This window comes from Nelumbo nucifera, chromosome 1 (genome assembly GCF_055504915.1).
Source record: "Nelumbo nucifera cultivar China Antique chromosome 1, China Antique-T2T, whole genome shotgun sequence".
Taxonomy (NCBI): Eukaryota; Viridiplantae; Streptophyta; class Magnoliopsida; order Proteales; family Nelumbonaceae; genus Nelumbo; species Nelumbo nucifera.
The window spans coordinates 114,804,752-114,866,314 of record NC_142649.1 but is presented as its reverse complement, the minus strand read 5'-3'; the positions used below and the strand labels follow the sequence as shown (position 1 = coordinate 114,866,314).

Genomic DNA, 61,563 nt, shown 5'->3' with positions numbered 1-61,563 from the left:
GTGGGTCGGTTGTCACAAAAGGTCAGTCGATTTTAGCTGACCAACTCCCCAATCAGGTCAATTTCGTTGGCCAAATAGCCTACAGTCGGACCGAACCAACTCATGAACACTCATAATTTTAGCTAAATTAATAGTCTTATCTCCAATAAATAACAATAGTTTAATCTCCAATAATTATTGAAAATTTATAACAAAAATACAGAATTATTGAAAATATATTGATAATGAAAAAAATACAAAAATATAATAAATATTAATTTTAGTATATATAATTATATAATAAATACAAATTAAGAGAATAAAATTATTATTTAATAAATATTGATTTTTTTTGAAAGTTATTTTCTCGAATTATTACTTGATATAAGTAAAATTAGTTATTTACAATATTATGTAAAAATATTAAATTATTATTAATTTCAATATTATGTTATAATTATTTCTCTAATTTTCATAAGTTTTTAAATTTATTACGTAATTTATTTATTTTAACTATTTAAATCTAGTTATGTTAAATATTTTGTTATTTAAATACTTAAATAATATGTAAAATATTTAAATTTTAAAATATTAATTATTTGTTCAATATAATTATCCATAAAATCTTAATTTGTACTATTATTACATAATTTCATTATTAATTTTGTAATATACTAAATAATTATTAATTTCAATATTATGTTATAATTATTTTTCTACTTTGAAGAAAAATTTTAATTTATTACATAATTCCGTTATTTTAACTATTTAAAATATAGTTATGATAAATATTAAAATAATCTATAAAATATTTTAAATTTTTAGTTATTTGAATTTTATTTATTTAAAGCTATTACATATTATTAAATATTTGATTATTTGAATTTTATTTATTTAAAGCTATTACATATTATTAAATATTTGAAAAACATTTAAATTGATAATCCAGAAAAACATAATTTAAATTGTTAGTACATAATTTCGTGATATATTTTCTAGAAATATAAAATTATTTTTTGTGTTTTTAATAATTCTTTTAAAGTTATTATATAATTTTGTTAGGGTATTTAAATAATTCTTAAATTTTTTAATCCAAACTTTCTTTAGATAGATATAGATAAAAAGTAAGGGAGGGGATAAATAGAAATTAGAGATAATTTAGGAGAGAAACTCTCTACAAAATTAGAGATAAATTTGGATATAAATAGGAGTTAGAGATAATTTAGAAGATAACGAGGAATTAGAGATAATTTTGGAGAAAGTGGGGGAGGTAGTTTACAAGAAATTTTAGGAAAAGAGATTATTTAGGTTCTTGAAAAGTGCATCTCATTGGTCATTTACTAAAACACCTCTTATAGTTTCATGGATTTACTAAAATCTTACCCTATAATTTGTATTTTACTAAAACACCACTTATAATTTGTAAATGGATTTAATCAATCTTCCACTATATGATAGAGGAAAATGACAGTGTCGACCCTAGTATTCATTTAAATAAATTTAATCGAATAAATATAAAAATACCATTTTTACCCCTAATAAGACACGAACAACCACTATATTAGTTATATTTGGTCAATTTGTTTTCTATACAAAAAAGTGTTAAGGTTATTTTTGAAATAAAAAATATGGGCCTAATGGCAAAACAAACACTCCTTAATGAAATGTTGATTAAGTAAATAAGTTGTAAAATACATGGGATGTTTTAGTAAAATGAAAATTATAAGGTAGGTTTAAGTAAATATATAAAACTATAAGGTGTGTTCTAGTAAATGACCCTAATAGAAACACATAAGAGTATACAATAGTTTTATATTTTCAATTTTTTAAATAATTAATAATTATTCATATTTTATATACTACTTTTAATAAATTTTTATAATACAAAATAACAATAATTAATTTCAGTTAGGTTTATTCATCAAACTGATGAAACTGATCAATCCGATCAACTTGACCTGAGTTGGTCAATTTCCTAGTATTTTAGGTTGGCTTTGATTCAAAAAATTTCCCAACTCGACTAAGTTGGATCAATTTTGCTTTGGCCATTTGTAAACCTACCAAAATTGGATGACTTAACCATTGATATATATTAATATTTTATATTTTAAATATATTTTTTAATGTGGAAAAGTAAGAAATTTTCCATATTTTTTAGTCTAAAATGTTGTATATCATAAATTTAATTTTTAAGTTTAAATCTTTTGAACTGACTGACCAAACAAAAAAATCGACCTAAACCGGTACAACTTAAGTGGGCCGATTTTCACAAATGGTCAACTGGTTTCAACTAACCAACTCCCCAACCTGATAAGGTCAATTTGGTTGGCCAAACAACCTACAACTGAACCGAACCAACTCATGAACACTCATAATTGCAGCTAAATTAATAGTCTCATCTCTGATATAACAATAGTTTAATCTCCAATAATTATTGAAAAGTTATAACAAAAATACACAATTATTGAAAATATATAGATAATTAGAAAAATATAATAAATAATAAAAATATATTAAATTAGTCAATAAATAGTATAATCTCAAATAATAGTTTATTCTCTAATAAATATTAATCAATAAGTTATAACAAAAATACAATAAGTACAATAAACAAAATTTAAAAATTTCAATAATAGTGGTTTAATCTCAAATAATTATTGAATGTTTTTTGTTAAATAACAAAACAGAAATAAATTTATACAGAATTATTGAAAATACATTTATCAGAAAAAACAATAAATAATTACTAAAATACAATAAATATTAATATTAGTATATATAATTATATAATAAATATATATTAAGAGTTTAAAATTATTATTAATAAATATTAATTTTTATAAAAGTTATTTTCTTGAATTATTAATTGATATAAGTGAAGTTAGTTATTTACAATATTATGTAAAAATATTAAATTATTATTAAAGTCATTTCATTATTAATTTTGTAAAGTATTAAATTACTATTAATTTCAATATTATCTTATAATTATTTTTCTACTTTTTATATTTTTTTAAATTTATTACATAACTTATTTATTTTGATTAATTTAAAGTCTAGTTATGTTAAATATTTAAATATTTAAAACTTTTTGTTATTTACTGAATATAATAATCCATAAAATTATAATTTATACTATTAATATATAATTTCATTATTAATTTTGTAATATATTAAATTATTATTAATTTCAATATTATGTTATAATTATTTTCTACTTTTAAGAAAATTTTTAAATTTATTACATATTTTCGTTATTTTAACTATTTAAAATCTAGTTATGTTAAATATTTAGTTATTTACATATTTAAATAATATGTAGAATATTTAAAATTTTTATTTAAAGCTAGTACATATTACTAAATATTTTGTTATATAATTATTTATATATTTATAATATTTTGTTATTTAAGATTATTATTTATTGAAATATTTAAATAACATTTTAATTTTAAATGTTAAATTTTTATTATTTGAATATCATTTAAATTGATAAACTGGAAAAAGAGAATATAAAATATTAGTACATAATTTTGTGATATATTTTGTAATATAAAATTATTTTTTTTGTGTTTTTAATAAATATTTTAAAGTTATTATATAATTTTTTTTGGATATTTAAATAATTCTTAAATTTTTTAATCCATACTTTCTTTAGATAGATATAGATAAAAAGTGGTGCAGAGGATAAATAGGAATTAGAGATAATTTAAGAAAAAGTGGGGGAATAGTGGGGGAGGTAGCTTAGGAGAAATTTTAGGAGAAGAGATTATTTACGTTATTGGGAAAATGCATCTCACTGGTTGTTTCAAAAAGACTTCCTTGTTTTAATATATATATGATGTTGGAAAACAATGAACTATGAAAATCTTCCATCTTTGATTGTTTGATTTTGGTTCGTATATGAATATCCAAAGCGAAATTGATACAAAGCCGATTGAAAATACTAAAAAATCAACCAAGTTAGTTAGTTTGTATTAAAAACAGTGTTTTTGAACTGTAACTGACCTGAATGGTTGGACCATTCAGCCTGAAAAACCATCAAGGCAACTAGTTCTATTTCATCCTTAATCCATAGGCCCCGTTGACTTGGTTAGCAACCCATTGACCCAGGTGGTTGAACCATCAACCCATTCGACCCAGACAACAGTTTTTTGTCATTTTTATTTTAATTATTTATTTTACATTGGAACAAGCCTTCCATTCAAACTGAATGGTCGAACAACTGACCTAGAAACTGGTGGTTAGAGCGATTACAGTTTTGGCTAGATTTTTACATCATTGATTAAAATTTTCACAAAATATAAAAATGTATTAAAATAGAAAATAAATTTCCGCAAATCACAATAAATCATACTTTTCAATGAAATCCAAAGCTTCTATAATAAATTCCTCCTCATAAAACCAGATGCGTTGAATCATAAAAGATTAAGAAAGACGAATTGAGGTGAAAATGGGATTCATTGATTGTTTTAGTTACAAAAAAAAATAGAGGAAAAAAGAGGAATAATCGATTAGTCCTACCAATGTTATGGTTAAAGAAGAGATTGTCTAAAAACGCTCTCTGATATACTGCCAAAGGGGGGAGAGAAAGAGAGAAAGAGAGACAAAGACCACATCGGGTTGAAATCGTTGTTAGAGATAAAGCCTCTGTAACATAGAAAGAGAGAGATCGTTGCTGAAGTCATTTGAAAACGTTCTCTAAAATACTGTTAGAGAGAGAGAGAGAGAGAGGACACCTTAGACTAAAGAAATCTTACTGGAGATAAACCCTCTCTCATATGCTTCAGCAAAGATAGAGGGAAAGAGATAGTGGATAATTGAATAGACCATTGGGTATTTGGACTATATTCATTTTGGTCCACTAATTTATTGGGCAATGAAAATTTGGAACAATCCAGTTTGATGTAACACTTTGAACTATCCAAACTGGTCCAATTGGTTATGGTTCGGATGGAATCCAATCTGAACTTAGTCCATTGACACCCCTAGATATATAGAAAAAGCCTATGATGTAATTGGCAAATTAGCATTGTTTGTTATGTAGGTCTAGATGCCCAAGAATTTACCACTTGAAGCGATAAAAAATTTAAAAGCTTATAATTTCACAAAAAGCATGGAGCACAATAAAAAAGACAAGATTCATATAGTTGACCCCAATAGTTGGGGTTAAAGCTGAGTTCTCAATTGAGTTAAGTAGGGCTAAATGTGGTAGTATTAGTAGGTCTCTTCTACCATTGTTAAAGATCAAAATATTGATACATCCAATACCCTCAAATGGAAGTGTTGTTGGTGTAGAAGCGTTGGATCACGTATCCTGAATCAACCCATGAAGAAAAATGGAGAACACACAAAATGGCAAAGTAAACAAAAATTCAAGCAAATAGAGATGAAGACATAAGAATTTACGTGGTTTGAAAAAAAATCCTCCTACATCCTTGGGAAGAGCACACACTCCAAAGAAAGATTTTTCATTAAAATTGTAGAAGAAGAAGAAGATACAAGATATCCACTCCTTTTATAACTGACTTTGTGGTTACTCATAGCCACTTTATGGTTACCATGCACTAATAGCCACTTTTTGTAACCAACTTTATTTTTGAGTCAATTCCAACATTCTCCACCTTGACTCAAAAAAAAAAAACTTCAACTCTCTTATTCACTCTGCTCCATTTCTCTATCTAGAATACCCCCTCTTCCTGGGGCCTTCACAACTTAGCATTGTTGTATGTTTGAAAGATCCAGGCAATGCCTGAACCTCTCCCTTGGCAATGGCTTGGTCATCATGTCTGCTATGTTCATTTGAGAAGAAATCTTCTCCAATTGAATGTCACCATCTGCTATAAAATCTTTGAGCCCGTGATACCGCATATCTATATGCTTAGTCCTTGAGTGGTATACTGGATCCTTCACAGTGAACACAAATGTTATTCCGATCAATTCCAAGCTCTTGAACCAATCCTCTCAACCATATAGCTTCCTTGGCTACCTCTACTGCTGCCATGTACTCTGCTTCTATAGTAGACAGAGCCACCATATTTTGTAATGTATATCTTCAACTAATAGAACCTTGACCAAGAGTGAAAATATATCCCATAGTAAACTTTCTTTAGTCGAGGTCATTCACAAATCTGAATCTACATACCCAACCACTTTGTTTCCTTTCAAACCATTTTGAAATAGTAAACCTGTATCTTGGGTACCGTTCAAGTAGCGCAGAATCCACTTTACAACATTCCAATGCTCCTTCCCCGGATTAGCCATAAATCTGCTCACAACATTAACTGCTTGAGATAAGTCCGGTCTGGTGCATACCATAGCATACATAAGGTATCCAACTGCACCAACATATGGTATATGTATCATCTCCTCACATTCTTCCTCAGTCTTTGGAAAATGTCGAAGAGATAGTTTGAAGTGTTGAACTAGTGGTGTGCTCACTGCCTTAGCCTCCTTCATATTGAATTTGGTCAATACCTTCTCAATATACCCTTTTTGGGTGAATCACAACTTCTCATTGCGCTTGTCTCTTTGAATTTCCATACCCAAGATTTTCTTTTCTCCACCTAAATCTTTCATCTCAAATTCCATGCTCAATTCCTGCTTTAACTTAGCAATATCATGCAAACTATTACAAGCAATAAGCATATCATCGACATAAAGCATCAACAGTATAATTGAGTCATCATGAAGGAAACGAAAATAAACACAACTGTCATACTTACTTCTGATGTAGCCATGTGAAGTCATAAAAGTGTCAAAAAGTGCTTGTACCATTGCACCAGTGCTTGCTTAAGGCCATATAGCGACCTATTCAACTTGCATACCAGTTGTTCTTTGCCTTTCTCGACAAACCCGTTGGGCTGCACCATGTAAATTTCCTCTTCTAAGCTCCCGTGGAGGAAAGTTGTCTTCACATCAAGCTGCTCCAACTCCATATCCCACATAGCTACCATCGCCAACATGATTATAATGGAACATTGTTTCACTACAGGAGAAAAAATCGCATTGAAGTCTACTCCTTCCTTTTGTGCATATCCTTTCGCTACTAACCTTGCCTTGTACCTAATTGGTTCGCATGCAAATGAAGCCTCTTTCTTTCTGTACACCCACTTGCACCCAATAGCCTTCTTACCCTTAGGCAATTCTACTAACTTCCAAGTTTCATTCTTCCAAAGAGAAACCATTTCCTCTTTCATAGCACCCATCCATAGTGAGTTGTCCTTATCTTTCATTGCCTCCTTGTAGGTCATTGGATAATCACAATTAGCTGTTAATGCATATGCAACTGTATCATCAAATCTGACTGGTTTCTTGATGTTCCTTTTAGCACTGCTTGCAACAATGGAATATGGCGGTTCCTCTTAGGATTGTGCAACTTTTTGGCTTTGATAAGAAGAATCTGTAGTGACTTATTCACTACTCATTTTTTCTTCCTCACTTAGCTCCACTTGAGTTGAGGTAGTGCTCTTCTCACCATCTCAGATTTGCTGTTGATTTTTCTTCAATATAGAAGTTTCATCAAATACAACATCTCTGCTTATCTCAACCTTCTTGGTGTTAGGATTCCAAAGTCTGAATCCTTTCACCCCTTTATTGTATCCCAGAAAAATGCAAGGTTTTGACTTAGCATCAAGCTTTGTTCTCTCTCTATCCTGCAACAAGACATAACAAGGGCATCCAAAAATTCTCAAATTTGAGTAATCAACCAAATTACCAGTCCATACCTCTTATGCTATCTTGAGTCCCAATGCTTTGGAAGGTGATATGTTTCCCACATAATAGGCCATATTAACTGCCTCGGCCCAAAACTGCTTTGGTAAATCTGCAAAGATTCTCACGCACCTTGCTTTCTCTAGTAGTGTTCATGTTCATTCTTTCAGCTAACCCGTTTTGCTGTAGTGTGCTTGGAATAGTAAAATGTCGAGTAATCCCTTCTATTGCACAAAATTTCTGAAACTCAGTAGAGGTAAACTCTCCACCATTATTTGTCCATAGGTATTTTATCTGCTTTCCAGTTTGTTTCTCCACTTTTGCCTTCCAAATCTTGAACTTCTCAAAAGCTTCATATTTATGCTTCATGAAGTACACCCAAACTTTTCTGGAATAATCATCAACAAAGCTAACAAAATATCATGCTCCACCACTAGAAGTCACTAGCGATGAACCCCGTGTATCTGCATGCACATACTCAAGAATCTCCTTGCTTCTTTTAGTAGATGTTGTAAAACTGACTTTACATTGCTTTCCAAAAATGCAATATTTATAGAAATCTAATTTGCAAGATTTAACACCATCAAGTAATTTCCTTTTGTGTTGTTCTATCATGCCTCTCTCACTAATGTGTGCCAATCTCAAATGCCATAACTGACTAGAATCATCATCTAAAGTGGATGTGACAGCTGCATCCCCAATGATAGTTTTTCCAATTAACCTATATAATGATCATTTTTCTCTCCTTTTATGACAACCATGGCACCCCTTTTAACTTTTATGACTCCATCAGCCCCACTATATGTATACCCAAGATCATCTAAACCACTAAGTGAGACTAAATTTTTCTTAAGATCTAGGACATGTCTAACATTTGTTAATGTTCTAACAATACCATCAAACATCTTGATTTTAATTGTCCCAATCCCAATAGTTTTACACTCAACATTATTTCCCATAAGAATTGTGCTGCCAACATGTGACTCATATGTAGAAAACCAATCTCTATAAGGACACATATGATAAGAACATCTAGAATCAAGTATCCAAGTATCCAAGGGATCCATACCTGAGGAGACCATAAGAAGATCTCCATCATTCTCTGTATCGGAACCAAAACTTGCCTCGTTTGCAGCTTTTCCTTTCTTCTTTTGAGCTTTTACAAATTTCTTGCAATCCTTTATCCAGTGACCATCTTTCTTGTAGCACTTGCATTATGTTTTCTTCAATTTAGATTTTGATCTGTCTCTATTATTCTTATCTCCCCTCTCTTTAGATTTTCCCCGTTCATAACCCAAACCCTTTGTAATCAAACTTTCACTATCACTAAAGGTAGGCTTTCGCCGCATCTCATTTGATAGCAAAGTACTTGTGACCTCATCCATCACCAACGTATCCTTTCCATACAAGATGGTCGTCACCAAATGGTCATACGATTCTATGAGAGATGAGAGGAGAAGAATCACCTTATCTTCTTCATCAATCTTCACATCTACATTGAGAAGTTGCGTAATCAATTGATTGAATGCATTCAAATGATCCAATAAATTGGTTCCATCAGCCATACGCAAACTGTATAATTGCTTCTTCAATTACAACTTATTGGTGAGAGATTTTGTCATATACAATTTCTCAAACTTTGTCCACAATCCAATGGTGGTTTCCTCATCGAGTACGTTGTACATCACTTCATCTTCTCTGGCTTCTCCTTTCCAAGAAGAGCCTTGTGAAGACCTTGTTGTAATAGAACTACCTTCACCCTCTTATGCCACAACCCAAAGTTCATCTTGCTATCAAGTTTCTCCACCTCGAACTTTATAGTTGGCATCTTCTCCATCATAATACTTCACATATTTAATAACCTTGCTCTGATACCATTTGTTGGTGTAGAAGCGTTGGATCACGTATCCTAAATTAACTTGTGAAGAAAAATGGACTACACACAAAATGGAAAAATAAACAAAAATTCAAGCAAATAAAGATGAAGACACAAGAATTTACGTGGTTCGAAGAAAATCCTCCTACATCCACGGGAAGAGTACACACTCTAGAGAGAGATTTTTCATTAAAATTGTAGAAAAAGAAGGAGGAGGAGGAGGAGGAGGAGAATGAGAATATACAAGATAGTCACTCCTTTTATAACTGACTTTGTGGTTACTAATCACCACTTGTTGGGCCTTGAGGGGGAGTTATGGACCATGAGGAGTTGCCAAAACTGGGGGCTCGCACACATACACATGCGTTAGACTTGTACACAAGAGATGGACACCACTTACAACCCAAAAGCCTAAGCTATCGAGTTATGGGCCACTCTTGTATATAAGTCTTTTGCACTTTTTGTGTCTTTCCAATGTGGGACTCTCTTTCATTCCTCATTCTATACACCTACTCACATGTCCATCCCAACAATCTCCTCCTCACATGTGAGTTTCTTTAACTACTCCCCCTCGAACAGAAGTTGATCACCAAGCTTGACATGTACCATACTGCACTGCATGCACAAGACCAAGAGCCCTTGTTCACGACCATAGGGAGCTTACCACCTCCTGCTACCTATCCGAACACACGTAACCACGGGTGGTATCATGGGAACCACGTACATGCTCTTGAAAACCACTCACCAACTGTTCTCTCCGAACCCATTCGACCATGGGGAACCGGTAGATCCATGAGAGAGCCACCACTTGCAAACTACTCGACCATGGGGAAAGGAAGCAAAGCCATGGGAGTCACCATCATGTTCATCTGCCAATGCTTGCACCTAGCCAAACCTGGCTTTGATACCACTTGTTGGGCCTTGAGAGGGAGTCATGAACCATGAGGAATTGCCAAAATTGGGGGCTCGCACACATAAACGTGCATTTAGACTTGTACACAAGAGATGGACACCACTTACAACCCAAAAGCCTAAGCTATTGAGTTATGGGCCACTCTTGTATATGTCTTTTGCACTTTTTGTGTCTTTCCAATGTGGGACTCTCTTTCATTCCTCATTCCATACACCTACTCACATGCGCATCCCAACAAGTGTGTGTACTAATATGGACGATGCTCTTTTTTTTTGTTTTATAGGAATTACATAGGGTGTAGTTAAAACCCCTGAAGTTTTAAAACCCCCAAACTTTTTTCTGTATCGATGTAGGTTTATAGGAAAAGGAGAAAGAAGAGTAATTTAGTTTAAAACATTAAAAAGGTATTTTACAACATGCAATTGTCTAATTCTATGACTTGCTATATTGTTTTAATAAGTTTGATTAGCAATTTCAATTGTTACTTAAAAAGCCCTACAATTTTTGTTCTTCTATTGGCAAAATAAGAGTGCAATCAATCATCCCAGCCTCAAGCCTGTAAATCCATCAACGTTTTGGTAATCGTCCATGGAGAATATCCAGTGCTTGTCTTCTCCGACCTTGAGCTTGTAAATCCAATGGCTTTGTGGTAAATATCAAGCCACAAGCCTGCTATTCCAAGGTGTTTGGTAAATCTCCGGCCATGAGCTTGTTATTCCAAGGAGCTACTTCAAATACTTTTTGGTTGTTTGGGCCTCTCTACCTTGGAGATCATCAGCGGCAACAAACAAGTTCCTCCTCAACTCAAAATCCATATACTCTCTCAAGGTGTTTGTTGAAATTACCATGTGAGTTCAGGACTCATTGCTCGTTTGAAAGGTCATTTTTCTTGTATTCATTTGTTATTATTTTCTTTTGAACCCTGTCAAATAATTGAGTCATCGGGTGAAAATGAAAATTTATGCCCGGAACATAAGGGGTGGAAGGGGGAAGGAGAAAACTGAATGAGGAGGAGGAGGGGAACAAGTTAATTAATCAGCTCTTGTATATTGAAGGGGTAGTGATACCTACACAAGGTCTGAAATGGGGTCTCTTATGTGCTTGGAAACAAGGAATTTAAATTGAAGTGCAAGGTATGAGTAGCAATCATATTGGTGTGTTGGTTAAAAATTTCCCATATCAAGCCCTTGGCTCATAACTTTTATTTATGGTTCTCCTATCAAGTATGAAAGAAAGCAATTTTGGCATGACCTCAAGTTGGATGGTAATAGAAATAACTACCCTTGGTTAATGATGGGCGGTTTTAATGATCTAATTAATTGGGAAGAGTACAAAGGGTATAAAAAGAAGAAAAAAATCCAAAATTTCAATCGATCTGGAATAGTTGAAAAAGGAAAGAGAATTAATAGACTCGGGATTTTATTGGGCCTTCCTTCACATGGTCAAACAGGCAGGAGGGATGGTATCATGTAAGTGAAAGATTAGACAAGGCTTAGGCCAATGTTTTGTTGTGTGATTTGTTTAAAGAAGAGAAAGTGTGGAAACAAAACTATAAAAGCTCAAAAAGGCTTTGACTGAATGGAACCACCCATCTTGGGAGCCGTTGGATCCAATCAATCTGAACCATCTATAATTGGCTATACCAGTTATAAATAGGGGCCTTGGGGTCCCATTTCCTTTGTCCTATTTGAGCTCTCACATTTGGAGGTCACGTGCTAACTTCGGTGTCTCCAGGTCAGTCTTCTATCTTTGGTCTTCAAGGTCGGTCTTTGGTCTTCTCCCCTAGGTAAGTCGTCTTCCTTTGTTCTAGTTCGTTCTTTTACTTTGTTCCAATTATGTCGAGTAGTAGCTTGTTTAGCGAGGAGGTAGTATAGTCTGACCAAGCCGAGGAGGGTACCTCGGCTCAAGATCTAAAGTCTAGTCCAACTGAGGTAGGCACCTCAGTTCAGGGCCAACGAGTCTCTCATAAGAAGGCCTCGTCTTCTCACCGTGTAGCTTGTCCTAGAGAACTAGACCATTTTGGCCCTTCCACAATGTTTGTCGAGCAGATCCGTGCTCTAGCTGCTTGGTACAAATTTCCTGACCGGTATGGTTACTACCTACCCTTAGAAGGTTTTTCCCCGAGACCATGATGATGAAGAGATAACCATCTTTGCGGAGCACCTGAAGGCCAGGCTTTGCTTTCCACTTCACCCATTCATTGTCGAAGTTCTAAAATTTTTTGATGTCACCATTGATCAGTTTCACCCGAACTCGGTTCATACCCTAGTCGGTACCATTTCTATTTTTCATGACTTTGACCTCCCTTGAGATATAGACACCTTCAACTCAGTATGCTCAATAAAACAAAACCCTGCTAGTCCTACGACCAAGGACAAATATAGTTACTATATGTCCCTCCAACCTGGATACAAGCTCCTTCACGAGTATCCCTCGAAGGTCCCAGTCGGGAAGAGGAGATATTTTACTCTTATTGTTAACGAGGGGTGGTCTTTCCCAACACACTAGAGAAAAGGTATTAAGGACCCCGGGGATCGGATGGATAGGAGAATGTAGAAAAGAATGCATGACCTGGTGGAGTTCGGCTTGAAATTAGAGGATTACTTGACCGAGGAGAAGCTGGTTAAGGTCGGGCTGAGTCCTCCGAGTAGGTTGCTGATAACTTTGTAATTTGATGCCTTAAGGGCATCATTTCAGGGGTATTTTGGGCCTTAGAATAGTTAAATTGTCCCCTTTTCCCAGTTAAATTCAATATTGTGACCTCTGAGTGTCTCTATGCAAATCTTGGGGAAAACTGAGGAAGTTTCAAGGCTGAAATGTAGTTTTTGGGAAGCTGGTGTGAAGTCCAGCTAAGAGAGGGGGTGTTTTTTGTGAAAAACTGAGCCCAAGAGGGCGCTTCCTATCTGCTAAACCCAAAATGGCGCCCCTCCTACTGTATTAGCATACTCCCCTCTCCTTAAAAAACCCTAGGGCGCCTTTCCACTCATTTTTTTTTATCTCTAACAAACCCTAGCCACCCCTAACTGCTAAATCCTTACCTTCCATCCCTTCCTAACATCTAATCTTCACCCTCCATTCTAGGGCACCATCTTTGGAGTGCATTCTAACCTTAGGGCGCCACCTAACTCCTAATCCTCACCTTTCAACCTTTAGCCACTAGATCTCAACCCTCTATTTCACTCTCTATCTCAGCCGTTCACCCTAGGAAGCCTAAATCTCCACCATCCAATTCTAGGTGCCCAAATCTCAACCCTACATAATATTGGGTACCCTCTCCTTCTCTTCTCAACCTTAGGATCACCTCAGAACCATCCTAACCCTTTATTCTAAACCCTAGGGCACCCATATTTCTACTAAAACCCAGTTGTCGCCCCCTCTTTCTCTCTAATCCCAGTTTTATCCACCATTCTCTATAAAAATGAACCAAGGGCTCTTAAGAAGAGGTTGGGATTTTGCCCCCAGGTAAGATGGAAGCCTGATCTTGATAAGTTCAAGGGTAGAGGAAGAGGAGAACACCCAGGCAAGAGGAGGGGTTCCTGCTTGCAGTTCACCAAAGCCACTACTGCCACCTCTAGAATCGGATCCCAACCATTTTAATTCAGTTTTAGATTTAACTTTTGTTCTTTAATTTCCAGTCTGATTTTTCCTTCCTGCAAATTTACTTTTATTCAGTTTAATTTTTGATTTGTTTATTTTCTGCAGATCTGGAATTCGGCCAGGTAAGATGGAAGGCCTAGCTCAAGAAGTTCGAGGGTCAAATGAGAGATCTGGAGAATGCTACCTCTGATCAAATTACATACTTTTTTTATTTAATTTATTTATTTCTGTTATTTATTTATTTTTATGCACTTTTCACTTTCAACAATGTTCGAATTTTATTTTTAATGAATTCCAATTTAATTAATTAAAGTTTTGTGATTCTACAACTTCCCTTTGTGTTTTTTTTTTATCCGGATTAAAGCTTGTAACGATTTTTCCCTCGCTTCCCTATGGATACGACCCGTTCTCACCATTTACTGCATTTGTAATTGTTAGGAGAAACAGAGAAACTTACAAATATTAAAACTGGTGTTCCGAAGTGGTTAACGACACGCTTCCGGAAACACCAGTTGCCACTTCGGGCACGGGTACTTTGTCTTTCCATAATGCTTTATCTTTGTGTTGCTTTGACTGACTTTCTGCTCGTCTCCTGCAGGCATCATGACTGATCTTTCAATGAAGGGGCTCTTCTCTGACATGAAGAAGAGGAAGGAGTCCTAAGGTGATTCTTCTCAGGGACCGACAGTTGAGTCTGCTACCCCTACTAAGGCCAATGAGGTCCCGATTATCAACTTGGTTGAGGAGGACCAAAAATGGAGGTCGCCACCCCATCAGCCCGAGGTGGCCCGTTCTTTCGAGCTTCAATCCAGTCATCCCGGGGCCAGCTTTTCAGGTGAGGGCCCCGAGGAGAACCGAAGCATCATGAACTTCTGGGCCAGCCTCAAAAAGAGCAGGGAGTCTGTTTTCCCCGAGGAGATCTCCCAGCTTACCGAGCATCGGACTCACAGATTAGGCGTGAAGGCATTATGCTATCTTATGGTGGTATGTTCCGATCTCATTACTGTGCTGTTGTTAGGATGTCATCTCTAGTACTTAGTGAAATTTATTCCTTTTGTAGACCAATTCTATGATTCACGCCCTCCTGAAGCAATCCAAACAACAGGTCATGAGAATGACAAATGTTGAGGTGGTGGCTACGGAATACCAGGTTAGAGTGGAGAAGGCCATTGATGTCGTCAACAAGTTAGAGGGCAAGGTGGTGGCAAAACATGATCACTCCGAAAGGTAGGCACTTGAGATTGAAGAACTGCAAAAGGAGGTAGAGAGGTTGAAAAAGGAAGCAAAGGAGCAAAAGATCACTTCTGCTGAGCGCGAGGCTATTCTCACCAAGGGGATCAAAGAAGTCGAGGCTCTTGATGTCAAGAAATATAAGGCTTCGATGGAGTTTCATAAGGAGAGACAGAACCTCGGTACCACAACCTTCCGCAAGGGCTTCAAGCTCTGTCGCATGATGACAAGGCAGGCGTTTCCCGAGCTCGACCTTGGACCTATCACCACCTTGGTCGTCACGTCGGCGATGCTAGATAAGGTCAAAGAAGACCCAAACTCTGAGGAGAAGGATGATGACAACCTTGACAAGGGAGCTGCAGAGAAAGACAACAAGGATGCTGCTGCCGAGGAAGCCATGGAAATCGACGAAGCCAAGGATGACTCTACTACCACCGAGGAGGATGGGGGAGAGGAGCCCCATAATGAATGATCACTTTTTTTGCTTCTTTTCTTGGACCCCCACTGTACAAATATCACTCACCGAGCCTCCAAGCCCGGTCTGGTAGAATTTTCACTTTTTTTATGTACAAACTCATATTTTGAAGTAAATGAAAATATAGTTGCTCTTTTGACCACCTCGCGTACAAAATCTTCTAAATACTCAACTTCACAAAAAATCCTCTAAGTGTAGATTCTCCGAAGGTGCCTAACTTCTATAACGGCTAGGCACGGTATGGGGTGACACGAGGTGACTGTGAGCCGAGGCGACTAAGCACAATAAGGAATATAACCCAAACTACCTATGCGCCAATAAGGCATAAATAAAGATTTACCCAAACTGCCCATATGCTTAAATGTGATTGGGTCTTATTTTATCGCGTTGGCGAGGTCATTGCCAACTCGGTGATGGGGCCCTTAGGCTTAGAGTGACTCGACGTCCACTCTTTGATATATCATTTAGCCGACGTATGACTTGACCAAGTCGTCGAAGTGGGTGGTCATTCATACTTAGAAAAAAGTTTGATGTGGCGGATGCTGACTCCCAAGCTCACAAGTAGTACATTCTTAATGTTGTCAACGTTCCAGGCACGGGGTACTTGCCTCATTCCAATGTCTCGAGCTCGTACATTCTTTCACCGAACCCTTGTCGTACTCTATAGGGACCCTCCCAGTTTGGTACCATCTTACCTACACTGGGCTCAGCTACCATGACTTTTCGAAATACGAGGTCGCCAACTCAGAAGTGGCATCGCTTGACTCGGGCATTATAGTACCGAGCTACTCGTTGTTGGTAAGTTGTAGTTCGAATATAGGTCAGGTCGCGTACTTCTTTAATCAGGTCGAGGTTGGTTCGTAGGTTGTCGTCATTGGCCTCCTCGTCGTACACCTCTAACGGCAAAGTTGGTAATTCGATCTCGACAAGGATGACAACCTCCATAACATACGTCAAGTTGAACGGGGTCTCTCTAGTTGCAGTCTTGATGGTAGTTTGGTAGGCCCAAAGAACACTGGCAGCTCGTCCACCCACAAACCCTTAGTTCATGAAAGTCGAGCTTTGAGCCCACGAAGGATTGCCTTGTTTGTCGCCTCGGCCTGACCATTTGCCTGTGGATGCGCCACTAAAGTGAAGTTCTGCTGGATCCCCATCTCAATACACCAATTTTGGAACTTTATGTCCTCAAACTGCTTCCCGTTGTCGGATATGAGCACCTTCAAAAGTCCGAATACTATGTTCCTCCAGAAAAAGTTTTGTTTGTTCTGGGCTGTGATGGTCACCAGTGGCTCAGCCTCCACCCACTTCATGAAATAGTCAACTACCACGACCCGTAATCTTCTCTGCCCAGTTTCCAGTGGGAATGGACCGAGGATGTCTATCCCTCACTGGGCGAAGGGCCACGGGCTGGTCAGATACTTCAGGTCGATAGCGGCTTGGTGAAGTATGTTGGTGTGCCTTTGTCAGCTGTCACACTTCCAAACGAGCTCGAGTGCATCCATCTTCATCGTAGGCTAGTAGAATCCTTGCCTTAGTGCTTTTTGTGGCAAGTGCCTCACCCCTAGGTGTCCTCCACAAAGACCTTCATGGATCTCGTGTAGCACCTGTCTTGCTTTTGAAGGTCGCAAGCAGCATAGGTAGGGGACTGTAAAGGATCTCCTATACAACTGCTCACCAATAAGGATGTAGCGAGTTGATTGACACTCTACCCTTTGAGCTGCATTATGATCTACTGGTAGAGTCCAGTGGAGAAGATAATCGATGAGCTGGTTAATAAAGCTCGGTTTTGTAGTCAACACAGGAGTGACCTCTTCTGCCGTCCTCACAATGCTAGGTCGCAATAGGTCTTCAATGTACACCATCCTCATGGTGATGTCGCTTGTGTTGGCCAGCTTAAAAAGAACATCGACCTCAACATTTTATGATCTTGGTACTTGTCGGATGAACCAAGAGTGGAAGTCGGGCAGGAGCTCCCTCACTTTGGCCAGATAAGCCATCATGGCGGGTTCTTGAGCCTTGTATTCACCATTCACAATCAATTAAGAATCGCTGCATACCACAACGCCTCGTACTCCGCTTTGTTGTTCGATGCTTCAAAAGCAAATCGAAGAGCGTACTCTAGCTTCACCTCGCTTGGTCCATATAGTATGAGTCCGGCTCCGCTTCCTCGTTGATTAAACAAGCCATTGACGTGGAGGATCCATTGCTCTTCATTCCAAGCTAGGGTCTTCCTAGCCAGAATGGGTTCCACGCAGGTTGATGCCTCCAACGTGATGGTCGGCTTAGTCACCTCAAGGGCCGACGTGCTGAATGTACATTAAATGACGAAGTGAACCAAGATCTGTGCCTTAATTGCTAGGCGTGGCTCGAACCGGATGTCGTATTCGCTCAGCTCAATGGCCCACTTCATCAACTGCCCTGAGATCTCAATATTTTGAAGAATGTGCCTCAAAGGTTTATTAGTTAGGATGACAATGCTGTGGGATTGAAAGTAGGGACATAGCTTCCGAGCTACTATGATTGCGAAGGCCAACTTCTCAATGTCGGGGTACTTGGTCTCAATTGCCTGCAAAACCTTACTGATGTAGTAGACAAGTCTTTGGACCTGGTCTACCTCTCTTGTTAGTACCAAGCTTACTACTTCATCACTCACAGAGAGGTAGACTTTTAGCTCGTCTCCAGGTTCAACTGCCATGAGATCTCAATATTTTGAAGAATGTGCCTCAAAGGTTTATTAGTTAGGATGACAATGTTGTGGGATTGAAAGTAGGGACATAGCTTCCGAGCTACTATGATTGCGAAGGCCAACTTCTCAATGTCGGGGTACTTGGTCTCAATTGCCTGCAAAACCTTACTGATGTAGTAGACAAGTCTTTGGACCTGGTCTACCTCTCTTGTTAGTACCAAGCTTACTACTTCATCACTCACAGAGAGGTAGACTTTTAGCTCGTCTCCAGGTTCAGGTCGGGTCAATACCGGTGGTGAGTTTAAGTATTTCTTGAGCTCATCGAATGCGAGCTGGCACTACTTGGACCACTCAAAGTCCTTATTCTTTTTTATGGCCTTGAAAAAGGGTAAACACTGACCAGCCGATTAAGACATAAATCGGTTCAGGGTGGCAATTCGGTTAGTTAACCATTGTACCTCTTTTATTGTAGCTGGAGTAAGCATACATGAAGCTCAACAACTCGTGCCCCGAGGTCGCGTCTACCGGGCGGTCTATTCTGGGAAGGGGGAAGCTGTCCTTTGGGCAGGCTCTATTGAAGTCGGTGCACATGCGCCACTTGCCGTTAGCTTTCTTCACGAGCACATGATTGGCTACCCAGTTCAGGTATTGGACCTCTCTATCGAAGTCTGTTGCAAGGAGCTTCCAGATCTCCTCATCTACTACCCTCCACCTCTCTAGGGTGGGGTTTCTTTTCCTTTGCTTGACTGACCTAACTAAAGGGTCCACATTAAGTCTGTAAGTAATCACACTTGGGTATATGATGGGCATTTCTGCTGCTGACCATGCAAAAACATTTAAATTATCAATTAAAAAACATACCAGAGTAAACCAAAGTGGCTAATTCAGGTGAGCGCCAATCTAGACTATTTCCTTCATCGGTGCAGCTCACTCATCTATATTCTTGGGGGGCGGCTCTAGCTCGACGTCATCTATTAGCTTCACTTTGCTCTTCAGTGCCGCAACGTAGCACTTCCGAGACTCCAGTTGGTCGCCTCGTACAACCCCCACTCCGTACCTCATCGGGAATTTCATCGAGAGGTAGTATGTCGACACCACCGTACGAAGTGCATGCAAGATAGGCCGACCCAAGATGGTGTTGTAGGGGGACGGGGTGGCAACCACCAAGAAGGTGTGCTCGAACCGAATGGTGTTGGGCTCAGTTCCTACTGCTACCGACACTTTGATCTTACCGAGGGGATTTACCACATCTCTGTTAAAACCGACCAAGGGCACATCTGCTGGTTGTAGGTCCTTCCGGTCCAGCTCCATCTTCTCGAATGCCTCCAGGAAGAGTATGTCCGTCGAATTGCCCGAGTTCACAAGAATCCGCTTTACCTCGAAGTCATTAACGATCATCTTGACAACGGGGGTGTCGTCATGCAAATACTGGATCCCGCGAGCGTCATCCTCTGTGAAGTTTATAACTTCCTCCACTCAAGGGCGCTTCGGTGGGTTCTCACCTTCGTGCTCCAGCTCTTAGATTGCATTCTTTCCGATCGTCGTACTGCAACCTACGACTATTGACCCACCAGTGATCATATTAATCACCTTGTGAATCGGACTCTCTGGCGCTGGTGGATCCTGAGGTGGCTAGTCACGGTCATTCCGCCTGCTCGACTCTGGTGCATCTCTGCGCTGTTCAGAAGGTCGGTTGTCTTTGTCGTCATACTTCATGAATTGTCTGAGGTAACCGCGATGGATCAACTCCTCGATCTTGTCCTTTTGGTTTCAACAGCTCTTTGTATCATGACAGATGTCATAGTGGAAGTGATAGTATCAGTTGGGTTGTAGTTGGCGGGGTCTCCTTTCATCCTGGACAGCCACTTAACGTAGCTGGCTTCCTTTATTTGCATCAAAATCTTGCCCCATTTTATATTCAGGGTGGTGTAGTTGCGGTTCTGGACTGGTGGGGTTCTAGATTGCTGACCTGATTTCGGGTAGTTGCGGCTCTTTTAGGCGATCTACTTCGCCTGCTGTGTATCGACCTGCTTTTCTTTGGTGATTTGATTTTTCACCGATGGTGCTTGCTGCTGCTTCCCTCATCTTTTGTTCTCTTCCTCTTCCTGGCCTGCTACAGCTCAAACCGAGATCCGAGAGCCTCCTCTGCCTTTGTGAACTTGTCGGCTTTTGTGAGGAACACCTCAATGGAAGTTGGGGGGTTCAACTCGAGTTGCCAATGCAGATCGGGATGGCAAACTCCCTTTTGGGCCATGGTGAGCTGTATGGTCGGGTTGAGGTTTGTTACCTGGAGCCTATCAAGGTTGAATTTTTTGATGTTGTCCCTGAGAGGCTCGTTTTCTTGCTGGATCACGTTCAGTAGGCTTGTTGTTGACTTTGGGCACCTCTTGTTTGTAGCGAAGTGCGTGAAGAGCTCTACGAACTGGCTCCAATTTTTTATTGAACCAAGGGGCAGTCCCAGTACTACAATCTCGTCGTACCTTTGAAGGTTTTGGAGAAGGCCATACAGAGGCAGACATCATATGCTCCATGGAGTAACATCAAGGATTGGAAACTATCGTTGTGGTCGTTCGGGTTGGTTGTCCCATCATACGTTTCCAGGCTGGGTGTTTTGAAGTTCTTTTGGTCGTGAAATTGTGAGGATCTCTGGTGCTAACGGGGAAGGCCGACATGATGCTAGGGAGGTCGGTTGCATAGCGACTGAGCTAACTTCTTCCTTCTTCTCCTTTTTGGCCTCCACAATAGGGGCGACATTGCTCTTTGCGACGGTGTGACGTGTGCGTCTGCAACGTTGTTTCTTTGATACTTCATTAGTGTTGTTTGCTTCTGTTTTCGCCAGGGTCACGGCCTTAGTGTTTTTCTACACAGGGGCCGGGTTCTGGTTGTTGAGGTGGTAGGACGGGTTTGGGGCTGGGTCCCTGCTCTTGTCACTAGGTTGCTGGTTGCTGGGTTGTTGGTCTTTTTAACGACTGTTCTTTTGCTGATTATTCTGCTGGTTGTACTGCTAGTTGTACTGTTGCTGCTGGACCACAATGTGACATGGTGACGACGAATGCTAGGGTGGTATTGGGCCCCGTGGTGGTGTTGGACCCCGAGGTGGTGTCGGACCCCAAGGTGGTGTTGGACGTTGAGGTTGTTGGTGCTGCTAAGGCTGCTGCGGCGACATGAAGGCTCCGAACCTCTCCTCCCATATGCACATATGGAGATTCATTCTCCGAACGTATTGCACCGACTCATAGAACTGCCACGCGTCTATCCCTGCAGGAACCGCAAATGGCTCTAGCGCTGGGAGAGGGATGCTCACATGAGGCAGTGGCACATTTGCCTGTTGTAATGGGAATGCTGGGTTGGGCACGACTGATACTCCTGGAAGAGTTAGGGGCACAATGAACTACCCGATTGTCACGGAGGGGGTCTCAGGGTTCATCGCAGGCTGCTCTTGCCCCCCAATGACTGGTACTTCTCCGTTGTTGTTGTTGGTGTTGTTGGAAGATGCTATTGGGTGTGTGAGACTTAGAAACTAGAAGGTAGGAACTTGGCTTTTTGCTATGGTTCCCACAGACGGTGCCAATTGATGGTGCACGATCTGGTTGCTCCTAGCTGGATGGCAGCTCGAACGTCGAGGTGCTTAGATGGTTGGCCGAACTGCAAAAAGGCACAATTAGAGAACTCGGGGTGGCTTACTCGGTGTGGGCACTCCTATGCTTAAGTTAGCGGGTGGAGTTTGCGAGCTAAAGGATTTAGTATACAAGAAAGCTAGTAAGCAATAATCGTGCATACCTTGTAGTGTTGGGGTTGGAGCCTTTATATAGGCGAGCTGTCGTAGGTCTTACGAAACACCTCAGAGATCCCCCGACTCGCATTACTAGGAGTTCGTTCCGCATCCGGAGGTGGACTTCGTGTGAGCTGATAAAGCTTATCGAGTCCATCCGATCCAGGTAAAGGATAAGGCTTGCAGACGTGTGGCGTGATCCCGGAGAAGTCGGAGACAGTTAGCTAGCTTCTAGAAGTTGGCTATGTGTCACCTTGGCAGGTCGGGCCATCACTAGTTGCTCGGACCTCGGTCTTGGCCGAGGTGCCCAAGGTACCCAAGCTGACTTGTCCTACTGAGGTGGCATGAAATGTTGAATCATCGTCCAATCATCAAGTCAATCTATGTGTCCGCGTGTCAATAGATCAGGCCAAATTACCCCTCATCAAATTCCAAAAACAAATTAAACCTCTTAATTTGAAAACACAATGTTTATTAAAAAACATGAAAAACATGTTCATGGTCGTAATTTTTTTTCGTTAGGCTTAGTTTGGAAAGAATACAAATACAAATATGAAACAGTGCAAATACATACAAAATAATACAAAATGCACGATTTTGCACTCTACATATTCCAAACTGAGTCCTCAATTTGGAATTAATACAAATACAAATATGTAAAGTGCAAAACCTTGTATTTTGTATTCTTTTGTATGTATTTGCATTGAGTACCTAACTTGAGCCTTAATGTATTCCTGAATTTATGGTTGGAAAAACATGTTTCTATTTTCCAACCATACAACAATATATCTCATTATCTTTCATGAATCATATAATATCCGTATTCCAAGTCTCCAACATTTGTTTATGTTTTAAAAACCATTATTTTGATGGTTTCATAAATATGATTTTTTTTTGAAACAAAAACAACTTATTTTTGCATATCAAAACAATAAAATAGTCCAAGAACATGTTTTTGTTTTTTTGCTGATATGACAATTTCCAAAAAAAAAAAAAAAACAGAAAGAAACAAAAACATTCACGATTTAGAGCCACCCTAAGTGTATGATAAATTTGAGCATTTGTTCATCCCACCAACTGAGTGGTGGCCAGTTAGTAGTCTAGAGGTGGCAAATGGGTGGGTTGGGTAAGGGTTGAATGCCAGCCTGTCCATATTGACCAAGGGTCATAACCCACCCTAACCCTAACTCTAACCCAGCTTGACCCATCCATATTGACCCTTAACCACCCTCACCCATTACTAATCCACCTACGCTCACTTATAAATGCAAAAATGGGTCGGGACGACCCATATACCCAAAATAATAAAATTTGAGAGAATAATCTCTCTCAAGGCTGTCACGTGACAAAAATTAGTCAGTTCAACTCATATACCCAAAAATGCAAAAATTGTAGAGAAATGCAAAAGATGCAAAAAAAAATACCAAAAAATTGTAGAAAAATACAAAAATACCAAAAAATACAAAAAAAAGTAAAAAATTACATAAAGTTTAGAACTTTTGTAAAAAAATCAGAAAATATGCAAAAAATACCAAAAAATTGTAGGAACTGCATGAAAAACACCAAAAAATGCAAAAATTATGCAGAAAAGCACAAAAAAAACCAGAAAACTTTAGAAAATGTAGAAAAATACAAAAAAATTGTAGAAAATGCAAAAAATGCAAAACTTTTATAAAAGTGCTTCCACAAAAGTACTTTTATAAAAGTGATTTTATGCTTTCATAAAAGTGTTTTTCGTAAAAGTACTTTAATAAAAGTGCTTTCATGTAAAAGTACTTTTGTAAAAGTGCTTTCATAAAAGTACTTTTATAAAAGTGCTTTTATGCTTTCACAAAAGTGTTTTCGAAAAATTACTTTCATAAAGTGCTTTCATGTAAAAGTGCTTTTGTAAAAGTACTTTTGTAAAAATATTTTTATAAAAGGCTTTCGTGTAAAAGTACTTTTATAAAAGTGCTTTCGTGTAAAAATACTTTTGCAAATGTGCTTTCGTAAAAGTCCATTTCATAAAATTGCATGTGAATACTAAAGTTAATAAAATCTATTTTATTTCAATTTTAATTTTAAAATGAAATGTGGCATGGTGGTTTGGAAGTTTAGTGAGATATGACCAGGATAGGGAGGCATGAATTCAAATCACTACAACTTCTAATTTTTGAGATTTGGTGAGTATTGATAGAGTTGACTTTGACCAAACCCATTTTGACCGACGCGACCCAATCCATCCTAACCCTAATGTGTACCTTTGACCCAACCCACCATAACCTTTTTCCACTGACCCTAACGGGTTACTCGATCCATATTGACCCATTAATAGATTGGGTGGGTTCTAAGGTGGGTGGGTCAAATGGGTTAGGATTAAGATTACTAGCCCTAGTTGGTGCGGTAGTCCTAGTAAATATGCGGACTCGAGTCCTGCTATTGTCATTTATCTTTGAGTGTTATTAACGTGTTGTGTTAAATACCCAAAAAAACCCAACCATCCCCTGCATTATAATTTTTTTAATTTTAATTAAAAGATTTAGGTGGTGTTTGGTTCTATTGTCAATGGGGCCACACCAAAGCCACATCTGCAATTCTGATTCAATAGTTGAATCTGCTATTTGGTTGGTAAAAAAAACACGTAAATTCTCAAAATTCAAGAAAATCTAAAAAAATATAAATTTTACATTTATTTGCTTTCTCCAAATATTGTAATGCGGAGAACGGCAATGGAAGCAAAGATCTCCTTAAAAGTTAATTAGTTAAATTTTATTAGTATGTGTTTTTTAAGGAAAAATTAAAAAATAAAGAAAAAAGAAAAAGACCCTACTAGTTTAATACACTTCTATCTTTACCATATGATATCGCGTTCAGAACATGCACCGCCAAAAGCTTATTTGGTTTCTCGCCTTTTCCCTCTCCACTATCTTCTCTGTAGGGGTGCCCCACTGTTCGGTTGGGCCTTTTTTAATCGAATTAGTATTATTGGTTTTTGGAAAATTAGTAATCAAAATTGAACTGAAGTCAATCGGTTAATCAATTGATTGATTTAGTTAATTGTCGATTCAGTTTGTCAATTTTTTTAATTTTTATAATATATTATAAAAATATATAAATAATAAAAAAAGAAAAATCTATGATACAAAAAAGATATAGTATGAAAAGAGTTTTGACCAATCAAATTCCATCCATGAACCGCTGGTTGATTCGATTAATTGCTGGTTTTTTATATTGTTAACCAAAACCAAACCAATGTCTTCGCTTTTTTGAAAAAACATCAAACCAAAACTAAACTAATTAATTCGATTAACTGATTTTTCAGTTCAGTTTCAGTCATTTTTTCGATCGATTCAGTTTTTGATTTTTTTTTCACCCCTACTTCTCTCTCTTCCTACCATTACGCATAGTTTTTTTTTTGCAATATTGCGGGCATTAAATTCCATCGACGCTTTAGCAGTTTCAGGTGTGACAAGAATTCCCGTGCGAATTAGGGATCATGCTAATAGCCGCGCCGTTCTTGCACCAAACTTTTCTCGTGGCCGGGAAAGATGGAGCGCAGCACTTATTGTCACCAGTGGAGTTCGAGGCTCGAGGGTTGCCTTGCGAATTTGCGACGGTGAGTTGTCTCATAGTTTTATAGCTTTCCATCTATTGTGGGCCTACGTGGCTTTACATTGGCCTCGTAAAAGAATTGATTTGTGGGTTGATACGTTGCTTGTCAAGTTGGCCCATCCTGGGATGGCCCAAGTATAGCCGCCCTCGTCATTGCTGCAATCAGCCATAGACCTGACCAACCGAACTTGGCATCTGTGCTGGAGATGAAATTTTCTGTTATCATTTGTTCTTATCCACAAACTTTTTCAATTCAAATTTAAATTTAAATCATCTTCTTTCTCATTTATTTTAATTTTAATTAAGTCTTTAAATTTGAGACGTCATTAAATACTAATATTATTTAATTAAATACTCATTTGAGTTACTTTTAATTAAGACATTTAATACATCATTAAATGTTATTTAAGTTAAATAATTTGTTAAAAATCGAGAAAAATACAAAAACCTCCCCTTAAGTTTCTGACTATCATAAAAACCTATCTTATAATTTTATTTTAACAAATGCCTACCCTAAACTTTTCAGAAACTCAACAAAAGCCTCCCTTCTGTCATCGTCCCAGTTAAAAAACGTTAGACTGATGCATCAGTTTTTTTCAAATATCCATTCTGCCCTTTTATAAATTATTTTACATACAGAATTATTGAAATAATCGCTTTTTAACTCAACAAAAATACATATTTCAGTAATTTTGTATGTAAAATAATTTATAAAAGGGTAGAATGGGTATTTGAAAAAAAATGGTGCATCAATCTGACGTTTTCCGTCTGGGACAGTGATGAAAGGGAGGTTTATGTTGAGTTTCTCAGAAGTTTAGGGGAGGTTTTTGTATTTTACCCTTAAAAATCATAAATTGAAGGTAACAAGTTTCATACTCTAGTCATTTGCTTATAACAACAATTAATTAACCACTATACCAACCTTAATTATTTATCATAACAACATGTTTTTTTATGCTTAAAGTAATCTTTCTTGTCTTGGTGGATGTTTCCCAACAAATGCTAAAATTTGATTATTAAAACTTATATAATAATAAGATTAGTATCAATTATATTTATTTATTAAAAAATAAGGTATATATATTAACTTATATACATAATAAATATTATCTCTATATACAATAAATATTATTTCTCAGTGGTTATTAATTATGTCTCAATACTTTATATAGATCATTAAAGTATGACTTTTACGTTTAAATAAATTAGTTATAAACTTATAATCACATAAAACTCAGTTTTATTGTTGTTAATATTTTTTAATGATTTTTTTTTTCGATTTTCTAATGTATCCATATATATCTTAATTTTTTGTCCCTATCTATACATTTTCAAAGCATATCTCAATACATCTCTTAAAATTACCTTTTCAATACTTTAAATCCTGACACTCTTACTGTTCAAGCTTTTCTTTTATCCCTTTGCTCTCCACCGCCCTTATGAAGACAACAAGGTTGGGATCCTCTAAACCATGCTGATTATGGCCATACGTTGACAAACATCAGAACCCATATTCAATTTTGGAAACATATGGTGTGACAATAAATATCGTTCATTGAGCCCAAATCGCACCTTAGAGCGCTATATATGGGCCTTTTGGGCTCACAGGTAAGATTCTTGTCGTGACATGCTTTGCTGATGAATCCACCACCACCTACAGCCTACAGGAAGCATTGAATTGCAGACAGGGGCCCTCAGGCTAACTGGCTAGTTGATGTCCCTGAGTCTGGATCGGCTGACTACAAAACGCTGGCCACAACGCCCTGCATCTGCACATCATAACTCTTTATGTTATCATTCATGAGAGGCATCTCATCTCATATTCCCAATGTGCGATTATAGTGTTTTGTACATAGGATGTGGCCACCATTTTGTGGTCAGCGGATCCGAACTCAATGTCCCTCGATGGGAAGCATTGCTTTCGGCCTATTTCTTTTAACTGGATCGACCTGATTTCAAAAATCAGTTGTTTACCACTGACTTTGTAATTTTATATTGAAGCCATGGCTTTTTGCTGACTAATTAGGCTTAAGATCCAAGGACAATCAGTAATAGGCCCTAATTGGGGCAATTGGGCCTAAGAAATTGTACCACTTAGAGAGAAAAAAGATTCGTTCTGGGAGTTTACATCAGCCCCTACAAGTGGGCACCTCACAACTTCCCACAGCACATTCCAGTCATGTATTAGGCCAATAATGTCTCATTATTTCTTGTATTAGCATCGGGAGATGTTGCTAATATATGGTTGAGATGCCTTATGACGTTGTGGGACGCCCCTTATGGGGGTTGATATGAACTCTCATTCTGGTATATACTATGTATAGTTTTACATGTTAAAAGATTCAAAACATTGCAGTGGGTCAAGGAATCTGAATTCCTTAATCAAATCCGGAAAAAAAGGTACGAATTTGGCTAATTAAGGTCCATGTATTTGGGAGGGAGGAGTGATTTCAATCTAATATGTATTTTAGAAATGAATAACGATAAGCTGGACACTTTTGGAGGCAACCTAAGGTCTGGAAAATACTAAAGCTCAGATTTGCTTGCATTGAAAACTCATTTGTACTAGTACAAATACATGGGGGTGTAAATGAGACGAGTTAAAATTCTGAAATCTGAATTGTTTTTCGCACCAGTAGCTTTTACTTTTACTTTGGATAAGATTTCACTTTATTCAATCTGCATTGTCAACAAACAAAACAAAGTAGAACCTAAACAGAAGTAAATCAGAATCTATTTTTCAACTCATCATTTTCACTCACATATCCCATACTTGCACTGAAAACAAAAGAATGCTAAATACCATGCTTTATAGACTAGTTCTAACTGTTACCAAAAGCAAAACTAAGGCTCCGTTTGATGTATCTTTTGTATGAGTTGTCAGTTGTTTAGAAGTTTAATGGTCCTTGTTTTCATTTTTTTTTTCTCGTTTGATTGGAGAAAGATCTAGCTGCTGAAAGACTCTACCCCGAAAAGATGCAAGAAGCTCAATTTGAACTTATTTCAGGAAACTAGAAATAAAGCTTTATTTTGCCTTTTTTTCATCTAGTTTTCACACAGAAAGGTGCACCTCCAGCCAAACAGTCTGTGGACTGCCAAGACCTTTATATATACGACTTTTGGTTGTTGAATTTTCAAAAAGATCTTTTAAAAAAGACTTGCCAGATGGCACCCAAATTACTTAAGAATGAGCATATAACTATTCATTTTTTTTTTATGGGCCCATTTGGAAGGACTTCTGCGTTGAAAGCTAAGTGAGCTGATTCAGCTGTGGTGGTTGAGCACCTGTATTTAGGAGAAAGAAACCTAGACTACCTTCTTATTGCAGTAGCATTTTTTCGTATTTGAAACACAGTAAAGGCTTTCTGGATTCCACCAAACATAGGTTCTGGTGTTCCCGTGTGGAGCCCAACTCAGAAAGCCAGAAGCTGCGTCCCAAAAGCCTTACCAAACGGGCACCATATTGCCATCCATCTCTTTTCTCAAAATTTTCAATGATCCACATGACCATACATGCTAACATGCAATTCAAGCACATGTGTGCTCGATATTGAATTCAATATGGAACACTTTTAACAATCGATACTCATATGTTATTCTTATATCAGTTTAAGTTGACGCCCATTAAAATTGCCACCTGTCCGTAATTCCTTATATTCAGTGTATTGGTGACCTATACGTATCAATACTATGAACTTGTGCAAACATGAAGGATTTGCAATATAAGAAAAAGAGCAATAAATGTATAATAAGATGGCCGAATGGAATAATGAAACAAGATTGATGTGGCCAACCTCATATAATTGAAATATCTATTAAAAAACCTCTATCATATAGTTGGAATAAGGCTTATCAAATGATTCAATAATATATAAAACAAATAAGAGATATATAGGATGAATATAACTGCTGCATGCTGCCAAAAGCTTAGTTGATAAATGAACAAGAGACATGGTGGTTATAAATTATATTGATAGATCATGTATAATATATAAATCATATACTCCAAAACTGCTATCATCGATCGGTGTTCTTATTTTAATCATGATATCGAATTGGATAGGTGTAGGTTTGGGTTCAGCTACAACCAACCCATTTAACCCTCGGCTCATTTAACATGTGTATGTGTAAGAGAGCGAGAGGTCCATCTCAAGGAAGATGTTGAGGCACTTGTGTGTAGGCTAAAAATACCAAGAGTTGTGTGTGAGAGAGAGATGGGAGGTCCATCTCAAGGAAAATTTGGGGCATCCGTTCAATAATCTTTTCATATATGGTAGTAAGTAGTAACTAGTAAACAATTAATGAGTTAACATTTGTGTTTTCAAGGGTCCAACTTGTGTGTATGTAGTGAAGATGTGCGATTTGGTGCTGGGCTATAAGAAAGTGATTATCAGAGTGTATGGATTGTTTTACTCGGGGTGGGCACTCTCAAGTTGAGGTTAATTCAGCGAAGGGAGTAGTTCGCTGCACGTTTTTGTCCCACAATTTAGCTGGTTTCTCTCTTTCTCTCTCTCTCTTGCATCGATCCAATTTGCTTGAGTGAGCTAGAAGAGTCTTAGGGATAAATGCGGCGCTAGGTAGAACATCGCCATCTTGACCACCGAGTGCAGGAGCAAACTCATCAACACGAGGAGAGGCGTAGCGGGCACTTCGAGGACATCTGCTGAGTTAGGAATGTAGTCATCGAGGAGTTTTGTCATTTGCTGAGTACCTCAAGAACGAAGTTCGTCGTACCCACCCTCAAGAAGGGCTTCAAACTATGCCATGCTTTCATAGGTCACTCCACTCACAAACTTCTATGCAGTGTCCCTCAAGCCGTCTTCGAGTGGGTGGCTGACAAGGTCGACGTGGAGCCCAAAACCGAAGTGTAGGATAGCAGAGAGGGCAACGAGAATGATGCCAACGAGGGTGTTGTCAATGAGGACAAGGATGATGTTGCATGTTTGAGTGAGCCGAAGTGTGCTTGGCGTGGTCAGTAATTTGTTGTTATTATGTTTCAAATAGGTCGGCTTGAGGGAACCTTAATGCTAAATGTGGTTTGGCTTTCCATTCGTAGATTTTCGCTCAAGTGTGTGTATCGCGAGTTGGCTCGTCCAAGTCGCCAAAGCGGGTCTCAGTCAAGTTGGTAGAATCAGGTCGCCTCTTATGCCGACTTGACCTTGCCAAAATATTAACATGCCATTTTTCTATTAGCACCTCGGCCTACACACCAAGGTTTAAAATATCGCAACGTATCGGGCCAATATGTACCGTTCCAATAAGAACCCAATATACGGAACGTGTATAAATCATTTGTTCTGTTTCTTTTCGTATGTATCGGCCGATACGGCCCGATACAAACCAAATCATTTTGGTTCCCCTTCTTCAATTAATTTTGTTTAATTTATATTTATTACCGAATCTCTCTCATTTAATGTCATTTGTTAATCCTATATTTATGTGTAACTTCTCCTTCATTAATTAGTCATATATTTAAGGCAAATTTAAATTCAAATTTGAATTCTAGCGTCTAATTCCAATTCTCTCATTAATTCGATTGATTAATTTTCCTCTCTCTCATTAATGTCATTTGTTAATCCTATATTTATGTCTAACTTCTCCTTCATTAATTAGTTAATTAGTCCTATATTTAAGACAAATTTAAATTCAAATTTGAAATTTAGCGCCTAATTTCAATTCTCTCATTAATTCAATTAATAAATGATCCTCTCTCTCATTAATTTCGTTTTGTTTGTATAAAAACTATAAATGTTAACAATAGCAAGACTTGAACATTGATCACTAGATTTTAACACCCATAACTTCAACACTACGCCACTCCAATTTATTTCTTTTAATTATATACATTTGTTGTTTTAAGTAAATTTTATCTTTTCTTAGGGGTGTTTATTAATAAATGCTGAAATTAATTATTAAAATTTATATACTAAAAAATATTAAGATAAGTTATATTTAGGGATGGCAATTTTCCCCATCCCCGATGGGGACCCGATTTCCCCGACCCCATCGGGTCGGGGATGGGGGTTTTTTTGGCGGGGCGGGGATGGGGACGGGGATTTATAGGAATCCCCGATTGGGGTCGGGGATTAAGGTCCCCGCCCCGCCCCGACCCGATTATATATATTATTATATTTATATTATATATCAAAACATATTTAAAAAATATTTATAATTTATTTTTTATTTTAAGTAAAATTATTTTGCAAAAAAATATTGTTATTTAAAACAAGTCCCCGCGAGGAACCCATCCTCGTCGGAGATCGGGGATGGAGGACAAATTTTATCCCCGACGGGGATCGGGGACGGGGATGGAGGTTAATTTCATAATCAGGGTCGGGGATGGGGAATATGATCCCCGCCCGTTGCCATTCCTAGTTATATTGGCTATTTGAAAGTTGATGTATATACATTCATATTTCAGTTTTTTTTTTTTTGCTTTTTTCACATTTTAGTTATTCCATCATTTTTCAACATTCACTAATTATATCTTAATATGCCACATTTTATATAAACATTAAATTATGTTTTTTTTTTACATTTAAATACTTATTTACAATCATATAAAACTTGTAAGTATTGTTAATTTGTTACTAATATATTTTTTTATGATTTATTTGAATTTCCTATCATATTTATGTATATCTTGATTTTCTGTCAGTATCCATGCGTATCTAAAATGTATCTCGATACATTTCTTAAAATTGTCTTTCCGATACACCTTGCGTTTTTGATACTTTGAGCCTTGCTACACACACCCCATCACCTTGTTAAGGTTGATTTGCGAGGGCAGCTCCACAGTCTATTGGCTGTCAACACCCACGGGAACCATGGAGGGCCCAACTTGCGGGGGCGACTTCACAGTCTGTTGGCCGTCAATTCACATGGGAACCATGGAGGGCTTGACCTGTAAGGGCGGCCTCACAATCTGTTGGCCATCAACTCTTGTGGGGAGCATGGAGGGATCGACCCGCGGGGGTGACCTCACAGTCAGGGCTGGGAGGTTCTATTTGGTTTGATCATTTTGATTCTGCCCCATGTGGGGGTTCCTTTGATCTAGGCGTTGTTGTTGTTGCCTAAGGATTCCAATACTTAAGGCTCAGAGAACAAGTGAGAACTTAGCGTTTGTGTAACGTGTTCCCATAGATGGCACCAATTAATGATTTGCGATTTGGTGCTCCCTGTTGGTAGACAGCTCAGGCGTCGGACTGAGTAGGTCGCTTGGTCAAGCTGCAAGAAAGTAATTATTAGAGTGTGTGGGTTGCTTTAGTTGGGGTGGGCACTCTGATGCTTAATTTAGCAAAGAACTTTGAGAGAGCTAAAAGCGAGAGAACTAAATAACTAGTGGACTATGAAAGCTAAATCACACGTACCTCTTTTGATTGAAGGAGACACCTTTATATAGGCACTGGTAGTTGTGACTGTAACGTGTCTGAGATTTCTGGGAGGACGCGGCCATAGTGCATCCAAGATCCTCAAGAAGTCGTCCACCATGCTTGGGGCAGTTTCTTACTCGGAAATGGAATCTGCGTAGATTAACTCCAAAGCGGGCGCTGCAGTGAGACGAGCCTAATGGTCAAGCGGTGTGATCCTATAGGAGTTAGGCATGATGTTTCACTTTGAGGTGACTGGTCACTACACCAGGTAGGTTGCCAATTGGGTCCCACTTAGGTCGGCAAGGTCTCGAGGGAGGTTTTCTCTAATGCCAAGGTCCCTAGCTTGGTTGTGATGAGGTTGCCACTTGAATCTTCGTCAAGTCAGTAAAGGTAGGTTGCCAACAGGGTTTTTGTTAGGTCGGCAGAGGTAGGTCACCAACTGGGTCTCTGTCAAGTCGGCGGAGGTGTAGGCAGGTTGACCACCATGTCATGTAGGTTGCTACCTGGACCTTAGTCTGGTCGGTGAGACCTTGGCGAGGGGTCCCCCTTTGTGTCGAGTCTCAAGCTTGGTTCTAAGGTGGTCATTTTAATCCTAACAAGGTGTCAATAGGTCGACTATGGCGAGGTGGTGACAAAGCACCCTCAGGGCATGTAAGGCACATTTGACATGGTTTTGAGTAGGTCTCTACCATTTTAGCTAAGCCAAATTATCGTCTACATGATGCCGGGGTGTCATGCAACAATTCTAATATCGCCACATGACGCACTTTCACTACAGGACCAAATCTGCCCTCATCAGGTAGGAATACCAAGAATTGCATTGACTTGTCGTCTATTGCCGTTCTTTTTCCCTTTCTTTATTGTTACCACGGTTAACAAAATGCAATGCAGCAAGAAAACGATAATCAAGGCTTAAATAAAGAAAGGGAGAAAGAACGGCAATAAACGACCATGGTAACAATCTTAAGAACGGTAGGCAGATTATCTAGGGAAACCAAACACATCCTAAGATTTTTCCTTCAAACCAAACAGAGCCTAAGATTTTGGAGTTAAGAAAAATACGGCAGATTAATAATCTTAATTAATCTTCATTGTTGCTTTCTCTTAAACCGGAAGCAGCAAATGATCAAGGTGAAGGAAAGGTAGTAGGCTATTAATATGGTGTTAACTGACTGACAAAACTATTTATTATATCCTCACCATGAAGTTTTAACTTCAACAATTTCTCAGAAATTATTTTAAAATGAAAAACAGTGGAGTTTTAATTCGGTTGGCATGGGTCAGAGATCAGAGAATGGAGGTGGGACACTGACAAGAAAACGGGGTCCAGAAGAGATTTTGTTATTTAACGCAATCAGGCCAGACTGTGAGTACGGGTCCCCTCTTCAAATGGTAGGCCATCTTCGCTCTTGACATGTTCCATGGAAGGATTTGACTGTGGGGATGCCTCAAACACAACCGACGAGAGGCTACCACCCTGGCTTCCCAACTCTAAAACTAATCTTAATTGTACTCATAAGCTTAGCCATTCCATGTCACATATATGTCGGTGAAGCCAATTACATAATTGATGAGGGTTTTGCCAAATGCCAAGTCTAAAAGTTTCCAAGCCCAGCCTATTACAAGTAAAGGTGCAAATTTTAATTACATCAGGCCCATTCAAAAACACAAAATTCTCAACCTAACCCAATCTCACCCATGTTGCATATGGACGGCAAAACAACAAAGAGAAATGAGTGACATGGGAATAGGGTGTCAATGGAGTGAGTTCGTATTGTATCAATCAAGGCTCAAATTCAAATTTAATCAATATAAAATAATATTTATATTTAAATATATATAATCGGTTTGGATATTTATCGAATCGAATCAGGTCATATATAAATTTAATTTAATTTATTTTAAAATTTAAATTCAAGTTGAGATTTTTGAACAGTGTTTACACCCCTTGGTGAAGGAACACCAATCCAATCATGGCGGTGGTACAGAGGATTTCTTTTGTGATAAATATTAACCAGATATGATATATGATATATGATATTTAGATTCTTTCTATTTTAAGAATAAAAAAGCTATATCTAAAAACATTTGAAATTAACTTTATGACTATCCAAAGTAAGTATCTACTTTATTTAATATAGATATTCGATGCATATAAAATCCATTGACCATACAGCAAAAAACTTGATATTGCATAAATTTGATGTTATGCCTAATATTTTATAATGACACTGAATGACCATCTTAAGTACAGGGTCATGGGCAGATGTGGAGATTGAAGGCCGCCAACGTGCACATTGCGAGACCACAGAGTTTGACTAAAGCCAGCTCTTCATCCACATCGGCCAGAAAACCGAGCTCGGATCTGCTCCTCGTACAGTGCGCCTCATTCTGACCACACAGCCTATCTTAACTGTACATTGAGAGTATCTCTCATATTTGTATTTATTATTCATAAGGAAATATTTTCATTACAGAATGAGATGTGACCGTAAAATCAGTGTGAGGCGCGCACTGTAAGGAGCAAATCCTAATTCCAGAAAACCTCCCTTCGGCCCTTTACCGTTGAAAAGGAACAAACACAGTATGCATTAAATCAAAGTTTGGTTGGGATAGCGAAATGGAACCTAACAAGAAGGCAAGAAGGGCGGTCTAACATAAACAAGCGATACGAGCATCCCAAGATAGCGAGTTCAAGTCGGCTTCACTTTGCTCAATCCCTGTGACTCTGTGACTCTGTGAGGGTCATTCAATTGCCACTGTAGCGTTCTCGTCACTCCTATCTAGAATGCACTGAATTTGGTGGCGCCGAGGCAAGTGTCAGTTACTCTGTTTAAGAGGACTTGGGGTTCAACGAGAGTGACCTCACATGAGTTTTGGCTTTTATTGCTTGATTACGATCCCTTTACACCAATCAATCGAATGGATAAGACGAAGATAGCACCATTAGCAGATACACTCCTTTACTTGACACAAAATTTTTTCCAAGGCAAGAAAAGGAAAGAAGCAAATCATAGATACCTTCACAATCCTATGCAATTAATAATCAATACTGGTCGAGCAGCATGGGCATTTACCCACTTACACGTGCAAAAGGAGGGGGGGAATAAGTGGACTAAAATTTCAGAATAATCATTGCATGAAAGTGAAGGCAAGACAAATACGGCTAAGTCTCTGGTTTGTTTTTGCACAGGCGCAAAATTATGGGAGTGCAAATTTGGGTACTTTTGTTTTACAATCTGCAATGCAATAAAAGTCAAAAAATAAAACATAAACCCAAACTAAATTATTGATAAAAAAATAAATCCTGAGCATCGAGCAAGAAATCTTGTAAGAACTCTGCAAATGGCGCAAAATGACAGAAATGCCATTAAAAAAAGGACTGACCTCCAACAGAGTTAAAACTCAGCAAAGAACTCCCAAAACGGGGATATACATAATAATGATTGCCAAAATCACCCCCTTCGATAGACCATGGCAATCACAACTAAAAACTTGAACTTTATTTGCATGCAGTGCAGTGCAGATGGGGTAACTGAAACTTTGAAAGGAATCAAAGTAAAACCCTGAAATGAATAAGAATTTGTACTTCCAAATATTTGTACTAATGCAAACAAAATTGCATTGTAAGCAAATAGAGGTTAAGGCTGCGTTTGAAAACGATGCAAATGGAGTGTAAATTCCGGTTCAGGGTAAATTTGTACTCTAGTTCACTTTTGCTTGTGTTTGGCAACATTACATTTATACATTGATAAATGACAGACCAATGCATATTTACATTCACAATTAGATGTAAAAGTATATCAATAAAAAAGAAGTAAATTTACATTCAAGTGAGCTTTTGATAAAAAAAAGCATATGTTTTATTGGAATTCGTGTTTGCATCCATTACAGCTAAAAGTCTGTTTGATAAGAAGATAAATTTATAAGTGCAAAACTAACCCAACTTTATAATTTATATGAACTGTTTTACACTACATATTTGCATCATTTCCAAACGCAGCCTAAAGAATTGAGTTGATTTGAATGCTCAAGGGGTCTTAACTTTTAGGCTATGTTTGGTTTAAAGGAAAAGGTAGAGAAACTTTTTTCCTTCAAACCAAACATGGCTTTAATGTTTTATAGATTCCTTATCACATATCCCTTCTTTAACTGTCCATTGCAATAATTCTGTCCGACTCCGGACTGGTTCTAAAGTACTCCATTCTGCGCACAACTATTTGGAAAGCTTGAATTGATAATAATGCGTATCTATACATTTTTTCGGTACCCTACAAATGGGCCCATTAAAATTATTAAAGATAGCAGGCCGACAGCATACAAGACCAACAAACGGGCCCAAAAGACAAAACAAGATCCACCTTCCTTATTGTTTGTTTTGTCATTCACTTATCACTAGCCGACTAGCGGAATCCAGGAAGTGACCTTTTTTCCTTCATAGATATTAAGTTCTTGCGAGTCGAAAATTACATTTTTTTTATAGACAGAACAGAAAATTACATCAAAACAAACAAAACACAGCTTCCTGTCACACGGAACGGATAATAGGCCCAAGCCCATTATTGAGAGGCTTGAAAGATACGAAAATAAGGAGAGAAGTGGTCCTGATGTATTTGTAATGTGTGCTTGACTTGGCCCCATTGTCTGTATGAGGTATTAAAGAGAAAGAAAAAGGAAAAAAAAAAGTCAACAGACTAATTTCATTAGCCGTTGGGAGAGTTCCCTTGGGCTTGGGCTTTCAATCTTTTCATCAATTAATGAAGGGGATATTCTCTTCTTCTTTCCGACCACGTTTGTCTTTGATGATGCCTAACAGCCTAAGTCCAACACAAGAGCCCTGTTCTCGTCAAATTGGACCGAGGTTGTGGTGGATTTTGTGAACCTTGATGGGTAGGCCTTTTGGGAAGTCCACGAATGGGAAGGCGAGTGCCTGGTCGGGCTCGGCTAGCGCTAACTCCCATTCGTAATTCAGAACTAGGTGATGTATGAACACAGCCATCTCTAATTTGGCCAATTCTGCTCCGGCGCACAATCGTGGTCCACCTCCAAACGGCATGAAATTGTTGCTTGCTGCCATGCTGGTGTTCTGCATAAGAAAATTGGATGAAGGAAAAGAGAACGTCAATGAGGTTGAGTGGTAGACTATAATCATAAACACGACCTAGCTTGACCCGGTTCTCTTCTAACTGGTCCGACTGTCTAAGAGAAATTGAAACTGATAGTGATTTCCACTGTGGGTGGTGGGTCCCACGTGGTCACCGTACACATAGGCTCGTCGTTTCTTTTTTGAACTTTTCTTCGTCAGAGCTTTCTCTCATTTTCTCGGGAAAATTGGTTTGTTGCACTCATGCACGTGCAAGTGACAGCCTCACGTGAGCTCTAATAATCTCCGTTACCCCACAGCACACCCCACCAAGAGGAAAAAGGGCAGAAAAGGAAGAAAGCTGTGTTGTATGAAAGTTACTACCGTTCATAAAATAGATAACGGTGGGTCTGGCCATCAGCCCATCACTTCACATGGGTCCTACGTTCGTATGGCATGTACTGACCAGATCTTGTCCAGTCATGGTGGACCACTATCTCGAACGGCTGAAAGTTCATCCCGTACCGTGCATACATCCGTTTGATTTTTGGATACACTTATTACCAAAAATATAGTCCACCCATTGGACGGTCAAGATCCATTAATTAGTGGGCCACATGTTCACAAAACTCTTCCTTTGGACAATCGAACCAGCGGATCAGTGACCGGTCCCGGTTTCTATGGTTTCACGTAACTGAACGAGGCCTTAAAATTTCTGGTTCTACTGGCAAATCCGTTCTGACAGCACTTTAAAGTTTAAATAATTAAATAAAAATAAACAGGGCCGAGTAACTTCTGTCTTTCATTGGGATTTGTCTTGTCCATTAAAAATTGGGATGTCATGCACATGACACGTTAGTAGAGGTGTGGGGTAAGAGAGTAATTACAACCAATCTTCTTTTTTAATTCAAAATAAACAAGGAATTACAACCCCATCCCCACAACAACCCAAGCTGTTTTTTTACAAACAGCCAAATTTCTTCCAATTGCACCGGTTTAACTGTCGGGTCAACCCAGGTATTCAAGTCAACGGATTAACCTGTGATTTGACACAAAACCTGCTAGGTGCCCGCTTTGATCGGTTTTCTTAAATCCGGTCCAAACCCCCAGAAAAGAGGAAAAAAAGAACCGACAAATAGGCCGGCTCCGAGGTCAACCTGTCTGCCTGGGTTGACAGTTAAGGAACAACCAAACTCTGAACCGGCTTAAGAAAGCCAGTGCAATAAATAAATAAAGTGATAAAGAACGAACGTTATGTCTCGGTATTCAAATTATTGGGTTGGGTGTTGGGGCTCACCTGCCATCTCCAGGGATTGAAGCATTGAGGGTTGTCGTAGATCGAAGGATCCAAGTGGACCGCTGTGAACACCGGAAGAACTTTCCACCCACTTGGGATCACAAAACCTTCAACGAGAACACACGATTAATATAGAAAAAAGAATCGAAGGTGGGTCAGATTCCGGCGATTTAATTACCGGCGAAAATAAACCATTTAATTTCTTTGACCCACCTTTGTACTGGACGTCTTTGATAGCCTTTCTGTGTACGAATCTAACGACGCTGCCCAGACGAAGCGTCTCACATATAACCTATATTATATAATAGAAAACCCAAGTTAGAATATAGAAATAGAAGGAAGAACTACTGTCTCTCTCTGGTCTCATAAATGTAGGAGAGAGATTGCGCTTACACATTGGGTGAATTCCATTTTCCTGTAGTCGTCCCAATTCAATTGGGACTGATCTCCTGCTTGTTTCTTGTCTGTAGCTATTTTAAGGTGCTCTTCCTGAGATCCCAAAACAAATGAATAAATAGTATAATAGACATTTCTGTGCTGGTGATGAGTAACTAGACATGGCTTGATTCATTTGATCGCTTACCCTCAACTGTTGAATTGCTTTCGGACAGTCATGCAAGAAGTAGATAGCCAGAGAAATGCCTATAGATGAAGTTTCGTGGCCGGCGAAAAGTAAGCTTAGTATTAAATCCAGACTTTGCTCCGTCGACAGGTTTGAATGCTTCAACACCCATCCAAGAAGATCATCTTCTTCTATTCTCTGGCATTCGTCTCCCATCTTTCGGTTTCTTTCTTCCATTTTTCGCTCGATAATTTTCAGAATCCTCGACCTTGACTGTTTTATTGAGACAAAGCCAGAAAAGAAAAAAAAATAAAAGAGATCCATTAAAGTACAAATCATGGTTGCTATCTGGAATAAACTCTAAATAAGTTTAGTAGAAAGAGAAACTCAGAAAATTAAATTGGTCGACATTGTACCTGTAAGGCCATCCTATATGCAGTTCCAGGCAAATTCAAAGGCACTGATACCACTCCTTTCATGAATGTAAGGTACTCTCTCTTCAGCTGCTCGGTCTCAGGCGTTCCAGGATCCATGCTCATTATCTGTTTCGCTATCAAATTGAAGGTGAACTGCAATTTTTTTTTCTTTATGGGTTAGTCCTTTTCTGCTTTGAAATACATAAAAATCAGAAATGAAAAAGAAAGGTTATGTTTTCTGAGGCTTTCAGCATGCCTTCTTTATTTCATCTAGAGCTGAAAACGTAGAATTCTCCTCCCAAGACATTAGAACCAGTAAGCAGTGCCTCTCCACTTCCGGCAAGAAATGCGTCCGAAGCCTCACATTGCTCATGAAGTTAACAGCGATCATCCTCATGCCTCTGTGCATGTCTGCAACCAAAACCAACATCGACCATTTCCCAAGAATTTCGCCAATGCTTCTTGGATAACTGCATTCAAACAAGCGACCCTCGTTCTGTAATATGAATCGGTTTAGCCCCGCATCTGCAGAAACTATCGTTGGCTCACCGAACAAATTCGACTTGTAGATCTTGCCATACCTGCAGTAATAAACTCACATCAAATACGAGTGATCAGATCAACTCAAAACTTGGGGTTTTGTTTGTTTGTCTGTTTATCTTTCTTGATGGATTTTAGAGGTTACCTTGCTATGTGCTGCTCCATGAATTCTCCCATGGAAGTAGCTGGATGAGGCTTCAAATAACCCATCGTTTCGCCGAGGAAAGGCCAACCCATTTTTCCTGGCGGAAGCTTTACTTCTTTTTCCTTATTGTTGACGAGACGCCATACGAGAACAAGAGTTAAAATTGATAGGGATAGAATCAGAAGAAGTTCCATTCCAGTCATGGAGATTAGGGACGCTGTAATCCCCCTAAATTCTCCTTCCCTCATACCTCACTCCTCCGTGTAATGTTCTCGATTAGTTGTTCTAGGAAAAGAGCTCACAGCTCTTATTCCGAAGCAAGCTCCGTTGGGAAGTCACTCGAACAGGTGGCCTAGAGAACAAAAACGGAATGAAGATTTCCAGCCAGAAAACTGATTTTATAGGCTTTTCTTTGCTTTTGTCGTAGAAATTTAAAATATGACAATAGCCACTCCCTAGTTGAATTTACGAATACACCCCTAGTGTTTGATGCAACACCTGAAAAGCCCGTACTGCTTTTTAAAACCCTATCCTCGTCCCTTGCCATGGCGACCTCGCATACTCACAGCAAAATACTTCTCCAACACGTTCCAACATCATCTTATCCGAACATCACACATCATAATGGAAAGCTCGTACTATCCATCTGGCATTCAATAAACATTTGATACGCGCTCATGTTGGGATAGATCTATCCACGGATACACGGGATATCCCAATATCAACTCAGTTTAGGCCATTCGATGGTTTATCGATATCTAACTTTTGATCTAGGCCGTTCAAATTGCCAACCCAATATCAACCGTTGCCCTTCATGTGAAGATTAATTGTTAGCGTAGAGTCTGTGTAGACTGTAGATTAATTGTTACCGTTGCCCTCCATATCTTAACCTTATCGGCTATCCAAATGTAAAAAGATGCCACGGTATAGTGTCTAGGTGGTTGAAGCGCAGAGGCGAATGTGTAGAAAATGGGTTCGACTATGATATGGAAAAGATATGATATCTGAAAAACAATTGACCAAAAAATTGAAATCATAAACGTGGTAAGGAATCAAGTGTCATTTATTAAAATTCATGGGTGGATTTTGATTGGCCAAAATTCTTTCTATATCGTATCTTTTTCGTGTCATAGATTTTCCCGTGAAAAATATATATTTATTAATATAGAATATATGGTATAATATCTCATAAATATAAGATATTATACTAATATATCTATCTATATATAGTATAACTAAAAGTATGAATTAACATGTGAAATTTTCTTTTTTATTAAAATCTACCTATTTATGAATTTGGTTTCTAAAAATATAATTTTAACTACTACTTTTTCATCACATTCAATTCTTTCTCATTAAATTCTATATCTAAGGTATTTTTTCTCATCAATAAATTCTATTAATCAATCTATATGCAATACTTTTATACTAGACCTACCCAAGGGCTCAGTTTTAGGCTCAACTTTCCATTGTTTCATGATCAGACTTCAACTCAGGTTCATGAATAGGTGTATTTTATACCCCTATATTTGTATTTTCTTCCTCTCTAATAGTGAGGGCATGCATAAAATGTAATTTGAAACCACCTCATTCAATTCTCTCCCATTATGTCTTATATTTGAAGTATTAACTCTCTCTCTCTCTCTCTCTCTCTCTCTAAATCCTATAATTAAGGTATTTTCTCATGAATAAATTCTACTAATTAATTCTTTTAATAATATGAACCCCATGGCCCATGCTTTTCAAATACCAACCTAAAAATAATGAAATTGTTCTTCCATCTAGGTGGTTGGTATATAATTCAAACACCCGGGTCAAATGGGTGAACTCATTATGCCATATTTAAATAATAAAATTTTAAAATAGAAATAATTATAATAAAAATAATTATAAAAAATTGGACACATTTCTAATATAATGAGTGTGGATGCAATGTGAAACCTTTTTTGGACTAAAATTACCTTCTATTTCTTTGTTTGAGAAATGGTATAAAAGTCATTTTATTATAGTTTTAATGACAACTTTAATGACTACTAAAATGCCTATATTTGTGTATTTAATCCATATCTAATTGTAAGGGTTGAAGATGTAACTCCAATTGTTACTTTCCACCTCATTTAATCCCCTCTCAATAAGTCTTATACTTAAGTTATTAAATCTCATTTTCTCTTATTAAATGCTATATTTTCAAGTTGTTTTTCATTAATAAATGCTACTAATTAGATCCATGCCAATATTTTTTAACAATATAATCCCATATATTTTAAAATTGACTCAAAAATAAAACCATTTTTATTCAAGTGGTGGCTAAGCAATTCAACCATTCGAATCAAATTTTTCGACCTATGAAGTCATAGTTAGGTAATAATTTTTTTTAAATAGAAATAAATACAGAAAATAAAAAAAATGTAGACAAAATTAGACATGTTTATGATATTTTTATTAATCAAATTAAAATAATAAGTGTGATAAACAAGAATTATTTTTTATTGAAAATGAAAATGAAATGCATAATTTAGAACTAACCAAAAATGAAATCTAAAAATTAATAATAAATAGTTCAACTTTTGGGTTAAATGTGTTAACCTTTAATGTCATAAATGAATAGTAAAAATTAATAAAATTAAAAAATACATAAATTTTGCAAAAAAAACACTCAAGCACATGTATAATATCATATAGTTATCATATTAAATGAAACGTAAGTGTGATATATTAGAATTATTTTTACACACAAAAAATACAAAAGAAATTGTAGAAAAAATTGAATATGTTTATAATTCTATATTTGCACAACTATTAAAAATATGAATAAGATTGTGAAACTTTCTTCTAACTAAAACATTTGAATTTAGTCCCTATTTAATGTAAATTGAACTGTTATTTAAATATTACATTTTTTTGATAAATGAACAAAAGAAAAAAAGATACACCAAAAAGAGAAAACACTACAAAAAGAATAGTCTACCCATGGAGTGTTTATGTAATCAGATTTGGATTTTGCAACCTGCATTCAATTAAGAATAAAAAACAAAAAATAAAAAATATACAAAATTTTGGATATATTATTACTATCATTATCATCATCTAAAATTGTCACGTGAAAAGCATGTACACACTTACTAGTTATATTAAAAAAAAAAAAAACAAGTGTGGTAAAGAAGAAGTATTGTTATTTACAATGGAAATGAAATACAAAATTTAAAACAGATTGACCAAAAGATAAACTTGCTTTTTTATTTGGTGGTAGGTCAATAGTTCAACATTTTTGGGTTAAACATGTTAACCATTGATATCATAATTAAATAATAAAAATTTAAAAGAAGAAAAAACACAAAAAATTAAAAAACATGGAAATATATTATTACTGCTATTTTTAAACAAGTTGGGCAGCTCCAAAAACTGTTACTACATTATCAAAACCGGTCTGGCCTAGCCGAAGTAACTTGATTGTACTATATGATAAATACTATAAAAATTATCATCTTAAAAGTCCAGACTTTTAATAAGTTTTCTTTGACCTTGTTATCACTTGTCCAAACACGATAGTTTTCTTTGGACAAGTGATAACAACCCCAACTCCAAGCAACCCCAAATTTAGATTTTGGTGTTTTTTGGGTTTATAACAAGTTTTCTGGCTTTAAATTGTCAAAGAAGTGGTTTCTACCAAACATTTAAAACATTTTTTGGCTATTTTAATTTTGTTCCATGCACCCTAAAGCTCAAAAGCAAAAAGCTCATATAAACGGAGTCTTAAATTTATTATTGATTTTTTGCTTTTAAACTGTATTTCTAGTTTGCAATTTTCTTGCAAGTGGCACTTCTTGAAAAATCACTGACCCCTTGTGATGAAGGGTGATTTGGCACGACCTAGTAAGAAGGGGTCACGTGGACGCGGTCTGCTCGAGGGGTGACAACTCAGCCAAAGGAACCTAGTCCGCAACAATCGGAGCTCGGGTGTTCAGTCACCTCGGCCCAATAACCACCTTGGCGTAGAGGCACATCGACACCCAATCCAGCTCAGGACTAAGGAACCGAAGTACCAGTTCGGAGCTAAAGAGCCGAAATGCCACATAATCAACTCCAAAGGCCTCCCCAACGGACCTCAAATTTCTCGGGATCACGATGAGACACATCCTAACTCCGCGTGAATCAGAGGAAAACGATAAAAACCTTATCAACTGACACATTGCTCTCATTCAAAAACGGAACAAATATTATCCACACAGCCCGAAGATCCTGAAGCTTTTTCGTAAGATCCACGACTACTCCACTATATAAGGACATCAAACTCCAAGGTAAAGGTACACACGATTATTTACTTACTAGCACTCAAGCATTCAAGTATTGAGCTCGCATCCACAGTATAAAATTGACTTAAGCATCGGAGCGACCTCGTCGAGTTAGTCACCCCGGGTTCTCTGATCTATTATTTTGCAGCTTGGTCCAGTTCACCGCGCAAATAGAGTTCAGATCATCTTCTAGCTAGGAGTATCTAGATCACGCACCATCACCTTGTAACAACGCTAAATCTTTTACAAAACCACATACTCATACTCATATGACCTAGTTAATAACTGGTATATTATGTTATTTCTACTCACAAGAAACCATAATTTAGATATAGGTGAACCCTTCTACTATACTAGAAAGCAATTTATTTGAAAAAAAAAGTAAAACAAGGTTTTAATTCACCAACACTAATTATACGGTTGAAGAAAACAACAGAGACAGTGAGTGCATTAAAAGGAGGGATCAAATTAAGTGGTCGAGGATCATAAAGCAAATACCTATTTAGTTTGCTTTGTATGTGATTTTAGTTGTTATATAAAGTATAAATTAAATTGCCTCTAATTCAATGTTGCAAACATCACTTGTCCAAACAAGGTCATTTGCAAACATCCACCATGAAACAACTTTTCTGCAAATGAAATTGAAGTCGTTTTTGCAAGGCCCTGTTTGTTTTTCGGTATGTTACTTACCTGGGTAAATGCAGTTATTTGGGTAAGTTTTTCTTGGGAAACACTTACATGGGTAAGTGCATTTACCCATGTTCTTTTATTTTTCATGTAAATAATGCAATGACCATTTTAACCATAAAAATCTATTATTAAAAGGGACAAATTTACCCATGTTCTTTTATTTTTCATGTAAATAATGCAATAACCATTTTAACCATACAAATCTATTATTAAAAGGGACATTTTTGTCCCATTCAAGTGTTGGCAACTTCCTTGTAGGTGGGAAAGTTATTTACCCACCTAGGAGATGGGTATCACTTACCTCGGTAAGTGGTACCCAAGAAGATAAACTTTCCCGGATCCCCACATAAATCTGAAAAAAGAACCTAGGATTCTTGGGCAATGGGAACCAAAATCCCATTAACCAACTTTCTCCCTCTCAAAATCTAAAAAAAAAACACCCCCAAGTGATTTTTGCTGAAAAAACTCTATACTTTATATGAATATTTATGTTTAATATTGAGCTCAGTTTGGAAAGAATACAAATACATATATAAATATGTAGAGTGCAAAACTTTGTATTTTGTATTTATCTTTCCAAATTGAACCTTCGGGAAAAACCATAATTTCTTCTTAAATTATTGTTAGGATGGGTTAGGTTAAATAGAGAGCTAATTCGGTAGGGTTGTTCTGTTTGAAAAGTACAATTCATTGAGTTTTTTTTTTATGATTTTAGAAAATTTTCCTTTTTGAGAAAAAAATTTACCATTTAATCGACCATTTTCTATCTAATGTGAACAATCTTAACTTGAAGAAAATAAACTTTGGTTTAGATGATCGAAATATCTTTACGTTTCACAAGTCCAACTAACCAAGTAGGCTTCTGGTGCCTTAGAAATAAAATCTGATATCACAATTCACAAGTCTATCAGATTTGTTATCACTTTTATGATACCGATTTATTGGTTATAACTTACAAGTTTAAGTTTTCCCAGTATATCACAGTCGAGCCATTTATTTTTTAAGTCAGATACCTCTAAATAAAGTCGTGAGGGCTGTTTGGGAGGCTTTAGTTGAAATTTTAAGAAGTCCAAAGCTTTTTTTGTTTTTTATCAAATAAATAAATAAATCTGACACCCCTTCAAATGATTCACTGGCAGCCGATTTGGGCTATTGGGGCCCAATCAAAAAGAAACTTTCAAACGGAAACTAAAAGCATGGGGGCTCTTAAAAGTCGAGTCTGTATTTAATTCCTACAGACCTAGTGTTTTGAGGGTAAATTTGGATAGAATTCTTGGAGATCACATCTCTGTCTCACAGTACATCTCCGCCGTGTATTAAGAACATTTCTCGATGATGACATTATCAATTCTGGTACTATCATCGAGAAATGTTTCACACGGTGTGGATGTCCTGTGGCGCAGCCCCTTATGGGATGGAGATGTGAGATCGAATTCATGTGAATAGGAGATCCTGAATCTTAAAAAAGTCTTATTTGATATAAAATATGGGAGTTCACATCTCTGCCTCACAAGGGGCCGCCCCACAGCACATCCTGCCATATATCAAAACTGATACAATCATCGAGAGATGTTCCCAATACATGACGGGGATGTGCTGTGAGCCGGAGATGTCATGTCGGAATATGGATGTTAAATGATTGTTGATCACCCAAATGGGTAATACGCCCAGCCTTTCCCAATCACCTTCATCATTGATCAACATCCGATTCATATAGATGCCATGTATGTGTGACACGTGTATACAGATTAGGTCTTTAGACCAACCCCTGGTCCCTGGATTGCAAAAATATGGAAACGTTCTTTGATTCTCTTGATCTTTCTCAGCCCTCAAATGGTTCTCGAGTCTTTTCGGTGGAGTTGACATTCGCTCCTTCTACAAGGTAAGAAACGGTCTCATTCACAGTAGATCTTAAAGCCACGTCATCGAAAAATACAGCAATACGATCACTTCTTTTATAAGAGAAGAAACGGTCTTATTCACAGTAGATGTTAGAGCCACGTCATTGCAAAGAACAACAGATAGAAGCGTGGCCTTATCATCACCGTGAATAGGACCGTTTCCTGTTTTTTATAACGACCAAAAGTTTTTTCAAATCTCTTGCGTTCGTTATGAGGGAAAGGAAATGAGGCCAATAGGAGGAGACTCCGAGTCTCCGAGACTGGAGTGGATCGATGATTGGTACGGCACATGTCACGTTCTCAAAACATAGATGCCCAGCCCGCACGAGTGGTTGGTTAAGTTTGACGGAGTGAGGTGACCTTCATTTCTCTGTTAGACACGTGTCGTTTTATGGACCACTGATCTTGTCAGTCGGAGATTAGTTAAATTGACGGTGACAATAACCGAAGAAACGATCGACGGTGTCAATGACGTGCACGGACTGATCAGTCATTCTCCCTTCATATAGTTTGTTACAGCAAAAACGGTGCGAAGACAACGAGAACACGGCATACAGCCGTACAGTAGGGATCAGGCTACGATTAATTTCGATGACGTGGTTCTAACATCCACCGTGAATAGGACGGTTGCCTCTTTTATAAGACAACTTAAAAGTCAATTCAATGGATTTTAGATTAAAGTTGCTAAACGACTTTTTCTTTATGGAAATAATAAGATTTGTTAAATACTTAAATTCATGTATAATCATATCTTTTGCTGATATGATGTCCGGCTGGATAGCTTGCTGTTAGCATGGTTGCATGATTTAATTTCCAGCAAATCACCTCCCTGCCTTCCATGAGGGACTAATTATGTCAGCGACTCAGCGTAAGGTGGATGACAGTAGCCTTGGCAAATTGGCATCTATTAAGACAAAAAGGAATATTAAAAGGGACAAATTTCTGTTAAAAGGGATCATTTTTCATAACTTTTGTCCGTTTGGATGAGGTGGCTTTAACATCCACCGCCAATAGAACCGTTTTCTCTTTTAGATCAAAGTTGCTGAAAGATTTTTTTTTTTTAAAAGAAATACAATTTGTTAAATTCATATACAAACATAATTTTTTGAGTTTGGCTTCGGTCACTTTAAAGTCCGTTCAAACAACCTTTTGTTGGGAATATATCAATACTTTTGTACTATATTTTATGGACAGATATATTCCTAATGAATTAGGTTATAAGAGACTGTTCCAATGGTGTGAGCATGGCCTTGCACTGGCTGAAGCCGATCTCTAATTTTTTTTGCTGACATGATAATTGTTTTCATTTTCAAAAATAAAATCATGTATACACATACCTAAAAACTGCTAGATGTGTTTGGTTTTGATAGAAAACAAAGAGGAATGGAAAGTTGGGAAAAGTTTTTAAATATTTTTTATAAGCCAAACATAACCTCATTGAAACATGCAAATTCAGTGATTGAGAAATTGTGATCATCCCGGCCCACATGGAATCAATCAAATGGTTGTTGGAGGGAATAAATTAGCTGACATGAAAAAAGAAAAGATAAAAACCTTGGTGGTTGGTAAGAGTGTTAGAATCTATGAACATAAAAATTGAATTACTACATTCAGGATTTACCATTTTAAAGCTTGAAAGTATGAAGTCCCTATTTATACATGACTCTATATGTATGTTGGTTTTAAATTATTATGTTTTCAAAAACAATTCTCATCAAACGCCTAGTTAGGTTTTCAATGAATTGGGATCTGGGGCAATTTATGTTCTCGCGTCATGTTGAGGTAAGGATATTTGTTTATATGGATTGATATAAAAACGATACAATTAAATTAATTATGTAAATTTTAAAATTTAAATACAACCTGTGTAATGTTTATTCCACGAGTAATATGAAATATGCGTAACCCAAATTAATATAATTAACCTGTAAATGATCCGTGTAACTTGAATTAACACGATATCAACACAATTGACCTATTTAAATTAAACAACAAATAAAATTAAATTATAAAATAAAAATTCAAAAATCAATTAACTAAACAAATTCATAAGATCAATTTAATATCATCCTTACCTATTGATGCAGTTCGAATTGAGGTGACGAGCAGCATATGAGACCAAATCAGCCCCCCACAAACGTCCCATGGCACATCCCCACTGCGTATTGGGAACATCTCCCGATGATATCTCAGAAATGATGATATTATCATAAGGAGATGTTTTCAATACACGGCAGAGATGTGCTGTGGGATGTTGAGGGGGGTTGATTTGAACTCGTAGCATATGAAGTGTCATGATGAGATGGAGGACTTGTGCCAGACCTACCAATTTGAGAATACAATTATTTAGAGGCCCTGAGGTGGTTTCCCAGGGAGGAACACTTCAACACTCAAGTCAATAAGTGAAATTCGAGTGGTCGGCTAGACCAAGGTGGTTGAGACGAGATAGAGAGTTTGGTAAGCAAGAGAACCAGAGAGCAGGAGAGCTAGAGGGTCAAAAGTGTGTCAAAAATTAAGAAGGGATAAGTGGACTGCAATCCACCTCAGAAATCTGAATTGCAGCCCCCTCCAAGTCTACTAGTAGCCCCTCCCTGGGAAAAACTTTAGTTGTTGGGGCCTATGCTGTTGAGAGAATTTTTGGGAATGTCACGTTACCCTGAGAATGAGTAAATTAATAATTACATCTTAATTTATTTTTACTAAAATCCAAAGCATGGGCGTGAATAGATAAACTGCCCAGAACGTGACCAGTCCAGAAACTATCTCAACAGCCTATGCTGTTGGGCCCCAACAGCCAAAGTTAATCTCCAACCCCCCCCTCCCCCATGAATTTAAAATCAATTCACAGGCAGAATTCTCCACCCCTAGAAATCCTAGCTCGATCCTAGGGATGGACTGAACTATAAAAACCCCAAATAAGAAATACCATGGGTAGCATTTCCCTGAATACCCCAAATAGGGGAATGCCATTGTGTTCTTGCTTGAGGGATGTATTATGTCCTAAGCTCATCCTCGACCAGGGTTATAGGGGTGTGCTCCGCATCTTCTTGGCGAGAGGTGGGACGAAGAGTGTAGGGCAATGGGCTTTAGTTGATGTTCACCATGTGTCCTTCATCCGGGGTTCGTAGTGTACAGGATTGTTCATTGTTGCGGCAAGTGAGAGCGTGCCACAATGCCATTCTCCATGTCAACTGAGCATAGGACACTTGACAATCAATAACTCAGCCAATAATCCTTCCATGTCATTGATCCACATAGCAGTTCAATCGGAGTAAGTTATGACCCCATCACCTACCAAAATAGTATTTCATCTAAGTATAAATACATGATCTAATACTTGAAACTTTAGTTCATAAACATGTAATTTTTTAGTTAAGTGGGCCAATCCCACTAACTTCATGTCATGTTCAAGTTGTGTTCATGTTTAATGTCAAATATTGCTAGCCCTAGTTGGGAAATGGTGTTCCATTCGTAGATCATTAATAAGGAGAAAATCATTGACCTCGAATTGTCCCAATTAATAACCAATTTTGAACCAATAAGCCCAATTATACTAACAACTATAAGTATTTATATAAATAGTAACTGAAAACTTGAATTTTGTTAATATAGGTTTAATAAAAATGATAATAAAATAGTAAGTTATTTATATGTTAATAAATCAAGAGTTTTTAACTAAAATTATCTTATAAATTATCTATCAAATTTACTATTTTATAGATAAAATATAACAAAAATTACAAAAAAAAACTAGGAAACCTTTATATATTATTAAGAAAATAATCAATTTGGGTCTGAATCGGTCAAATAAGAAAGAATTAAAACCAACCCATTTATTAATTGATAAAAAATAACATAATTGATTTGGATAGTTTGGTTCTACCAGGTAAACATAACCCATTGACAACCCTATGCTCAAAGTGTTTTTTGAACTTATTTTATTTTCCTAAATGTACAAATGCAATAGTTTATTCCAACATAGCCTTGGTTTGGTACATTTGTAGAAATTCCATTCGTGGCAATACCACATTGATCATAGTTAGGATTGTTTATTTATTCCCAACAAGCAAAACCAAAGTAAAAAAATATGTATAAATTTCATTGATGAATAAAGTAAGAGGATGCGTCAGGTTGGCAATCAACACTAAAACCTTTGCCAAGCTCTCATGATATAGATCATGATTTGTTTTTTTGTGCTTATACTATGACATTCTCCAGAAATAATATCCTGTACCCTAACCCGAGTGTAGTGTTAATGGTCCCCGTAAGCGATTCACCACATCAGTGCTCAATTGTGGTGTCAAATAGGCAAGGATACCAACATTATAATAGACAAAAGCGGATAAAGAAGCTAGTCGAATAAACATGACTTTGTTTAACAACTTGGAATATAGGAATGTTAAAAGAAAAAAACTATAAAATTAGTAGATACTATGAAAAGGAGAAAGATTAGTATTGCATGCCTATAAGAAACTAAATGGAAGGGTAAAAAAACCTAAAGAAATTGATGGCTACAAATCATGGTATATGGGAGAGAGAAATAATAGAAATGGTTTAAATGATTTAGGAATAGAATAATTTTAATTAGATTTGTTTTAAGTGAAAATCATTAATAGAATTAGTGTTGATGCACCTCAAGTAGGTCTAGAAGAAAATATTAAAAAATAATTTTGGGGAACTTAAAAGGATTAACCAAAGGAATTCTAAATGAAGAGGAAGATTTCTATAGAAGGAGACTTAAATGGGCATATGGGAAAAAATGTAGGATATGATATGATGAATGGAGGATTGTAATTTGGGGAGAGGAAGGAATTAGGAGGTGCAATATTAGATTTTGCAATAGCTTATGATATGATGATTTTACAAATCTTTTTCCAAAAGAATGATGAATACTTGATAACATTTAAAAGTGGGTCAGTCATAAGTCAAATAGATTTTTTCCCTTATAAAAAAAATAGAACGAATGATGTGTAAAGATCACAAAGTTATTCTAGGAGAAGCTCAACAACACAACATAGGCAAGTGGCACATTAGGAAATAAAAAAAAAGAAATAGGGAAGAAAATAGGTGTCCAAGAATAAGGTGGGAAACTTGAAAGATACATTTGAGCCCGCGGGGCCGAGTGGCCGGCCTGGCCCCCGGACGGGCTTGAAGATACATTTGAGCCCGCGGGCTTGACGTCGGGCCAAAAAGCCCAGCCCGCAATAAATTCGAGCTGGGTTCAGGATTTGCCAAAATAGCACGACCCGACCTATAGGTTAAACTCAAAAACCCTAATATCCTAATCCTAAGTAACCCCTGTTCCTCATTCATCTCTTTCGAGTTAGCCGAACTGTCGAACCTCTCTTCTCTTCACAGTGACTCACATTACATCCTCACACTCTCAGGCAGCCACAGAACCAGCGAACACTCACCGACGCAACCAGTAAACTCCAGCAAACTGGCGGTAAGTCTTCTCTCTCTCTTTCTCTTGTTCCTCTTCTCACTTCTTCTCTCTCAAATCTCAGACACCGGCGAAGCGGCAAACACAGGCACCGACAGCAGCAGCGGCTGTGAGTCCTCTCTCTCTTTCTTTCTTTCTCTCTTTCTCTCTTTCTCTCTCTCTCTCTCTCTCTCTCTCTCTCTCTCTCTCTTTCTCTCTCTCTCTCTCTCTGACGCAGACTGACTTCACTTTTCATTGTCTAAATCTCAACTCACCAGCGAACACAATCATCGGAGGTGAGTCCTCTATTAGGTTGGGCTTCGAGCTCGGGCCCAAGTTGCAGGCCTGTTGGTCGGGCCGTGTTAGGGCTCGGTTCTAACAAAATCCTGTTTATGAAGAGTAAAAGCCTGGCCTGACCCAGCCCATGAACATGTCTAATTGTAGGCGAGTGGTTTAATAGGTATGGAAACAGATTGGATTGGATTTGAATCAAGGTATATTCGAATTCGATTCGATCCGAAGATCTAATCGGATCTCATAAATATTTCTTCGAATATGAATCTGATCAAGATGTTGGATATCTAAATCTGATAGATCCAATTTAATTTAGAAAAAATAATAAATTATTAAAAGGAAAAGAAAATATAATAGTTGAAATAAAGAAAAACAAAAAATATAAGTATTTCTTCAACTATTTTCATCATATAAGAAGTTTACAAAAATGCAATATAAATAACATATTTATAAATAAATAATAAATTACATATATATTATATATAAATGTTATATATATATATAATTGATTTAACCACAATATTAAAAACCAATATTCATACAATATATTGGAATTGCATTTCCTTTTGGTAAATAAGTAATTTTTATTATTTCATAAATTAAATAATAAAAAATAAAAATATATAATTTTTTTTATAAATTTATAAAAATTTTTGAACATGCATTAATATTATATATTCTTCATATTAAACAAAAATATGTTTGACAAATAAGAATTATTGTTAGTAAAAATAGAAATGGCTAAAATACAAAGAAAAAAATGAATTAATGTTTTAATCATAGTCCATTTTCCTGGTTAAATGGGTTAATGTTTTAATCAGTAAGGTCATTTGGTTGCACTTTTACTAGTAGTTTAAGGGGGTGTTCTATAGTGTGGATGAGAAACTGGTGGGTGTGAACTGGTCCACACCACATCCTATGGCGGGGCCCAATCCACACCACACCACAATCAACAATTGTTTTGAATTGTGGACAAATTGTGTGGATTGGACTAGTCCACATCCACAGTGGCGTTCTGTAAGCGTGGTGTGGGATAGTCCACATCACACTTTTTGTTTTCATGTATCTCATATACATTTTTGAATGATCTACACCAATATTTTAAAAAATGACATGGAAACGGAACCGTTCTGGCCACCGGTTTCTGGGTCAACTGTCCAAATCAAGCGAACGACCCATTCTGACAAACAAATAAAAAAATAAAAAATAATTAAAAATAAAAATGATAAAAAATAGTTGAACAGGTTGACGGTTTGACCACTCGGGTCAACAGGTTGTTTACTTTTTCAACGGTTTTTGGCCAAAAACTGGGTTTGGGGTAAAACGGAACCGCTTGCTTGGACGATTCCCTTGCTGAATGGTCTGACCGTCTAGGTCAACGGCGGTTCGAAAACTTTGATCTACACAGTTAATCATAAATATCTAATTTTTATATTTTATATGATAAATATATTGAAAAATGCATCAATGAATTAATATTAATCAATAAATATTATTTTTTTTATAAAAACAATAGTAAAATAATTAAAATTAAAAAATATATTTTAAATATAATTTTATTGATAAAATATTAAAATTTAAAAAAAATTAAAAAAATAAGTAAAATAATTAATATTATATTGACAAAAATATTAACATGTGAAACAAACAATAGGGTAGCCTTTTAGGGAAAGTGTGAAGTAGGGGATCAAAAATCAAGTGTGAACGGTCCCTAACCATGAGATTTTGCTGTAGATGAGAAATTGGGGTGTGGACAGGACTTGTCCATACTATATTTGGGTGTAGACAAAACCGATCCCATTCACACCTAGCAGAACACGACCAAATTCTATGGACCAATCTCATGGATGATCCGTCCACATGATTTACGCGGTTCCAAACACCACCTAAATTATGAGAAGGTAGATGGTTGATACTTGGTATATATTCCATTTTCCTTGCTTGTTCAAGCCACTAATTCAAAAACATTAACTATTAAAAGTTGTCTTTAAGTAAAGTAGGATACAATGTAAAAACAAAATTGTTAAGAAATTGGACGAAACTTTAATGCACATGCCCACTTATACATTGCGTTGAAGTATAATTAGTTATGATGGGACATGGGATAACATGGAAGGATTAAACCTAAACCATTTGATCAAATGGGCTTTAACACCGCCATCTAAAAGAAACCTTCAAGATAGAAGCTTAATCTGTTAGACGAGGTCCCTGATTCAGGTTATAATGTTCTCCACCAATGATTCAATTAATGAGTGTGTGAATCCTAGTTAATAGTTATATAAGGTGCATGTAATCAGATCTAATGTTTTAATAATTGAATCAGAGTTGGATCTAGGTAGGATCCCATCGAGTCCGCGTTCTGTGCACCCGTGGCCCGTGGGTGCACTGGACGCGTGAACCTGTCAATTGCAAACGCCCACGTCGGCATATTTAAAATTTACCAACTTTAACGGATGTTTAGCGGTTAAGTTAAAGAATCCGGTTGAACCGGATAGAAAAAGACAAAAAATAAATACGCCGACGTGGGTGATTCCGTCGCCACCTGCCTCTCTGACCTGGGAATCCGCAAAGGCCATGTTGTCCTCCTCTCCCCCAATTCCATCTTCTTCCCCGTGATCTGTCTCTCCGTCATGTCCCTCGGCGCTATCATCACTACCACCAACCCCCCAACACCACCCAAGAAATTCGTAAGCAGATTGCTGATTCCAAGCCAGTTCTCGCCTTCACCACCCACTCTCTCCTCCCTAAAATCGCCGGCATGAATCTCCCTATATTCTCATCGGAGAAGGTCACGACTCGGAGTCGGGACCGGGGGCGAATGTTAGTAGAGTCAAAATAGTTTCTTGCTTGGAGAACATGATGAAGAAGGAACCTAATGACAGCCGAGTCAAGGACCGAGTCTGCCAAGACGACACGGCGACACTTCTCTACTCTTCTGGTACTACCGGTGCCAGCAAGGGCATAGTGTCGTCGCACCGGAACCTCATCGCAATGGTTCAGACGATTCTGGGTCGTTTCAAGTTGGAAAGGCAGAGAGTAGGGGAGGACCGCACACGTTCGTCTGTACGGTCACCATGTTTCATATCTACGGCCTGGCAGCGTTCTCGACGGGATTACTGGCATCTGGATCGACAATAGTGGTGCTATCGAAGTTCGATATGCATGAAATGCTTTCTGCGATTGCCAGGTACCGAGCAACCTACTTGCCTCTAGTTCCGCCGATACTGGTGGCGCTAACCAACAACGCCGACGTGATAAGGGAAAAATATGATATAGGGACGTCTAGGATTGCAGGACCAACAGTGGTACAATCGAGTCCGCGATGACTAGCCGGAGAAGAATACGTCGCCGCCGATGGACAAGGATTTGGTGTATGGATAGGGTTTGGTGGAAAGAAAAGGAGCTTTTGTCTGTGTTTCAGAACCGGTTCATATCCGCGTGAATCAGACCAGACCACGTTAACGCTCAAACGCACGTTAACGTTGTCCTGATCAACGTTTCGTTTTGCCATTCGCGGGTTCACGCATCCAGTGCACCCACGGGTGCACAGAACGCGAACTCGATCCCATCTTTATAACCCAAATTGTCATTCAATTTATAATATACTTCAATATGCATGCATGTTATTGTGTACCGAGATGGAAACATAGTTACGTCCAAACCTTGGAAATGCCTAGAGATTCCCTATGAGCCAAATATAATTTCTTTTTGTATCCACATAATATATACTACATTGATGGAAACATGTAAGAATCTGTTTGCAATCGTTGCCATTGTTTTAAAAAACGGCGTCACGTCGGAAAAAATAGTTCCATTTGTTTGGAACTCTTTTTTTTATAAAATATAGTATTTTAAGTCATGCTTTGGAAAATAGGAAGGCATGGCTTGGAGCAATGTTAAATTTGGCGTTTCTTAGAGCTGCAGCTCGTTGCTGCCAATAGGACAGTGATGTGGCAATGGATAATGGGTACTAGTGCTAAAAACGTTTTCTGGAGCATTGATATCAAATAGAAAAAGTTGTTACTCCAAGAAACGTCCTACCTGATAGTAACGATTCCAAACAAAAAAAGGACACAATTTTCTAAAAAAAACCGTGCTTTCAATCCACACATCAGCAGCACCGTTTTCTGAAAAAACGGCATCATCGATGCGAAACATATACTAAGTAAGCTGAAAATCTGGTGCCAAGTATATTTTGTTATCTTCCTGTTTACAAGATCCACCATGTCTTGGAGCCTAATGGGTTTTCAGTCCTTTTATCTTAAAAGTTTCAATACAATGGTTTTATCCCTGGACTCTTGTGGTGGAGTCAGAGATAGCAGAGAAGCTTTGCTAGCAAAAGAATTCTCACAGTGTAAAAGCAATATACTGGGTCTAAAAGTCTAGAGTTCAAATATAATGTATTTATCAATATTGACTGCAATATTAAATCTATATCTCAATTAATCACGTTAAAATCTTTTTTATTGATTCATGTTTAATATTTAACAAAATGTAATTACCATCATGTCCAATCAATAATGTTTTTGTTTTTTTCATATGCATCATAGAGTCTGCCGTAAGTCTATTGTGGTTGTAGGCGTCGAGCCAATAACTTCATTCTATATGCATAGAATTATTGTTGACCCACCATTGGAAGGATTCATCATCTTCTTATGTACATCCCAATTATGTGTTTATACTGTGTGTTGATTTGGATGATGGAAATAAACCAAGTAGTTTTGATATGCATCAGGTGGCCCTTGGCTTACTATATGTACTAGGCTCAGTTTGAGAAGAGTGCAAAACTGTAAATACAAAATATGTACCATGCAAAATCTCATGCACAGTATTTCTAAACCTTGTATCTGCACCTGAGCCTTAGATAACAGAAAGACAGAGAATAAACCCAGTTGAATAAGTTAATCAACCACAAAATTGAATCCTTTTTCAAACACAGGGAAAGATGGTTTTCAGAAAATAATTCATTTATTTAAGGGTTAGAGGTATCAATCAAGCTGATGTTCTGTCTCATGGATTTCTTACATGTGGTCCAGAGGCTATGTGCGTATGTTTGATTTGATAGAACCTTGAGGGAAAAAGTTAATAAAATTTCTTGAAAAGTTTCCTTCAACTTTCTATTTATCTCTTATTTTCTATCAAACCAAACACAGTCATAAACTCAAAATGTATAAGTCTCACAGTTAAACATTTTCAATCAGGCCATCAGGGCCTCTAGACAATGTAAACAAGGCACCCTTATATCAATACAAGGAATTAATACTAATCTTTATCCTTAATTAATTAGTTATATTGCACATAATTCATATAAAACTTCCTTAACCGCTGGTTAAATTAATGTCGTCTATCATCCAGCTGCTTTAGGACTTATTATCTCTTTGGTGGGTTTTGATCTTATGATAACACATGGTGAGATATGTATTGGGATCGACTTGATCATCAGGACCTACCGTTGGATGCATTGTCACCTTCAAATCTCAATTATGTGCTTTTGCTGTATATATTTGAACTATTTTAATATGAAAACAAAAAGGTTCAATTACAAATACTAGTGAATCTTGATCTTATAGTAATGAAAATGTTTGGTATCGTTGTTGTGTATACAATGGTCATACCTTGGCATATATATATATATAAGGCGTTATGATTAATTAGGCAGCATAGGTAAAAAATAATATCGAACTAACATTTTTTTAAAGTTGATCTTGCTATTTAATAAACTCAAGACATTCATGAAATGGCTTGAGAATGCTCAATAAAATAAGGAAAAATGAGGGAGAGAGCTAAATGCCTACATGACAGAAATATGTTGATGAAATGACTCTAATGCCAAATACTATTTTAGGCCATGGTTGGGAGTGCTTAAAAATAAGTGCTTATTTAAAATAAGTGTTTATTTGGGCCATCAAGCACTTATTGGTATTTAGGAAATAAGCCAGAAATAAGTGCTTATTTTTAAGCTCAAATTTCCAGCTTTTTTAACTTAATTTTTTTTTTCTTCCAAAATTATTCCTAGTTGAATTTTAAAATACCACTTATAAATTATCCTTTAGTTGAATTTTATAAAAGTACTTTTACAAAAGCACTTTTATAAAAAGTACTTTTATGAAGACACTTTTATGAAAGTACTTTGATGAAAGCATTTTTAATAACACTTTTATAAAAGTACTTTTACCAAAATATTTTTATGAAAGTACTTTTATAAAATCACTTTAAGTGCTTTTCTTTCATAAAAGTACTTTTGTAAAAGTATATTTTTAAGTGTTTTTATAAAAGTGTTTTTGTAAAAATGCCTTCATAAAAGTGCTTTTATAAAAGTGCTTTTGTAAAAATGCTTTCATAAAAGTGTTTATAAAAGTGCTTTCATAAAAGTGTTTTTATAAAAATAATTTACTAAAAGTGCTTTCAAAGTTTGAAAATTTGAAAGAAAAGGAATGACAAAATAGTTACAAATGTTTATTTAAGTATTTATTAGAGAAAAAACTACCAAACGTCCAATATAAAATAAATGCTTATTTTTAAAGTTGGGTACCAAATGCAAATAAATGCTTGTTTGAATTCTTAAAGTTGGGTGCCAAACACCCAAACATGGCTTAAATATACTGCAAATGGTGGGTGATAGGGGACCCAATTAGCCACATGAATTCTCTAATATTTAGTTTAGAGAGAGAAGATTACTATAATCATGATTTATATAACTATTTGATTTATGCATTATGTGGGGCGCAGATGTGACTCTACTTTTGGATGTTTCTTTAATTAAAGAATTTTGTGACTGCCTATAATTGTGGAAATGAGTATTTTTTCAATATAAAATATAATAAAAATTAAAAAAAAGCACAATAACTGAAAAACATTCTTTTCTTTATTTCTTTTATTTTTCTGCTTATTTGTTTTCCTTGCAGCTCTGAATCCTCTGTGGATTGATAGATTATGACCACCCTTTATCCATTGACGATGCTTCAAAGCAAGAAATTAAACCATACATCCACTTATTCGTACTCCATTTACAGATTCTACAGACCTACGACAAGAAAAGAAATAAATTCGTACCCTCAACGCTGAAGCCTGTAGTGAAAACAGAAAAGAAAAGGCCAAAATGAACGATATATAGACATTTTATTCCTTCCTTTAATTTCATACATATTAATCAAAGAAGACAAAAGTAAGAGCAAGTGGCTTTCATACAAACTCCAAAAAAGTATTTGCAGCTTTTACAAACAAACAAACAAAAAAAGACCTAAAAACAATGGTGAAATTGATTTTCGATGATATATGAAATATAAGATGGCGCCCAAAAAAAAGCTTCATAGCTAGAACCAAGTTCTTTATGCAGCTGGGCTACAATGCTGGGTGACAAATAGCTTGGAAGTAGAGTGGCGAACAATTTTAAGAGAACTTCAGCTATCATTAAATCGTGGATGTGGAAGGAGGTTTTGTTGTTGACATATGCTAAACCGGTGGCTGATGTGTTGTAATCAATAAGTGTTGCTCAAGGATGGTCTAAAAAACTTATCTACAATCAGTGAGTGGATATGTTATTACATTTTCATCTTTTAACTACTACCCCATGTGTTAGTGACATATATATTGACATCAGTGTTTTTAAAATCGGGCTGGATCGAACTGTCAGAATCAGAAAAATCAATAATTGGTCATCTGACAGGTTTCATTTCACCCCAAAACTGTTTTTTAACAAAAAAAAAATGTTAATTT

The 61,563-nt window shown here is 37.1% G+C and overlaps 1 protein-coding gene across 1 annotated transcript; it reads right to left on the bottom strand.

The window, feature by feature from the left end:
* Positions 1 to 37,409: 37,409 nt before the first annotated feature.
* On the bottom strand, positions 37,410 to 41,634 carry LOC104601879 (cholesterol 22-monohydroxylase CYP90B52-like). Its single transcript, XM_010265382.3, has 8 exons — positions 41,249 to 41,634; positions 40,820 to 41,144; positions 40,564 to 40,716; positions 40,169 to 40,420; positions 39,979 to 40,074; positions 39,799 to 39,877; positions 39,586 to 39,692; positions 37,410 to 38,291 (listed from the first exon to the last, which is right to left on the bottom strand). Exons 1-8 carry the CDS (start codon positions 41,494 to 41,496, stop codon positions 38,052 to 38,054), a joined length of 1,500 nt encoding a protein of 499 aa, XP_010263684.1. The 5' UTR covers positions 41,497 to 41,634; the 3' UTR covers positions 37,410 to 38,051.
* Positions 41,635 to 61,563: the final 19,929 nt, after the last annotated feature.

What these genes read in the sequence shown, in the direction of transcription:
- LOC104601879 (XM_010265382.3), bottom strand. Translation starts at nt 41,496, where the DNA reads ATGAGGGAAGGAGAATTTAGGGGGATTACAGCGTCCCTAATCTCCATG. An exon ending in CATATAGGATGGCCTTACAG is followed by an intron (nt 40,421 to 40,563) that starts GTACAATGTCGA and finishes TCAATAAAACAG; the next exon opens with TCAAGGTCGAGGATTCTGAA. An exon ending in AAATGGAATTCACCCAATGT is followed by an intron (nt 39,878 to 39,978) that starts GTAAGCGCAATC and finishes TATATAATATAG; the next exon opens with GTTATATGTGAGACGCTTCG.